General features: G+C 43.9%; 2 protein-coding genes and 1 long non-coding RNA gene across 3 annotated transcripts; all 3 read right to left on the reverse strand.

Moving 5' to 3' along the window:
- Positions 1–12,440: 12,440 nt before the first annotated feature.
- On the reverse strand, positions 12,441–38,943 carry LOC123361486. Its single transcript, XR_006576169.1, has 3 exons — positions 38,241–38,943; positions 14,911–15,042; positions 12,441–12,727 (listed from the first exon to the last, which is right to left on the reverse strand). It is a non-coding gene; the product is annotated as an uncharacterized LOC123361486 (long non-coding RNA).
- Positions 38,944–39,675: 732 nt separating this feature from the next.
- LOC123343448 (potassium voltage-gated channel subfamily A member 5-like) lies at positions 39,676–41,576 on the reverse strand. The gene has a single exon (XM_044978585.1). It carries the CDS (start codon positions 41,574–41,576, stop codon positions 39,705–39,707), a length of 1,872 nt encoding a protein of 623 aa, XP_044834520.1. The 3' UTR covers positions 39,676–39,704.
- Positions 41,577–53,282: 11,706 nt separating this feature from the next.
- Positions 53,283–71,472, reverse strand: LOC123347164 (elongation of very long chain fatty acids protein 4-like). The gene is made up of 8 exons (XM_044984543.1): positions 71,396–71,472; positions 67,759–67,825; positions 61,778–61,965; positions 59,618–59,698; positions 58,635–58,691; positions 56,873–56,987; positions 55,873–56,000; positions 53,283–54,231 (listed from the first exon to the last, which is right to left on the reverse strand). Exons 2-8 carry the CDS (start codon positions 67,814–67,816, stop codon positions 54,061–54,063), a joined length of 798 nt encoding a protein of 265 aa, XP_044840478.1. The 5' UTR covers positions 67,817–67,825; positions 71,396–71,472; the 3' UTR covers positions 53,283–54,060.
- Between the last annotated feature and the right edge of the window lie 617 nt (positions 71,473–72,089).

Below are 72,089 nucleotides of genomic sequence, written 5' to 3' on the forward strand. Positions count from 1 at the left end.
ATTTCAGAAGCCTGAAAAAGCTACTGGGGGGAAGCTGTTCTAGATTTGATTTTAACAAATAGGGAGGCACTCATTGAGAATTTGAAACTGGAAGGCAGCTTTGGTGAAAGTGATCATGAAATCATAGAGTTCACAAATCTAAGGAAGGGTAGAAGGGAGTACAGCAAAATAGAGACAATGGATTTCAGGAAGGCAGATTTTGGTAAGCTCAGCGAGCTGATAGGTAAGGTCCCATGGGATTCAAGACTGAGGGGAAAAACAACTGAGGAGAGTTGGCAGTATTTCAAAGGGCCCAAAAGCAAGCTATTCTGCTGGGTAGGAAAGATAGAAAATGTGGCAAAAGACCAGCTTGGTTTAACCACGAGATCTTGCATGATCTATAAAAAATGAAAACTAGGTCAGATTACAAAGGATGAATATAGGCAAACAACACAGGAAAGCAGGGGCAAGATTAGAAAGGCAAAGGCACAAAATGAGCTCAAACTAGCTATAGGAATAAAGGGAAACAAGAAGACTTTTTTATCAATACATTAGAAGCAAGAGGAAGACCAAGGACATGGTAGGCCCACTGCTCAGTGAGGAGGGAGAAACAGTAACAGGAAATGGCAGAGATGCTCAATGACTTCTTTGTTTCGGTCTTACTGAGAAGTCTGAAGGAATGCCTAACATAGTGAATGCTAAAGGGAAGCGGGTAGGTTTGGAAGATAAAATAAAAACAACAAGTTAAAAAGCACTTAGAAAAGTTAGATGCCTGCAAGTCACCAGGGCCTGATGAAATGCATCCTAGAATACTCAATTTGCTAATAGAGGAGGTATCTGAGCCTCTAGCTATTATCTTTGGAAAATCATGGGAGACGGGAGAGATTCCAGAAGACTGGAAAAGGGTAAATATAGTGCCCATCTATAAAAAGGGAAATAAAAACAACCCAGGAAACTACAGACCAGTTAGTTCAACTTCTGTGCCAGGGAAGATAATGGAGCAAGTAATTAAGGAAATCTGCAAACACTTGGAAGGTGGTAAAGTGATAGGGAATAGATCTCGCATGATATTCTTATCAATAAACTAGGCAAATACAACTTAGATGGGGCTACTATAAGGTGGGTCCATAACCGGCTGGATAACCATACTCAGAGAGTAGTTATTAATGGTTCCCAATCCTGCTGGAAAGGTATAACAAGTGGGGTTCTGCAGGGACCAGCTCTGTTCAATATCTTCATCAACGACTTAGATATTGACATAGAAAGTACACTTATTAAGTTTGCAGATGATACCAAACTGGAGGGATTGCAACTGCTTTGGAGGATAGGGTCATAATTCAAAATGATCTGGACAAAGTGGAGAAATGGTCTGAGGTAAACAGGATGAAGTTTAACAAAGACAAATGCAAAGTGCTCCACTTAGGAAGGAACAATCAGTTTCATACATACAGAATGGGAAGAAACTGTCTAGGAAGGAGTACGGCAGAAAGGGATCTAGGGGTTATAGTGGACCACAAGCTAAATATGAGTCAACAGTGTGATGCTGTTGCAAAAAAAAGCAAACATGATTCTGGAATGCATTAACAGGTGTGTTGTGAGCAAGACATGGCCTCAACTGGAGTATTGTGTCCAGTTCTGGGCACCGCATTTCAAGAAAGTTGTGGAGAAATTGGAGAGGGTCCAGAGAAGAGCAACAAGAATGATTAAAGGTCTTGAGACCATTACCTATGAAGGAAAGCTGAAAGAATTGGGTTTGTTTAGTTTGGAAAAGAGAAGACTCAGGCCTGGTCCACACTAGGACTTTAATTCGAATTTAGCAGCGTTAATTCGAATTAACCATGCACCCGTCCACACCACGAAGCTATTTAATTTGACATAGAGGGCTCTTTAGTTCGACTTCTGTACTCCTCCCCGACGAGGGGAGTAGCGCTAAATTCGACATGGCCATGTCGAATTAGGCTAGGTGTGGACAGAAATTGACCTTAGTAGCTCCGGGAGCTATCCCACACTGCACCACTCTGTTGACGCTCTGGACAGCAGTCCGAGCTTGGATGTTCTGATCAGGCACACAGGAAAAGCCCCAGGAAAATTTGAATTCCTTTTCCTGTCTGGCCAGTTTGAATCTCATTTCCTGGTTGGACATCGGGGCGAGCTCAGCAGCACCGACAACGATGCAGAGCTCTCCAGCAGAGGAGTTCATGCAATCTCTGAATAGAAAGAGGGCCTCAGCATAGACTGACCGGGAGTCTTGGATCTGATCGGTGTGTGGGGCGAGGAGTCTGTGCTTTCGGAGCTGTGCTCCAAAAAACGGAATGCAAAGACCTACGAGAAGGTCTCCAAAGCCATGAGAGACAGAGGATACAGCCGGGATGCAACGCAGCGCCGCGTGAAAGTCAAGGACCTGAGACAAGGCTACCAGAAGACCAAAGCGGCAAACGGACGCTCCGGAGCCTGCCACCACTGCCCCACCAGTGACCGTGGACTCTGACGATGGGATAGTGTCGACGGCCAGTTCCTCAGCGATGTTCGCGGACGGGGAAGATGAGGAAGGGTTTGTGGAGGACGAGGCAGGCGACAGCGCTTACAACGCTGGTTTCCCCGACAGCCAGGATCTCTTCATCACCCTCACGGAGATCCCCTACCAATCCTCCCCGGCCGTTAACCCGGACCCTGAATCAGGGAAAGGATCAGTCGGTAAGTGCTTTAAACATGTAAACTTTTATTATTAATGGAACAGGAATCTGAACTATGTGAAAAGGAGGTCTATATATATGGGGATAGAACAGAAATCCTCCTGGGAGATCTCCACGAAGCTCTCCTGGAGGTAATCGAAAAGCCTCCGCAGGAGGTTCCTGGGGAGAGCTGCCTTATTGGGTGCTCCGTGGTAGCACACTTTTCCGCGCCAGGCTTTCATGAGGTACTCAGGGAGCATTGCCTCCCTGAGCATGGCTGCATAGGCCCCTGGTTTGTGCTGGCTTTCACGCAGCATGCGCTCTCTATCTCCTTCAGTGACCCTCCTCAGGGTGATCTCGCTCGGAGACTCCTGCATCTAATTAGGGGAATTACTATAATGTTACGCCTGGTCCAAAGTATTTTTAAAAAATCTCCAGACAGACGGCGTAGCAGAGACTCAGCACGCTGCTGCGTTACAAGCGTAACGGAAAGCCAAAGAATCAAATGGACGCTCATTGAGGGAGTGGGGACTGAGGTCGCAAGCTATCCCACAGTTCCTGCAGTCTCCGAAAAGCATTTGCATTCTTGGCTGAGCTCCCAGTACCTGTATGGTCAAACACATTGTCCGCGGCGGTTCAGGGCATAGCTCGTCAATGTACCCCCCTCCCCCACCCCCAGAAGGAAAAGGAAAAAAAATCGTCTCTTGACTCTTTTAAATGTCACCCTATGTGTACTGAATGCTGCTGTTAGACGCGATGCTGCGGCACTGTACTGTAGCATCCGCCCCGCCCCCCGCCTCATGGGTGGCTGATGGTGCAATATGACTGATATCCGTCGTCATCATCAGCCTTGCGGTAGATGGTGTAGTGCAGTAGGACTGCTACTCGTCCTCGTCATCAGCCCATAAGTAGACGGCCTGCTAACCGTCTTCATCATAGCAACAGGGGGCTGAGCTCCATCAGCCCCTGCCCTTCATGTGTAAAGAAAAGATTCTGTATTGCCTGGACTATCATAGCAGCAGGATGCTGGTCTCCTCTCCCCCACACTGCTTAATGTCCTGTCTGGACTATCATAGCAGCTGGAGGCTGCCTTCCCCTCATTTCATTTCACTAACAAGTCACTGTTTCTTATTCCTGCATTCTTTATTACTTCAGCATACAAATGAGGGGACACTACAACGGTAGCCCAGGAAGGCTGGGGGAGGAGGGAAGCAACAGGTGGGGTTGTTGCAGGGGCACCCCCTGTGAATGGCATGCAGCTCGTCATTCCTGCGGAATCTGACACGGAGCAGCTGTGCTCTCTAGTTCTCTGATACACTACAACCCTAGTACAGTTGCCCCATATTCTAGGCAGGACTGATTCTATTTTTAGATACCATAAAGGAGGGATTGACTCGGGGAGTCATTCCCAGTTTTGTCTTTTGCGCCCCCGGCTGATCTCGGCCAGGGGCACCTATGACAGCAGCAGAAGGTATAGTGCAGTAGGACTGTTTACTGTCCTCACCTTGCCAATTTACAATGGCATGGTAGAGGGTGCAATATGGCTGATAACCATCTCTGCTGTCATGCAAAAGCAAATGAATGCTGCTGTGTAGCGCTGCTGAATCGCCTCTGTCCGCGGCATCTAGTACACATATGGTGACAGTGACAAAAGGCAAAACAGGCTCCATGGTTGCCACGCTACGGCGTCTGCCAGGGTAATCCAGGGAAAACGGGCTCGAAATGATTGTCTGCCGTTGCTTTCCCGGAGGAAGGAATGAGTGACTACATTTACCCAGAACCACCCGCGACAACGAAATTTGCCCCATCAGGCACTGGGATCTCAACCCAGAATTCCAAGGGTCGGGGGACACTGCGATGGGGTGGAACAGGGGCAGAGTTTATGCTTTCCGGATTGCCTGCAGCAGGAGTGCACACGAGATAGGTGCTGTGCATGGTGTTGTTCACAGACACAGACTAGACTGTGTTCATTGTTCGCAAAAATGTATCTTTGCAAGGAATTCACTCCCTTTTCCCCATCACACAGCTTTGACTGTCTCCAGACCTGCCACAGCATCCCCCTCACAGAGGCTGGCAAAGATTAGGCGGCGAAAGAAAAAGACACGGGATGAGATGTTCGCTGAACTTATGGGCTGCTCCTGAGCCAAGGCGGACCAGCAGAGCCAGTGGAGGGAGACCCTCTCTCTGTACCAGCGCTCACACAGCGAACGGGAGGAGAGGTGGCGTGAGGAAGACAAGCAGGCGACTCAAACGCTGCTTGGACTAATGAGGGAGCAAACGAACATGCTCCGGCGCCTTGTGGATGTTCTGCAGGACCTCAGGCAGGAGGACAGAGCCCCCCTGCACTGTATCTGCAACCGCCCTCCCCCGCCACAAAGTCCCATACCCCCCTCACCCAAAATAACCAGAAGGAGGGGCGCCAGGGGCCGTGAAAACTGTCATTCCACCCCAGCAGAGTGCTCAAGTACCCAAAAGCTCTCATACCCTAAATTTTGAGAAGTCCTTCCCTTCCTGACTCACCCAAGCCCCAATCCCAGTTTCATCCCCTAACTGTCTAGTTAATTATTAAAAATACTTTGCTGTTAATTACTGTTTCCGTCATGTTTTTTTACAGAAGACTGTGTTTGAAGGGGGGGGAAGGGGGTTGCTAATTGCATAGGACAGTCACCTTTACCAGGGTACAGACACGGGGGCAGGATCAGCAGCAGGTCACACACACAGTGCAGTCAGTAGGCACCCTGGTCGGTATGGGAGGTGGTTTCCAGGTTCTGTGTGGGTGGGGGGGACGTGACTTTGTAGCAGGGGAGGGCGGTTACAGATCTTATGCAGCGGTCCTTGTCCTGGACCGCAGAGTCACGCAGCAGAGGAATCTGTATCCGTCCTCCTCCGCCACAAGGTCACATAGCCCCCGCACACAGAATCCCAAAAAGGAGGGATGGCAGGCTCCGTTGAAACAACCAGTCCGGCACTGCGGACCGCTCTAGGAGCAGGAGCCTGTCATTCCTAGAGTTTAGAGGCGGTCTTTACATCACTGCACACCCTACGCAGCACAGTCTGCGTCCCAGTTTCAACCCTTTAATGCAAAGTCATTAATAAAGAAACCTTTGTTAAGTAACAATGGAACATGTATTTTATTTTTACACGTGTGTTGGAAGTGGGGGAAACGGGGTGAACGGGGTATGTAACTGCAGAGGATAGTCAACAGTAACTGGGTAAAGAAACAGGGGCAGGTTCAGCTTCTTTGTAAAGAAACTGAACAGTCACAGGTCACACTGCTCGCTGGTACTTGAAGAGTTCCTTGTCGCTGTCCCAGGCGCCTGTATAGGGCTTCATGAGGCAGGGCATTAGCGGGTAGGCTGGGTCCCCGAGGATCACTATAGGCATCTCCACATCCCCAACAGTTATTTTGTGGTCCGGGAAGAAATTACCTTCCTGCAGGTGTCTAAACAGACCACAGTTCCTGAAAACACGCGCGTCATGAACCTTGCCTGGCCACCCGACGTTGATGTTGGTAAAACATCCCCTATGGTCCACCAGTGCTTGCAGCACCATTGAAAAGTAGCCCGATTTCTCAGCAGCTGACTGTGGAAGAGGTGGACGATAAGGTGCGAGGAGGTGAAAACGGCCATAACTGCAGCAGGCTCCATGCTCACAGTGCTGTGGCGTCCACACTGTCACTGACCAGAAAAGTGCACGAACAGATTGCCCGCAGGCGCTTTCAGGGAGGGAGGGCGTGATTGACGGTTCAATGATGACAGTTACCCAAAACCACCCTCGACACATTTTTTCCCCCCAGCAGGCATTGGGGGCTCTACTCAGCATTCCAATGGGCAGCGGGGACTGCGGGAACTGTGGGATAGCTTCCCACAGTGCACCGCTTCCAAAGTCGACGCTTGCCCCATTAGTGTGGACTCACAAAGTCGAATTAGTGTCCTTAGTGTGGATACACAAATTCGACTTTGTAAGGTCGATTCCACAAATTCGACTTAAGTTGAATCGAACTACTCTTGTAGTGTAGACATACCCTGAGAGGGGACATGATAGTAGTTTTCAGGTATCTAAAATGGTGTCATAAGGAGGAGGGAGAAAACGTGTTCATCTTAGCCTCTGAGGATAGGACAAGAAGCAATGGGCTTAAACTGCAGCAAGGGAGGTTTAGGTTGGACATTAGAAAAAGTTCTAACTGTCAGGGTGGTTAAACATTGGAATAAACTGCCTAGGGAGGTTGTGGAATCTCCATCTCTGGAGATATTTAGGAGTAGGCTAGATAAATGTCTATCTGGGATGGTCTAGACAGTATTTGGTCCTGCCATGAGAGCAGGGGACTGGACTCAATGACCTCTCGAAGTCCCTTCCAGCCCTAGAATCTATGAATTGCTCACCACCCTTCCACAGGCTTCTGGCTGGGCTGGAGGCAGGGCCTCAGGGGGAAGAGGAGAAGCAGAGGGTTGGGCTAGAGTTCCAGCTGCTCCTGCAGGGCCCTGGGCATGCCCCCTCCCCCTTCAGCCCATACGGTAATCCACCAGTGCCTACAGTTTACAGGTAGAAACAGAAGTCCAATCAGAAGAGTTGTTGGAGCATATGGGACTCCACAGAGACAGGAATGGAGAGAACAAAGACTGAGACTGGGTCAAAATTAGTCATCCATTTGAATGTCATAACCTTAATGTATACACAATATCACTCAGAGTATGGCCTCGGACATTGATTGTCAAAAGCTATATTTGGATTGGCTATTTGGGATATTTATGAGTTTACATAGTCCCTGGGGCCTTGTGACTGAAGATATGAAGAGGAATTGGAACGATCTACTCCTTGCTTCTCACAGGACAGAATTCCCATTTCCTTCATGTGTCTTAGAGCTACAGCCTGGAAAGTCATGTTGGACCACAGAAAGAAGAAAGCAGCCTACCTTATATATGCAATGGACTAAATCCAGCTCTCATTCAACCTGTATAAATCCTGAGTGACTCCATTGAAATCAACAGAATTACCCTAGATTTACCAGTATGTTGGCAAAATAAAAATCTGTCCCAGTATCTTCCTTAAGAAATGACCTGCAAACCATTTTTCAAAAGCAAAATAAGAAAACTTGAGAGTTCAGTTAGGGCTCCCAACTCTACCTCTTGGTCAATAATTAGGTACAAAAGCAGTGAATTGGGTGCCAAAACACCACTCTGAAACTCAAAGGAGGAACTGTTCACCTATGATAATTGGACTCAGTCACTTCCATTTCAATAAACCACCAGTTAATTCAATGAATACCTAAGCAATTAATTCATTTATATTAAAATATATACTACTAGATTAAGGCAGGTACAGTATTTCTGGATAATTCAGTCACAGACTATAGCAGGGGTCAGCAACCTTTCAGAAGTGCTGTGCCGAGTCTTCATTTGTTCAGTCTAATTTAAGGTTTTGCGTGCCAGTAATACATTTTAATATTTTCAGAAGGACTCTTTCTATAAGTCTATAATATATAACTAAACTATTGTTGTATGCAATGTAAATAAGGTTTTTTAAATGTTTAAGAAGCTTCATTTAAAATTAAATTAAAATGCAGAGCCCCCCAGATCAGTGGCCAGGAGCCGGGCAGTGAGAGTGCCACTGAAAATGAGCTCATGCGGCGCCTTCAGCACGCGTGCCATAGGTTGCCTACCCTTGGACTATAGGCATAGTCCCTATTACTACAGAGTGGGACTATGTCTCCCTCTAGTGGCTCCTTTGCCTAGAGAGGCTAGTGACTACGCTACGGCTGCTGGCTAAGGAACTTAGAATTTCAGCTCCCTCAGTCCCAGAGCAGATGCAGAACTAACAAGCATCCCGCTGCCTTTCCATAGTGATAAATATCCTACTGAATAGAAGAACTCAGTAGATTCAGGATTGTAGGCCTGGCTTGACATGAGTGAGGCCTTATTTTGGGGGGAGACAGGATTAAAGAGGCAAATAGATCAGCATTCTGGAAACAGAATGTCCACACTAGCTAAAATAAGAGGGGGAGGAACACCCTAGGAATAACTTACAATGGATAAGATAAAAATGGATAAAATGAGCCTTCATTGTAAGATGAGGTGATGAGTAAATCGTGCATGGGCAGTGCATGCTATACAGGGATGGGTTCCTATTACAAAGTGACCAAGCCAATCCCCAAACAGGTGATGCAATGTATAGTAAAAGCAGCAGAATGTGTAAGTGTATAACAGAAGAGTTTTGCTGTGCAACTTTGAATGTGTGGTACCCCCCATACCCACCCACTATGCTTGAGGCTGATCAACTCAGCCTAGCTTTGCTGTGTGCCAAATAAAGAAAGCTGAATGACAAGACTGAGGTCTTGAGAAACTGAGTGGAAAAGTTCTTAGGGGAACCCCAACAAGAGAGGTTTTTTTTGGACACTTTTAAATTGACAGAATTAAAGTATTATAAACAGTCATTGACTTGATACAAAGTCTGAAGTGGGCAAGGATTAAAAGCTTCTCTAATTTTGAGAATGGTTCATAAATATCCTGGTTTAATGGACTCATGTGGCAGCAAGAGCCTGAACCAAAACCCATTGATATCAATGGAAAAAACTCCAAATGACTTCCATAAGCTTTGCATCAGGCCCCAAAGGAATATTGCAGCAGTAACAGTGGCCTTGAGTTTCTCCTGCTAGTGAGCAGCTCCTAATACAGTTGACAAGAGAAACTGAATATCCATAAAGCAGAAGAGACATAGGAGTGTTTCATATCCTTCCTCTGAGAGTTTTTTAAAAAAAGTTTATTAAAATTTATAGCCCTGTGAAGTTTTGTAAATTTCCACCGAGATCAAAGACTATTTGATAAAAATTTTTAAAATGCTAATTAAGGCCTCTACCTACAGACAGCTGAGTATGTAAATAAATAGTCTAATTCACATCAGCTGGGATTATTCACATGCATAAAATTAAGCACACTGCAGGATCAGGACTTCTGACCCTACACACAAGAAAACAGTGCTGAAAGTCACAGTAGCCGTTTGTCATGGAAAGGAAAGTTAACGTTATTTGATGAGCTCTTTGTTTTTCAGACTGTGAAGGTCTAAAGGCTTGTGTCTGATCAATAATGCCTCAGGTCACATCATTCATTTTATTTCAGAGAAAAACCCCTGTGGGAGGCTGGGTTTTATGGCAATACATTTCAGCTAAACAATAAATGGCCAGATCCTCAGTGTCAATTAACTGAGCCCCCATAATGTCAAAGGAGCAATGTTAGTTTACACCAGCTCAGGAGAATGGCTCAAAGGATCTGAAACAGGTAAGCCAGCCTTTTTCCAGTACCACATAAGAGTATATTCAATTCAAAAAGCAACACAGGGTTAACAGAAGAAAAACATTATACTCACCCAAGCTTTTAAGAGCCAGCCATCCTCGGAAACCTCTCTTGTACCTTCCTCTATAGCTCCTCTCCGGCTGCGTAGCACTCCTTTAAATAGAGGAACAGAACTCACCTGCTCTTTTTGAGCGGAGGCTGGGATACACACAGCTGCCTTTCTTCATCCCACAGTAACAAGAGAGTTCTCTGTTTCTAATTTAAAGCAGCTGTGTCTGGTTAATACCCTGTTGGTATCCTCTGTTACCCATCTGTGTATCTTAGATATTTATATGGCTGCCATTACTGTAGCATCTGATCACCTCACAATCTTTAATGTCTTTTTCCTCACAACATCCCTGTGAGCTAGAGAACTACTACTGTCCCCATTTTACAGATGGGGAACTTAGTCATAGCGTGACTTGCCCATGGTCACACAAGAAGCCTGAAGCAGGGCCAAAATTGAAGCCAGGTCCTCCAATTTGCAGGACCACTGGACCATCCTTCTTCTCTTCTGAGGAAGGCTGTGGTCTAATACTACCCCCAAAAGTTTCCTCCTAAGATCCCTAAAAGGCATGTACACCCTCATGAGCAGGACAAAGGATTTATTGTAGTCACTGAGCTGGAATAGCATATGATATACACATGAGGCCAAATTAGACCTGGTGTATGTAAATTGGTGAAACTCCATTGATTTTCATCTGCTTATACCAGCTCGGAATCTAACCCATGGTGTGCAATGTTTTACGAAATAGATGCTTTTGAAAAAAAAATCTTCTCTGTGTAAGCAGTACGGTGTAGTTATTGCAGGGATTAATTTACCCCTTCACTGGTATAGCTCCACCCTCTCAAACCCCACACCAGAAGATCTCCTATGTATGCCAGATATATCCAATGCATACCTGCAAAGACTTTGTTTCTGTACGATATACCGTAAATAACATAGTTTTGAGGAAAACATTTTTTTATTGAATTAAGAGACAAGGGGCAAAAGGCAGAAAGAATACAGGCAGTGCACATTTCCCAAATACCAATATTAACAGAAAGAGAAATGGAAAAGTGTTCAAGTCAAAGCCACACAAAAACTAAGACTAACCTTCAGATGTGTACTAGACCTGTATGCACAGCACTTTGATGCTAAGATTTGAAATATTAACCCTGGAGACTTCACATCTTAAAAATACAAAAGAAATAAAAGAAAATTAATGTAAAAAAAGACAGAAATAAATGGTACTTAAATATTCTCCCTAAACTATGAGTTTGACAAAGAACAGCACTAGTGGAAGGAAAGCAAAGACTTAGAGACGATCATTCATGTATTTCCATACAAAATCCAAAATAGCACAGTAACTGATGTGTTTCTCTGTGTCTGAGAATGAATTCAAAACTGGGCTCTGAATGCAGAACAGCTTCTCTGTAAGAGAAACCCTGCAAAAGAACAGATTTCCAAACATCCAAATTGAAGAATCCAACCGATGAGAACACATCCATGTGAGGGGGCGGAGAAGAAGCTGGGCAACTCCAAAGCAATGTATGCAGGGGAAAGGTTTTCAGTAGCGTTTCACATCCCAAGAAGGTATGGGAACAGGGAGCAAAGGAATCTGGCTACTTGTGTTAGTTCCAATCTCTGAATTTCTTCCCAATGTCCTTTTACTGCAGCGTGACACCAAGAGAAAGGCAGCCAGTCCTCTACCAAGCAACTATAGGTGCAGTCTTTAGGATGCATACCAGATACAGAGATATGGCTTAGATCAGGAGTGGCAGACACATAGATTACAATGTTCCATTATTCTGCTTTACTTTTAGAGCAAACTAATGTATCAGTGTCTCCAGAAACCAATCCTGACTTTCCTGTTGGACAATTCTTCTAATTCAGTACAGTTGCATAGACAGATTTCACAGAAGAAAGAAATTACTTTTTTCCCCTACACTCATAAGTTAGATTTCTAAGGTAACATTTTCAGAAAAGTAGGTTGATCCACTTGCAGGACAGTATGCTCAATTACATGCCTACATTAGTGCATGCAATGAATGCAGCTACCTCTGCAAATCAGGTATTTGCATATGCTAATCACCAGTTAGCTTGGCCAAATAACCATTTACAATGGACAGATTTCCATTGACTTCAAGGGCAGTTGTGTAATTTCCTACCTCCATCCTCCCTTTCTGAAAATTTGTACCATAAAGGTCCTCTCCCAGGGAGTTACCTTCAGCACCCTATTGGGTTTACAGATATGATTAATGAAATGGTGTCTTAACCAAAACAGTGGCCACCGAGTAGCGAATAAAATTTGTTGCCAAAGACGTCAAACCAAAATTACAATGACTTCCTTTTTCTTGCATAAATATAAATTAAAAAATATTTTTTTTTACAAATTTGGAAATAAAAATATGTAATATACAAAAAAATGACAAGCTAATTAGATGTAAGTATAAATTAAAAAGCAACACAAGATCAGTTAAAAACATTATAAAAAAAAGATGCCCTTAATAGCTTCTCAGGCAGCCTCTGAAAGAGAAAATAGAAATATAAAGGATTATTCAAGATGGTTTCATTTTAGTGGAATTACATAAGCCATTTGTAACAAGATCTGGAAGGAAGAAAAATATTCTGCTCACAAACTTAAACCCCGATCCTGCAAACACAAATACACACATGCTTCACAGTGTTTGCAAGACAAGGAGCATTCTCACCTGGCTAAACTTCAGCATCTCTCAGAGGCAGGGTAAGTGCCCTGTCCCATGAGGCAGCTAAGAGGAGGGGAGGAGAAGGAGAACATTTACAAAGACATGTAATTTACATTTTGAATAATGTAGCATTGTGAATGGTAATTCTGGCATTCAGAGTTAGAGAATATGATGGATAAGAATATACATAGTCTTGCGTTATAAACTCCTGTTTTCACTAGCCTCTCACTTTTGCAAGTCTTCTCTGTTTTGGTTGAAATTTTCCACACTCCCATCAGAGCCCAAAGGTAAATGATGTTAAGAAAGTTGAAGTAAAATACACTTTAGTGGATTTTGAAATGACTTGAAATGATTAGAATAAAATAGATCCTTTTTCCCACTTAAAAAAATGAAGACGCTTTCCCCCCCGCAAAGCTAGGAGCTGTCTATGTGGTAGCCTGCAATGATGACTATGGGTGTGAACCTGTGCTCACTGAAGTCAAAGACAAAGCTCCCATTGACTTTAATGGTGCAGGAGCAGGGCCTAGATGCCTGACTAAACCATAATGGACCTCCATCAATCCTTCCCATGACGTTCCCCTTGCTGAGACTACCCTTCCCAACCCAAAATGGCAATACAGCATAAGGACTTGATCCAAATTTCCATTCAGGGTTATGGGAGTTTTTCCATTAACTTCAATGAGATTTAGCTCAGTCCTAAGGACCAGATTTACAAAGGTATTTAGGCACCTAAAGATGTAGATAAACACCCAGACATTTAACTCCATTGAAATCAATGGGTGTAAGGCACCTAGGGACAGATTTCTTGGCACCTAACTCCCACTGATTTCATCAAAAGTATAGAATATTTTGGGAAAATTTCCAAGCAAAGGGTAGATTTTCAATATCACTCAGTGCTGGCCTAACTCGTCTCCCAGAATCTGATCTGATCTCTAACTCCCATTGATTTCATTGGGAGTCAGGCACCTAAACACTTTTTAAAATCTGGCTCTTACTGCCTATATGCAGTGGCCTTTAACTTTCCTACAGGTGTTTATTTTGGACAGAACATAAAGGTAAATTTGGGTGGAAAATTTGAGAATCACATTGGGAGCTTTTTAAAAGTTAAAATATCTGGATAATCTTCAGTGCAAAAAAGGTCTCAGAGATGTTTGGTAAAATCTGATTTCATCATTTTTCAATTATAGAGATTTTGTTTGGGATTTCAGAAATGTTTAGCAGTGGCCAGGGGCGGCTCCGGGCCCCAGCACGCCAAGCGCGTGCTTGGGGCAGCATGCCGCGGGGGGCACTCTGTCGGTCGCTGGGAGGGCGGCAGGCAGCTCCAGTGGACCTCCCGCAGGTTCACCGGAGCCGCCTGCCGCCCTCCCAGCGACCGGTAGAGCGCCCCCTCGGCATGCCGCCGTGCTTGAGGTAGTGAAATGTCTAGAGCCGCCCCTAGCAGTGGCCTAACATTGACCCCAGGAAGAGTTAAGCCAATCGTGAGTGTGAGGTTGCCAACCCTCCAGGATTGCCCTGGAGTCTCCAGGAATTAAAGATTAATCTTTAATTAATGATTATGTCATGTGATTAAATCTGCATGAATTCATCCAATCAAAGTTGGCCACCCTAGTGAGCGCTACTGAAAATTCCACTCTGCATTTGAAATTTTCCCCAAAACATTCTGATGATATAATTAAAAACAAACACAATTTTTTTTTCAAACTAATTCAGAAGAACATGTTTTCATATCGATTCACATCAAATAGAAGTGAAATGAAAATGTTTCAAGTTTGAGGCTTTTTTCTCCTCATAATCTATTTACTCCTGGAAAGAGGGTAGGAAAGAGGGAGGAAAGAAACAAAAAAAGGGAAACCAAAAAAATTTCATTTCAATTCTGCTCAGTTCAAATTGAACTGAATTTTTTTTCATTTTAAATTGTTTTGTCCAAAATCTGGAAATTTTGAATGATGCAAAAATTGTATACAGAAATGTCCATACTGTTTGAAAAGGCATTTTTCATTGAAAAAAAATTTTGATTAATAATTTTCAATCCACCCTAAAAACAGGAAATATAAGGCATAACCAATCTACCATCCTAAACCATATACTTTCTGAATAGTATACAACGATGTGTGTTATGCACTGCAGTGCACACTACATGTTATTCTGTTATGGGTAATGCAAGCAAGGATAATGCAACGTAGCAGATTAACATTCAGCATCATATTGTGTTCCGTTATTTTTACCCTGCTGTTTCTTTCACTCACCAACTCATGACTCACACCCTCCTCAGACTGGAATTTCCATCCCAGTACTGTGTCTCATTGGGTGTGCTGTGGACTGCTATGCCCCAGGAAGCCTTCTCAAGAACAGCACCACTGTCTCTGCTCCAGGCCACTCTAGAGAACAAAAAAATGCAAAGTCACCTATAATATGGCATCACAATTACTGTGGCTACTGTGGTCTGTTTAGCAAAGTGCTTTTAACATTCAGTGGGGTTATGGCATTGATTTAGCTTATTATATAGGTGTTGACACTTAGGAACCTAGGTGATAGAAACACCGAAGACAGGTAGATAACACAAATACAGAGAGACCATCGGATGGATAACCTACATTTCAGAAACCTTTATGAAGGCTCTTGTGAGATGGGCAAATGAAGTTCAGTGTGGATAAATGCAAAATAATGCACGATGGAGGGAAAAACTTAAATGACTCCTAAACCTTACAAGGTTCTAAATTAGGTGTATCAACTTAAGACAGTGACCTGTGTAGACAGTTCAGTGAAGACCTGTGTTCCATGGGCAGCTGCATTAAAAAAAAAGAAGAAAAAAACCTACCACAATGTTAGGATGCATAAGGAATGAGATGGGGAATCAAACTGAAAATATTATAATGCGTTTATTCAGTGATGCCACCTGGTCGGGAATAGCATGTGAAGTACTGGTCATCCCTTCTCAATCCATGACCTCCTCCTCTCTTTTCTCTCTTAGGGCCAGATTGTGGTCCAACCCTTCGTGGCTACACTGGGGCATAAGACCCTCCAACCTCCCTCCAACCCACATGGCTGCTTAGGATGTAAATGGGAAAGCAAGCTCGATATGGCCACTACTGCCACTGCAATCAAATGGGTGTGGGTGGGAGCAAAGAGAGGCAGAAAGAGGGAGAATCCTTGGCTCCACTCCACGTACTGTGTGAGCCTGTGAAACTGAGCTGGTATGGACAGGAAGTAATCTGCCCCTGTTATGGGGCCATAGCAGAAGACTTGCCCATGCAGCAAAGAGGAACAGAGAGGCAATTGGACTTTCTGAGTTACAACTTCTTCCCTGCGTGGCTGCTGAGGTTGCACAGATATGCACTGCTCCTTACACAGGGCTGTGCCTAACGGCACAATCTAGCTCTTCATCTCTCCAGTGCTCCCAGTCGAATCCCTTGGCCCTCTGTTCTCTCTCAGTCTTTCATGCCTGGTCTTACAGATACCCACAAAAACCTTCTTGAGGAGACGCCGAAGCATGCTGCGCTCCCATGAAAGTTACATGATGTTCTCTGCAGATCCATTAGCCTTGTAGCAAGCTTAATCTCCTGTCAGTTCAATTTCAGCAGGTTCTTCTAGGTGCACTGCTGATGGTGAGCTAGACAGTCAGACAGCAGTGTCAAGTGGCCTGCCACTGCCAGAGACACTTTACTGCTCTACATGCTGATGCTACCTCAGGTCACCCGTTGTGTCCTCTGTCCTACTCTCTCACCCAGCCCAAAGCTAGAGTACGACTGACTGGCTGGAAGGGAGTGGATGTGCATCAGAGGGTAGGAAGATTGAAAGCTTACTCATACTCCCCAAATGCAAATATCAGGGCCTTCCCTCAGTCCAAATAGCAGGACATCCTGAATGCGGAAGCATGTCCTTAGCACACCAGTCATGTCATTGCCTCCCACCATCTTTCCCAGCTGTAGAAACCCTGAAGCAGAAGCCTGAAAAGGCCGTGGTTAGTGACCTGAAATGAAACCCGTTGCCATTTTAAAGACAATGTTTTTAGTGGGAAAGCTAAGGGCCAAAAGAAGAAGCAGTGCTCTCAAAGCAGTGCAGCATCCTGCTGTCAGAGCCTGTGAATGTTCGATCCCAGCTGCAGCATCCCAGTATCTTGGTATTACTGACTCAAATCAGTAACAGGTTGTGCTTGTCAAACCCTGATCAGAGGCACTATTCAGCAACATCTGTCCTGTGTTTTAGTCTCTTGTCCTGAGCCTATATTTTTCCTGAGCTTGTAGCTCATTTGTCTTGAACTAGTACCACCCTACCTAGGTCATTCCAACATCTAACTGTCTGATTTGAGTGAGACTCTGACACGATCTTGCTAGATTCTCCCAAGCATCCCAGCCTCTTCCCACCATCTGAGAGGTGCAAAGGGGCTGGAAAGCAGCCGGTCTGGCCTCTGCTGTGAATCATCCTGGCAAGGGGGAGCTCTCCACTGACACAGAGCTCTGTAATGAGGCCTTGTGATAGACCCATCCCATCCACTCAACCCCAGCATAGGGAGAGGGAGGCAGCTTGGGTGAAATACACTGTGCTCTATCGTGACTCAACTGATATATGGACCATCAAGGAACATAGCCAGCTGGCAACAGTTAAAGCAGCCCCTAAGTTGCTCTCACCTGTGCAAGGGTGTCATTGATCAGCTCTGAGAATCAGGGAGCCATAATCAGCTTCCTATTCCCCCCGCTGTTTTGTTGAGTCAAATGGAAGTGCAGTGAAGTTGAACCATCAGGGCCTGACAACAAATTATTCTGGATCATAAGGGCCTGAAAATAATTTGTTCCTTAAGGACAAGTCCTATTTTAGCGCAAGACCTATAGGTAGCTCGCTCACTCCTAGTTTTGATACCAAAGATGTTTCTTAATCTACTAACTGGTTTGTCCCTCTTGTTTGAAAAGAGGCTTTAAATAGGCAGCCTAGGAAAGATGTAACTAGGACGATGTTCTCTTAGATGTTAAGGCAAAGGAACCGGCACCTAGTGGGTCTGGACTCCTAACCCTCTCAGTTGCTATCTCTCATTGGCTAGATTTGACCAAGTCACTTGACTTCCATGTACCACACAATGGCAACTTCATGGTACATGAAGGACCACACTATAATATAAATGTTGGGTTGGCTTGAGATGCACTGAAGAAAAGTGATCAATGGTTCCATGTCTAGTTGGCAGCCAGTATCAAGCAGCGTGCCCCAGGGGTTGGTCCTGAGGCCAGTTTTGTTCAATATCTTCATTAATGATCTGGAGGATGGCATGGACTGCACCCTCAGCAAGTTTGCAGATGACACTAAACTGGGAGGAGTGGTTGATACGCTGGAGGGTAGGGCTAGGATACAGAGGGACCTAGATAAATTAGAGGATTGGGCCAAAAGAAATCTGATGAGGTTCAACAAGGACAAGTGCAGAGTCCTGCCCTTAGGATGGAAGAATCCCATGCACTGCTACAGACTAGGGACCAAATGGCTAGGCAGCAGTTCTGCAGAAAAGGACCTAGGGGTTACAGTGGACGAGAAGCTGGATATGAGTCGACAGTGTGCCCTTGTTGCCAAGAAGGCTAATGGCATTTTGGGCTGTATAAGTAGGGGCACTGCAAGCAGATTGAGGAACGTGATCATTCCCATCTATTTGACATTGGTGAGGCTTCATCTGGAGTACAGGGTTAGTGCATGAGCCTCTACTGCATGAGCTAAAAGTCAACTGGCTATTAGCTAAGGCTATAGAGCAGACTCAATCTATCTCTCTTTAAGTGGTCTCGGTGCCACTAGATGGGACAGAACACCACACCCAGAAGGTGTCTGGGTTACATGTGGTACCAGCATAACACAGTAACAGCATAACAGCCAGCATAACCTGGTAGTGTAATACAGCCTACATTGACAGAAGGGGTTTTTCCATCGGTATGGGAACACCACTTCCCCTAGCGACATTAGTAAGATCAGAGAAAGCATTTTTCTGTTGACCTTGCTGCATCTACGCTGTGGATTCTTTACACCCCTGAGCGAGGTAATTCTGTCAGCCTAAATTTTTTAAGTGTAGACCAGGCCACAGAAAAGTTAGATAAAAACATAAATACACTTGCTGGAAGACTGCAATATACCACTACTTTATGTCAGAGAATTCAGAAAGAGAACACATAAGAACCCAAACAGAGAGAGCGAGAGAGAGAGAAAAAGAAAAGCAGGTTGGTCCCTAAGGCAATGAGGTACAACTGACCTCACCTTGCTTTAAGCTGGCTTTTTCCAGACTGACTGTCTGCTGACTGACTAAGATGACCCAAATCACAGGGCTTTGGTAAGAGACCTCATTCCTGCAAGCAGAACTAGAAAATGCCGCACATTTAAAATGATAGCTAGTCGTTTTTAACCAGTTTCCCATACACCACACAAACAACATTTGTTAGGTTGAAAGAATGTTTCATTGTAGTCCAGTGAGCAGCCAAAATACAACATTACACTTTTGCTATACAAGTTCTGCACTTCTTAAAAAAATACAATAATTAGAATACCTGGCAATGAAAAGTTAAAGTGTCCAGTCAGTTCCCCATGGCCTTATAATCCTTCATCACTCACCATCCAGCCCATAAACACCACTTACCAAGCTTAATTTTGTCTCCTAAAATTTGAAAACACATGCACAATGGTGCAAATAACACATTGCTAGGAGACTGAAAAATATCATTTTGTATTCAAGGGATTCATTTTCAATAACCTCCCAGTAAGTTGTTACGGTGACATCTGAATATGTTTTCAGGAGGGTACATTCAGGTTGGGTGTTGTAGGTTGGGTGAGCCAACACCAATAACTTTCACTATTGCAGACTTGAGAATAAATCATCAGTTTTCATCATGGCAAAGGGCTAATCGTGGGGTGCTCCAAGCTTCTGTACTAGGTCTGATGTTGTTTAATACATTTATAATGATCTGGAAAAGGGGGTGAATAGTGAGGCAATAACATTTGCAGATGACCCAAAGTTATTTAGGACCAGAAAAGACTATAAGGAACTTCAGAGAAACCTAAACAAGCTAGCTGAATGGACAACTTGATAGCCAATGGCCAGTGAATATTTCTGGGGAGGGGGATATTAAACCACTCTTACACTTTAAGGGTTCTAAATTAACTGTATCCACTCAAGAAAGGGATTTGAGCATCATTGTAAACAGCTCAATGAAGAGCTCTGCTCTATGTGCAGCTGCGCTCAGAAAAGCAACCAAGATGTTAGGATGCATCAGGAATGAGATGGAGAATAATTTAAAAAAAATATGATGATGCCATTGTACAAATCAATGGTGCAGCGTCATCTGGGTACTGTGTGCAGCACAGGTCACTCCGTGTCCAAAAGGGTACTGCAGACCTAGAGGGGATTCAGAGAAAGGCAATGAGAATGATCAAAGGCCTAGAAATATTGCTTTATGAAAAGAGACTGAAAAGACTGGGATTGTTTATTTTAAAAAGGAGATGAATAAGGGAATACATGATAAAAGTCTATAAAATAATGAATAGTATAGATAAGGTGGATTGGAAGCTTCCACTATCCCTATCTTATAACACAAGAACAAGGGGGCATTCAATCAAAATAAGAGATGGGAAACTTGAAATCAGTAAAAGGAAATACTTTTAAACACAACAGGGAACTAAGCTGTGGAACTCACTGCCACAAGAAGTAGTTAAGTCTGAGAACGTAACCAGATTCAAAAAGGGATTGGCTAGTTATATGGATATTATGAATACCCAGAGTTATCATAAATGACAATAAAACATTTGGGAGGGATATTAAACTTTGTGCTTTGGGGCTTATGCCAGTCTCTAACTATTAGAGACCAGGATGAGACCTAATGGCTACTGTCAGAGGCAGGATACTGGGTTAAACGGACCACTGTCTGACCCAGTATGGCAAGTCCTATGTTCCTAAATCAGGCCCTGTGCAACCCTATATTTTAAATTGAATGACATCTAATAGCAATAGAACTTAACCTTTTTAATAGTTGGTCGTCTCAAGACAAACATGAAAGCATCCCTTGAATTAGACACAGATGAGTTGCTTTTCAATTTTGGTGTCAATTGCAAATTGGATCATGGTTGAATGTACCAAAGAAATGCATGACAAAGAGAGATGCGAGGCAGCCATGCTGTGTGAAGAGATGGACACTTATTTATTATTCATTACTATTATTATTCAAAAAGCATCAGGAAACCCTAAGAGTCTTGGAAGTACCTAAAAATAGTAGGGTGCATCACTGCTTGAAGAGTGACAGATGGAACTCTACATAGTGGCAACTACATTAAAAGAAAAGTTAAGGGAGAACAGAGAGAGAGAATGTCTGAGTCCTGCTACTTTTTGAAGGAGAACATCAACAAGATAGTATAAAGCCCCCTCATCTTTTCCAGTGGTTGCACTTTTGCTTCACCACTGTGACAGAGGGAGCTCCAAAGGCCAGAGCTGAAAATCACTGCAAAGCCAAGAAAGAAGAAAATATTTAGGATGAGATTTTCAAAAGCATTCAGCTTTAGCATAACTGCACCCACTGAAATCAATGAACTTCCACTGGCTTCATGGGAGCACAGTTATGCCAATCCAAAGTGCCTTTAACAATTCCAGGCTTATTTTTTACTGCAGTGAGTTCATTTAGAATGAATGTATCTGAACTGACATGTTTGCGCCAATAGTTATTTCTGGTACCCTTCAAAATACTTCTTAACATCCACTTATACTGTGGTATTATGATGCACTGCAATATCAAATCATCTGTGATATGCTCTCAGATTGATTTCATAGGGAATGTACAAAGCCCCACTTGACTCAGAACTCCTTCTGCAGTTCTATTTTCCAGGTTAAGCATTATGCACTGACAGTGACATCAGGCCTTATATAATTTCATGTGATGTCTTTCTAGACAGTGTAGATACTGACTGAATCACAACTTTGCTTTAGCGTTGACAATGAATAATAATTATATTGCCTCCAGCCTTTTCCAAAATACCTTTTCATCTTACAGCTAGTTTAGAGCCACGCTGAGGCCCAATCCAGCTCTCATAGAAGTCAATGGGAAAACGCTGTTTGTAGTCAATGGGAGAAGGACCGTGCCCCTGGGGCTCAATCCTGCTCTTATTGAAGCCAATGGCAAAAGTCTCATTGATCTATATGGTGCAAAACCAGGCCTTTGTGGTTCAAGTTATAGCACAAACCAAATAGGTTTCAGCAGGTCTGTGTGTGACCTGAATTCTGTCCCTGGGTGTGCCTTCTGGGCAGGAACAGAACAGAAATTTTCACATCTTAAATGATTTGTTTTACTCTGCCAATGTTTGCCTATAACACCCATGAACCTTGATGAGACCTATAGTATGTTTGCACATCAAGCACTATGATGCAACCCCAGCAGCATCTGTGCCTTCTTGAGGCCTTGTCCTCCAGGGTGCTGAGCACAGTCTGGGAGCTGCTGATGGCCTTTAATTTCCAGTGACTTCAATGGGCATTGAGGGCACGTAGTACCCAACAGGAGGCGCTCAACACCCTGCAGCATTGGGCCTTGGTGTAGATGTATAGACAGAGTTGAAAGTAAGCTGGTATGGTGTACCGGCAAGAGCCAATATGCTGTGCCGGACTGGACCAGCTTTCGCGGCGGTCATTTAAAGGGCCCAGGGCTCCAGCCGCTGCAGGAAGCCCCAGGCCCTTTAAAGCACCGCCAGAGCTCTGGCAGCCGGGCTCAGGCAGGGATTTAAACGGCCCAGTGTTCCTGCAACTGCAGGGAGTCCCAGGCCCCTTAAATCCCTGCCGGAGCTCCAGCAGCCGGGCTCGGGCAGGGATTTAAAGGGCCCAGAGCTCCGTGGTGGCCAGAGCCCCAGGCCTTTTAATTCACCCCTGAGCCCTGGGGCTCCCAGCCGCCTCTGCAGCTGGTAGCTCCAGGTGATTTAAAAGCCCTGGGGCTCCCAGCCACAGCTGGAGCCCCAGGGCCTTTAAATCGTGGAAGGCCCTGCCTCTTCCGGTTGAGGCCCCACCTCTTCCGATTGAGGCCACGCCCCTGCTCAGGACTCGGGTGTACCGGTAAGTCCTTTAAGTTACTTTCACCCCTGTGTATAGATGACTATAGATGGTGGGTAACATTTCATTGGTGATTTAGGAATCTAAGGGTTGGTCTACGTAGTGGGGTAATGTGTTCTACAGGGGTAAAATTTCTAAAGCACACTAATGTGTTGCACAGTAATTGGTCCATGTAGACCCTGCTGGTGTGCTTAAATGTAGTGGTCTTTCAAACAGCACTATGTTAAAGTGCACTAGGGAACCATTAGTTTGCACTAGCAGGGTCTACATGGACCAATTAATGCACAAGATGTTAGTGCACTTTACAAATCACACCCCTGTAGAGCACATTACCCCACATGTAGACAAGTCCTGAGTACCACTGGCTTTCAGTGACTTTCCTAAGCATCTATGTGACTTTTGAAAATGGGATTTAGTCCCAGATCCTCAAAAGGTATTTAAGTGCCTAATTGCTATTGGTTTCAAAGGGTGTAAGGCTTGGTCTACACTTGAAAGTTGTACCTGTATAACTATTTCATAGGGGTCTGGGCTTTTGTACCATTAGAGATATATGGGTACAACCCCTACTGGAGGCATAGTTATACTAGTATAAAGGTGACTTTTATACTGGTATAGTTTATTCCCTTTCTTGCACAGAAATAGCTATACCAGTTTAAAGCACCTTTATACTGATATAACACCAGTTGAGATGTATTGCTTTGACTATACCAGTATAGTTAAAGTAGTGCAACTTTCAAATGTAGGCAAGGTATTAGGTGCCTAAATGTCTTTGAAGATCTGGGCTTTAGCACTTGTCTACATGGGGAAATTTACAGGCATTTCAATTGCAGTATAATTGTACCAGATTAGTTAAACCAGATTTAGCCCCACGTGAACACTGTCAATTGGAAAAAAAGTGGTCTTAATTAGGTTTAGTTTAATCCATTTCCAAAGCAAATTAAACTAAACTGAATTAAATCCATTTTTATTCCAAATGAGAGCATCCACATAGGTGTTTAATCCAGTTTAACTAATCTGGTTAAAATTCACATTTTTGGTTAATTCAGATTAACTCTCCTAAGTGTTCCTATGTAGATAAGGCCTTAGGCTCTTAAGGCACAATAGGTGCTTTTGAAAATGTTACCCCCAATGCCTAGTTTTTATCTATACCATGAAAATTGTTGTGATATGCTGATAGCACACTCTAAATGGGTATAGTAAAGTTACACATTGAGTCCATACTGCACATTTATCTATCTAGCCAGCTAGCTCCCTTTTAATATTTTTTCTGATAGCACTCACCACCATAGTGCCCAAGCTATGACATTAAATTCATAGGTGGATTCTCTGGATGCGTACATCATATGGCAATGACCAAAATATACTTCCAGCTCCAATTATTTTATGGCATATCAACTCTGGGAATAAGCCCGTTTGGCAGCACGTTGGGCTTTTATTCTACAATGTACTTTGCATATACATTACTTGCTTTTAGCCTGTGTACTTACTACATTATCTTAGGTTTCAGAGTGGTAGCCGTGTTAGTCTGTATCAGCAAAAACAATGAGGAGTCCTTATGGCACCTTAGAGACTAACAAATTTATTTGGGCATAAGCTTTTGTGGGCTAGAACCCACTTCATCAGATGCATGGTGGAAAATACAGTAGCAGGTATAAATACACAGCATAGGAACAGATGGGAGTTGCCTTACTGAGTGTGAGGTCAGCCTAATGAGACAATTCAATTAACAGTAGGATACCAACGGAGAAAAGATAACTTTTGAAGTGGTAATGAGAGTGGCCCATTTCAAAGTTGACAAGAAGGTGTGAGTAACAGTAGGGGGAAATTAATATGGGGAAAATTAGGTTTTGTAATGACCCAATCACTTCCAGTCTTTATTCAGGCCTAATTTAATGGTGTCCAGTTTGCAAATTAATTCTAGTTCTGCAATTTCATATTGGAGTCTGTTTTTGAAGTTTTGTTGTTGAAAAATTGCCACTTTTAGGTCTGTAATTGAGTGACCAGGGAGATTGAAGTGTTCTACCGGTTTTTGAATGTTATAATTCCTGATGTCAGATTTGTGTCCATTTATTCTTTTGCTTAGAGAATGTCTGGCTTGGCCAATGTACCTGGCAGAGGGGCATTGCTGGCACATGATGGCATATATCACAGTCTCTATGCAAAAGAATATTTTCAATTATCATTAAATATATATTTTCTTTTTAAGACAGTCACCTATGAGGGTCACAATTTACATCCCCGAGGGCTGTAAGTGGCTCCCAGTACACACATTAGATACCACAGCTGCATCCAAATGTATTCCGTTATATAGTGCATAAACTGATTGTATAAATGAGGCATGCCAGAATGTGTTGTTTTCACAGTAGTTAATCAAGGAAGCAATGATGTTTTTCCAGAAACAAATAGAGTGTTTATCAAAAGTTACTTGCCATATAACAAGCGGTTTAAACAGAGCATCAAGGTACAAAGAAAGACCTTGGGCAGATTTTTTCTGCCTGTTTCTATGGTCAACATCCAGCTATGAAACAGCCTCTTCTTCAGTTAGGACCAGATTACAAAGGTATGTAGGTACCTAAACTCCAAATGTAGGCACCTACAACCCACTTTTAGGCTCCATAGAGATCCACAAAACTCATGCCAAACCATGAAGGCACATAAACTCATTCACTGGCTAAGTTTTGGCAGTGAAAGTTCCCTAGGGGCCTGTGATAAATGAAGGGAGGGTGGTAGCTCCTTTTTATGGACACCCAGCCAGATAGTAGCTATAAAATCCCACTTAGTAGCTGTTCTCTAATTGCTCTACCTGCAAAGGGTTAAAAAGTCTCACTGCTATGCATAGGTAAAAGGAAATAAGTTGGCACCTGGGCGAAAGAGCCAATGGGGAGGCTAGAACTTTTTAAAATTGAAAGAAGACTCCTCTTTTGTCTGCCTGTGTTGTTCTCCCAGCGAGAAGTGAACAGGACCACAACTATGCTGTAAGAAGCTTGGGGCCAGGTATGAAAAATTCCCAGTATCATAACTAGAAACTACTCATTTGAAACTTCAGATATGTAAGTAGATCAGGAAATCTCTAGGAGGAAGCGATTAGGTTTATCTCTTTTTATTTCTTTATGGCTTGTGGACTCCTCTGTGCTAACCCCAGGCGTTTTGATTTTGCTTCTAACCTTTAAACTGGACCACAAAAAACTATTCTAGATGCTTAATCCTTGTAGTTTGTTTTTTTTAATCTAGCAAATGCCTACATTCCCAGATGTATTTTCTTTCTTTTTTTTAATTAATAAAGTTTACCTTTTTAAAGAACAGAATTGGATTTTTGTGTCTTAAGAGGTTTGTGCACATGTTTAATTAGCTGGTGGCAACAGCTGATTTCTTTTTATTTTCTCAGCTCTTTCCCAGATGGGGGGTGAAAGGGCTTGAGGGTATTCCACAGAAAGGAATTTCCAAGTGTGCCTTCCTGAGTTCTCAAAGGGGTTCTGCACTTGGGTGGTGGCAGTATCTACCCATCCAAGGTCAGAAAAAGCTGTAACCTTGGGAATTTACTACAACTGGAGTGGCCAGTATTATTTTTTAAAATCCTTGCAGGCCCCCATCTTCTGCACTCGAAGTGCCAGAGTGGAGATTCAGCCTTGACAGGGCTTAAGTTTCTGCCTCTGGCTACACGCAGTGCTGCCTCACTGTAGGCACCTGGGGAACTATCTTCCACCTAAGCTCCAAAGCAATTCACAAATCAGGGAAGACAGGCATTTGGCTACCTGAGTCCTGTGCAGGGCCCAATCCGGTAGGCATGCTCAGAAGCCATCTACAAGATAGGGTCCCATTCAAAATCCAATCAGAGGAGGAGGTGATAGTCATGCCTGTGCCCTCTAAGGTGGGTGCCCTAATCACTGGGCTACAAAGTCATTCTCTCTCTCTCTCTCTCTCTCTCTGGCCCAATGACTCTTTAAGCATTTATCCACAGTGGAACAGTCACTGGGAGTGTGAAAGAGAGAGTGCGAGAGAGCATGATTCTGTGGTCCAGTGTTAGGGCACCCATGTGGGAGATCCTGGGTGCCTAGTCCTTGCTACAATCACTCTGTAATGATCTATCCACAGAGGAACACCTTCAACAGCTACCTACTGGCTGAGTAATCTGGGCTTGGTTGTTTGAACATTGATCATCACCTCTCTTGCCATACAAAAGAAGAACAGAAGAGATTGAGGGAACCCCCACTTCAGATTACCCCATAGCTCAGTAGTTAGAGGGGTGGATGATCCCTGTTCAAGTCCTTTCTCTCCCCCCACCCAGCAAAAGGGAGGAGAAAAGACGGGTGGTGCCGCTGCCTCCTCCTCTGCCTGTAGCTACTGCCTGCCTAAGCCACCCTTATGAGAAACTTCTGAGGCACCTAAACCACCTAACTCCAGGAGAGCGGTTCCTGATTGTAAATAGCTAGCTGAGATCGTCACCTCCCTGCAGCCTGGACGTAGGCATCTTTCTCTCTGAGAGGGGTGGGGCTTAGCACACACCCTTCTCCTTGACATCACCCATTGGCTAGTTTAGGCAGCTCCCCACCTAGCACACTGGCTCTTGGGACACTGGGCAACCCAATGCCTAAATTCCACTGTGAATCTGGGCCCTTGTGCCTGATTCAATGGGAGTGTTTCTAGTGACTCCAAGGGGTGTTGGAAGAGACCCTTAACGAGGGAGCACTTAACCCTTTGCATACACCTACTGCACCAACAAAAGAGCAGCATGATGAAGCACTGTAACATACCAAATGACCGGAGTGACTGCAGGCCAGACTTTTAAAATTTTTAAAGGTATTTAGATGCCTAAAGATGCAGATAAGCACCTAGTGGGATTTCCAAAAGTGTCCTATGAGGCACCTCGGTCTGCACCTCTAGGCACTTAAATACCTTCCAAAATCTGGCCCTAAATCCTTGGAGTTAAGGCCCAAGACTGAGGCTCAGGAAATGTGCATCTTATTCCTGGCCCTGATGTTGTGTGCCCTTGGGCATGGTACTTAGGGCTCAGTTGTGCTCAGTAGGCAAAGCCCTGTATTGGGAACAATATGGAGCTCCACTACCCCAAGGGAAGTTCTAGGGAAAGTTTTTCCTCCAAGGAGGAGAACACCAACTCCTATGCCAATTCTGGAGGTGCAGCATACATGGCTGCTTGGTGCACGGGGTGGGGAGGCATCACCCAACCCCGCTTGGGGGTCTTGTGCCCCTGCAATTAAAATAAAATTAGTAATTCCGGAGCTCCAGGAAGCAAAGGGCCTGCAACTGCTGTCCAGGGGAGCAAAAAGCAAATGGGGGTAGGGCTACTTTCCTTGTAACCCAGCCACCCACCCAGCTGGGCAGCTGGACCCTTGATCTTTCTGTGTTTCATTTTCCTAATGTGTAAAAAGGGGGTAAAAATATAATCTACCTCCCTCCAAGGGGTGTAGTGAGGTTTAATAGGCCTGATCCACAGCCCACTGAAGTCAATGGGAGTCTCTCTGTTGATTTCAATGGGCTGGGGATCAGGTTCTGGAATCACTGGATGGAAGGAACTATCTTAATGGAAAGTTATTATTTTCCAGTGTTATAACAGACCCCTACTTCCCACTGGTATTTTGTAGCTTCCCTCTAATCACTGTTTGTTACATTGCAAAAGAAAGACGGGAAAGAAAAATCAGCATGAGCTCAATTTGGTTCCTTATGATTGTTTTCCGGAAAGCCAATGTGATGTTTTTCACTGTTACTCAGTGAAATACTACCGATAGCAGTGGCAGCACAAGGTAATTAGCATCCAGTGGGTCAAAATCTGTTCTCAGGATGCACCAGTACAAATCACTTGAACTGAGGTCTGTGCTGACTTACCCCATGTGCAACCCCGTTAATTTTAATTGGGTTGCACCTTTGTAACTGACAGCAGAATTTGGCCTGCTCAGTGTAAAATGCTTCTGTATGCTAACTCTAGAGTTGATTTAATAAGGTAATTAAAATGAGCACACTGGGAAGCCTATAAAACTTGTTGACATGCCTAGTACTATTAATCAGCCGCATTCATTTCTTATAATTCTAGTTTTTCCGTGTATAATAAAAGGCTGATTCACCTCTGTGTTAGACCTTTTTTATGCTCGTTTACTCCAATTACACCAGCATAAAACTGGAGTAATTCAGTGGTGAATTAGACACAAGAACAGTATTAACCAATTTTTTCATTGCCATCAGGGTTAACCCTTGGAAAATCTTCTTTTCACCATGGTCCCTGCAGCACAGATATTTTTCTCCCTTTGGGAAGTAAATGCAAATTTGGCTGCTTATCCTTTGGTAAGAAAAGGGAATTGAATGTATGCTCACTATATCAGATGTGCCAAAATTCATTTCTACTCTTTCCCTAAATAACGAAGGCAAGAACTACACACACCTGAGTGAAACAACTTCATTAATTAGGCTCCTTTTCAGGAAATGTACCTGTATCATATTTCCTATTCATGGGAGACTAAAACTTCACAGAATCTGATATTGGCAGCTCTCCCAGGATATTTTCCATTCGCACATATTTCTAAAAATGTCAACCTCACTGTAACCATTCTCATATGGGAAGCCCGACATCAGATGTACATTAGATTGGGGGAAAAAATCACAAAAGTGCTTTTAAAAAGGAAAACAAATTTCAAGTATGTCATGTTGGTCCAAGTCTACAACTCTGTTCCAATGATACCAAGAAACCATTTTTTGGACCCTGCGATGACACGGTCATGGTAATATAGTTTGAAAACTAGCAACAAGATCTCTGCAGTTTTAATTTATGAACAATAGATTTTAGGTGAGACCTTTATTAAGGCCTGATTCCTGCACATTAGGGTGTATTACCGAATATAGGAAAAAATCCTATACAAGGCACTAAGAACCAAGCCTACTCCCCAATCCTGGAATTAAAAACAGCCAGCTAAGCAACTATGCATCTGGCTGGAGGAGTCTTCCCCAGAAGGGGGAGGAGTGTAATACTGTTTCATGTGAATTTCGCACCAATCACCAACCCTAGATGATTTCATCGCCTGATTTTGGACCCCACCAGATCTAATTGCTTTGGAACTAGTCTCCTTGCAACTCCTGCTCAGGGTGTGAACTAAATATGGAAATACAAAACATGTGCAATTTTGCCATTTTGCATGTTAAGCATGAGGAATAAGCAGGATTGGGTCCCCACACATCCTCCCTCTCTCTGCACCAACACTTCCACTCTTCCTACTTGCCATATAAGTGAGAGCCCAGCTGAATAGGTATATTAAGAATGAAGTGAAAACAGACTATTCTCAGGTCTACCTGAGCATGACCCAGGGGAGAGTCAAAGGTTAACTTCAGTGGAGTTACTCCAGATTTACACTGGTGGACCTGAGAGCAGAATTTGTCCCCTAAGCTGGTTGAAATTTACACTTCCTTGTCCATTGCCTTTTTTAATTCTATATTTAGCAACTTCTCACTGCAGAGGAATCAGTAAAAAGGCATAAATTCACCCTCTATAGGCACATCTGCTACTAACTCCAATGGGAGTTTTGTCCACTTCCACCGGTGATGAGATTGGTCCATGAACTGTGGTTCTGTCCACTCATAAATCTGAGCCTCTTTTCTGAGGCAAGCATGTGTTTCAAACATTCATATCATTCCCCCAAGAGCTTCATAATACTAAGAAATGATAATAGACTCTTTGAGGTTATTTCCAGTAACAATGGACCTGAATGAACAGCCTGAATTTTGAAGGGGTGAAGGCAAACGCTGCCTGCTGTGTTTGGATCTGAGTCAGCTTCCCTGTCTGAGGAGGGATGTTCTAGTGGGGTTTACACTTTCCCCCAGAGTTACAGAGAGTGCTAGTAATGGTTTATTTCCTATAGACCACAGTATAGCAATTACTGACAAAGAGAGTATCTCTGGGGTTCCAAGAGAATTCTTCTGACACTTGCAAAATTTCCCATCATTTATAAGTCCAGTGAAACTCCAGCAAGACAGCAAGTATAAAATGGCCATTGGCAACTTAACCGCCTGGTGGTGAAAATGCCAGTAGCTAGGCTACAGTGTTGTTGCGTAGGTGGGATACAGACAGATTAGTGTAGAACATAAGCTAAAGCAGCATCCTCCTCCCCTCTTTGTTAAAGTCACAGAATCCCTTCCCTGGAATTCAACCAGTTTGGGGCTCTGTTGAATGGCATGGCTGGGTGGATGCGGGACAGCCAAAACCAAGCTGGGCTCTACAGCAACAACCCCTTCCAATCAATGGAAACTGATGACATGTATAATAAGGTCATGTTGATAGAGTTAATATAATGTGGGACCCATAGTCCACTATTCCTAGTGGATCTGGCTTCTCCCCACAGACACTGAACTCTGCTCCACTGCCGGTCCACAGCAGGTGTGTCTACACTCCTCTGTCCTCTGAAGCTGAAAACCTGTTTGCTTTGCTAGGAGGCACAGGATGTGTAAGAGAACTCAAGTCTCCTCCTAGATGAAACTTCCAGATCCCTCAATAGGAATAGAACCCACACAAATCCCCACCGGCATTAGTCAGTGTAAACACAACATTGAAATCCATGGAGCTTCCAGGCCTTTCATTACAATTTCTCCTCACACTTCCGACCCAACCACTTTTGATCCTACACTCTTACTTTTATCACATTTCCCCTGCATATCTCCTTGATCCTATTTCTGTCCATTCCCCTCAGTACAGTACCTGATTAACAAGGTTTGAATTCAATGGCAAAACAAGATGGCCAAAATTTAGGTAAAACCAAAATCTGGGACACTTGAGACCATACTAATATTCAGTCAAGTTCATTCTGCAGTAAATATATATAAAATCAGCAGAATAAGCTAAAAAACCCACAGCTACTAATAATATTTAATATTTGTGTATTTAATAATAATAGTAATTAGCACTTACATGGTAGTTTACCTATTCCAAGCAATGGAGATCTGTAAACTAGTTCCACTTCACAACACTCCAGAGAAGTACATGGGTCAATATCACTAAAGATGGGGAAACTGAGAAAGAAATTCAGTGCCTTGCCCATGGTCACACAGTGAGTCAGTGGCTAAGTCAGAATTCAGAACCTTCTGGCTCCCACCCATGAGCTCATTCCTCCAAACCATGCTACCTTAGACAAAGTTGTGTTGCCGCTGTGTGCCTCAGTTTCCTCATCCGTAAAATAGGGATCATGATATTGACCTCCTTTGCAAAATGCTTTCAGATCTACAGATGAAAAGTGCTATATAAAAGCTGGGTGTTTGTTTGTTTGTTATTATTATTATTAAAGGCCTCTTTTCAGACTGATCATGTCTTCCTAATTAGTCATTTGGCAAGCAGTCTGAAACTTACCAGTGCACTAATGGTTACTTTATCTAATTAAAACGTTCCACAATTTCACTGTATAACAACAATCTATTTTCACATTAACTTTTCTCATCTTTAAATAACCCTTTTATGCCTTGAAAATTATAGTGTTTTCTCAAGCAAAAAGAAAAATCATAAAGTTCGTTCACATTAAAAACTTCCCTCAATTACTCCCCCTCAGATTTCCAAAACATTTAACAAGAGAGAGAAATTACAAGACTACACTCTTTCAGTCATGCAAATCTCTTTTCAGCTGTCCACAAAAATCACATGCATTTCCAGCTATGTGAAGGGATATGCAGATTCAGTAGAGGGGAGAGGGAGGAGGGAGAGATTTAAAAGTGCCTTGAGCTTACCCAAGAGAGTTAAATAGAGTAGAATCTTACTAATCCCTACTAACTTTAGGGAGGGCAAAGAGAACCTTGGTGCGGATTTGTGAGGTCTGAAGATTACCAAGTGCTGGAATGAAACCAGTGCAGATAATGAAATTCTACTGTACACACAGCCTGGAATGTCACCACTGCTGAACCCTCAATTGTCTGCACTACTGTCTACCTAGCCATCATATTTATAATGCCCTCATCAAGCCTGCTGTAGCTGGGTGCAAGCAAACTGCAAACCTGATTATGAGGATTTGCCATTGTACTAGTTATTGAAAGCTGGAGCAGCACGATTATACTGTATGTGTCATCTATTTGGAATATATAATATTATAGTGGGCTTCCCTGCCTCCCACTGTCTGGGTTGCAGGTGGGCATGGTTTGAGAGAGAGGTGAGGTAAAGGTGCATGGTAAAGATGAGGGCTCTCAGGTTGGCACACATTAGGTCTGTAAGTGAGGTGCTCTCAGGATGGTAAGGGAGAGGGTGGTGAGGGGAGTCACAATCAGGATGCTTAAGGTCTCAGCTTTTGAGATGAGCAGCTGTCAGTAATTGGGGCTCAAAAGTTTGAGGCACTCAAAATATGGGAAGGGACAGAAGCATGTGATGCAAATGTCAGTGGAGCCAAATGTACATCAATCCACCTGGGCATAGGGTGTAAAACAGCACAGAATTTGGCCCCTGCTATTCAGCTGCTTTCTGCAAGGTAGCGAGTGACAGTCTTCATGCCACACTGTAGCCAAAACACAGAGCTGTGATTTGTCTTTTACTTCGCCCTCATGAATGTCATCTAATGCTGCAACCCTTCTTGCTTTCTTTGGGAACCTAATCTCTTGGTGATACTAAACCTGAGTTGACAGATGATACAGCAGAGGAGTTACAAGATCTTTGACGTTATTGTGATAATTTGACATTTTTGGTAAACCGCCTTTAGGGTAATACATTGTACCGTAATCATTTGGATTATCTGTATTGAGACCCCCAGTTTTTACACTGAAACAGAAACAGTCTTCAGAAAATGCTTTTGTCAGCTAGGAAGATAATTAATCTACCGCCAGATAGGGCAATTTCTGGAGAGCTATTCTGCCCTTGCACTATTGAAAATTCAGAGCAACAGCATCCCAGTGAAGTCAATGGGCCTGATTTTGATCTCATTTATGTTGATATAAATCAGGAGTAACTTCATGAAACTAATGGTATCATATCTATGCAAAATCTGTGTTAGAAAGATCAGTGGATTTCAGTGGAGATACTTTGGATTTTGGCAGCATAAATGAGAGCAAAGTGTGGCCATTTGTGTTTAACAAGTGCTTAAATAAGCCTTGAAGACGAGACTAGCTATCAACTGGTAATGTGTTCTGGAGTGCAGATGGGCAAACTTTTTGCACAGCCAGATTCCCAACACTGATAATATAGACTTGATTGTCTTCTCACTTATACTGGTGTAATTCGGGAGTAACTCCACTGAAGTAAGTGGAATGCAAAGCTGGTATGAATGAAAAATCAAGTCCTATGCCTTTATGACAGTGGGGAATTTGATAAAGTTATGCATTCCTGTTTCTGTGTGCAAAGATCTGCTGAAAATCAGGAATTGTTATTATGGGGCCAGAGTCTCAGCTGGTGTAAATCAGTGCAGCCCCATTGTCTTCAGTGAAACTATGCTAATTTATACCAGCTGTGAATCTGGCCCATTATTTTGGGGGGGTTATTTTTACTGCATCCATGATAAACATGAACAGGTACAATACACATACATAGAAACTAAAGAACACCAAGTAAATCCACTAGATTACAGTAGTGAGAAGAAGTTGCATTCTGATGGGTAACACTAAAACTATATGAATGCCATTATTTTTTAATTTTAACCATTTTTAATCTTTGTAACTTAGAATTGCAATAAATTAATTATTTGGCCATAGTATTATTCATATTACTTTTTGTAGTATTCTATTCCTATAAAAACTGTAATTACCTCTGCTTATTATTGATAATGTTATTTATACAGCAGCAGAGTTTTGTAAGAGGTTTTACAGTACAAAATATAGATAGATTCCCTGACATGGACTGATCCTGCAAATACTTGCTAGAGTGAGCATAGGGTTTACTACCATGGGCAAATCCACCGAAGTCATGTAGCAAGCATTATGCTCCATAGTAAGTGAATGATTGGGGTAAGGCAAGAACAGTAGGGGATGGAGGAGAAGGAGTGAAAGACCAAGGAGAGGCGAATGTGTGTATCAAGAGGGCAATAAAGACAGGTACTACTAATCATACTAATAAAATTATTATTATATGTGACAGTGTTAAACATTACTTGACAGAATGATTTTGCCCAGTGATTTTGGAGATTTGGAGACTATAATACAGTATATTCCTTCTTTTAATTTAAAAAAAAACAAAAACGTAGCTCTATTAAGTAAGGTGGGGAGGTTGGTGCTCATGAAAATAATGGACAGAAAATATGGCTAAAGTAACACCTGGGGCAAGCAGATGCTATTAAAGCTTTATATCATATTTTCCCCCAATATACCTCAATTCTGACATGAATCAATCCTATTATTACAGTTAGTTTCTAGAGCACAAATTACCAAGTGTGCAAAACCATATACAAAATCCATCTTTCGGGTGAGTTGTAAAACCAACGTCCTGAATAGCTCCTTAAAGATCCATACTCCTTGAATCACACAGGTATATAGGGAGCAGCCGGAGAGAGAAGCCAGGGAACACCCACTCTAAGTAACATATTTCTTGTACGCAGCCCAAAAATCATACAGAAGGAGGATTTGTTAATGCTGCTGGAAGCAGCGTTCACGGTCCCTGTGTATTCGGCGTGCTCAGTGACCTGTCCAATGATGGCTAGCTAGGTCACTGAGTGCAGATGCTGGCTCAGAGCCAGTGGCTGCACTGCCCCCAGCCAGCCAGGCTGCCACTGCTGGGTGTGAGTGCAGGAGAGCAGAAAGGAACATGGAGAGGGAGCCGCTCAGTCTCTGTGGGGGTTAGTCATGGGACCCCTATTTTGTATATCAGGTCAGGCACTGCCCAGTGGCACATGTGCAGCACTAGAAGAGAAGCTGTATTGAAAACACAGCTCCCTTTCGCCGCACACATTTTCAATTGGTGTTTTCTGCTTATACCTTTCTCTATGGGAGAGGAACACAGTATCCATTGTTCATAAAGCACTTTGGAGATAAAGGGGGTTCTAGAACTGTTAGTTATTGTATTATCATTTGTAGAATGACAGGCTATGATGTGCACGAATGTCCACTAGTGACCAGGCTGAGCACACCAAACTCATGTCACTGGTGACCCAAGGTATGATTCAAGCCAGCATCCCAGAAATGGAAGGCTAGTGCTTTTCAGTACATTGTATCATTCTGCCCAAAATGACAAGTCATTAATAACCATTACATATGTTTCAGTGACTGAAGAAGGTCGATCTTGAGACCTCACATGATGCAGTACATTGCCCATAAGTCCTAACCAATAACCACTATTATTTTCAAACAATTGATTTATTTTTTACTAAACTCTTACATTTTGTGCCTTGTATTGGACTAAAGAGGTTTTTAAGTTTGTTTTTAATTTCCAGGTCAGCTAACATAAAATCAGTAATGGTCTGGTGCAGATTTTCTTCTTGAAATGAACGGAGAATGGGTGAAAGCAGCATTAACTCTCTCCAGATTTCACTCATAATGTGTGAACTTTCTAATTTTGGTTTTCTCCTCCTTCCCCTTCTCCCATTTTCTTTTGCAGCAGTATATTGGGTAACAATTTGTTCCTCCTCATTGTTATACCTCTTCAGCACTGCACATAGGAGTGGTCAATGCCAGAGCCTGCTCCCACTGAAATCAATGAGAGCTTTGCCAGTGAAGTCAATGGGAGCAGAAGCAGGCCCTCTTTACTGGAAATTTATTTATAGATATTCTCAGTCAGGGCACAAACTTGCAACTCTTATTCATGCAGATAGTCCCTACTAGAGTGGTTAGTGCTGTTGACTTTAATGAGACTGTTTGAGTGAGGGAGGACTACTCTCAGGAGTAAGAGCTGCAGGTACCCATTTATAATAAGAATAGTGGAATATGGTAGGACAAGTGGAAAGCTGAGTTCTGATCCTGGTGTACCACACAGCACTTAAGGCCCAGTCTTGCAACCTGTGAAGCACCTTCTGAAAATGACTAAGGCTCCCAATTCCTCCTCTTGAAGTCAATGGGAACTAAGGGCTCTAAGTCCCCATTTAGGCACATGCTTAGCTTTAAGCACTTGAGTAGTTACTGAAGGCAATGGGACTTAAGCACATGCTTAAGTGCATTGATGAACCAGGGCCTAAGCACTTCTTGAATCCAAATCCTCAGCACCTTACAGGCGCTATCTCTTTCTACCTAATAAGCCTCCAGCAATCTCTTATTCTTAAAAAGCCATCAAATCTAAATGTGTGATTGACAGTTTAAGAAGCCAAGCCAAACAAGTATTTTCAATCATATCTGAAGAATAATTGGTTCCCCTTTTATTTGACAGCGACTTCCTTTTATCGGGGAAAAATGCAGCATGTGAAACAGTCCAACACCAAAAGAAAGCATCAGACAGTCCATGTGAGTGTTCAGCCTGAAGGATAAAGAATGATTTGATGGGCTTGTAAACAGCATTGTGCAGAAGAAGACTCCTTTGCTTTCCTAGGGCCTGATCCTGATGGATGCTGAGCACCCACAACTCATACCGGACAAATGCTCCCCTCAATTAAACCCGTGATCATCCGGCATAATCAAAGGCAGAATTTGGCCAATTGACGTAACTGGACTTTAAGGACACTTTGCACCTTGCAGGATTAAGTTCTATGCTACATCCCCAAACTCACTGGGTCTGATTCTGCTCTCACCCGAATCAATTTTACAACAGTGCTACTCCATAGACTGCAGTTAGTGCGTATTATTTTTATTACATTAGTGCCCAGAGAACCGAAACAGGATCAGGACCCCATTGGCATGCCAGGCACTGTAGAAGCATTCAGGTCCTCCCCTAAAGAGATTACAGCCTAACCTGAATACAAGACCCAAGTGGGAGAACAAACAATGGAGAACATGAGGGAGGGAGAACTAGGGTAGCAGTGATAGGGAGACATAGTCAAGGCCTCATCCTGCAAACCCCACTCAGGTATCTCAAAAAGGGACTAACTGAAGTCAATGGGACTATTTGCCCATAACGGCAACTCTGATAAGGCCTTAGAGGATCAAGACCTTAAGAGCTGCAGTAGGTAGACTGTGGCATCTACTTTTTTTTTAAACATTTTTGCTCAACCTCACTATAGGCTGCACTTCTCATGGAGGCAGAACTCCCACTGAAAAAAAAAAGTTTGCCTATATCAGGAATGCATCAGGATCGGGCCATTTATTTGTAACTTCTGTTGTGAATGATTTTTAAACAGACTACAGCATCACAGCCAATCTAAAAGACAAAGGTCTAATGCCAACGGGAAGAATCCTGCACTCCTTTCTCAGGCAAATTGTCCCTGGCTTTGAGTTGGGCCTTATGTGATATTTCTTTACGCCATCTTGAAAAGATTCTACTTGCCTGCTCACCTGGCATGAATCATATTTTTTGGAACAGGAGGGAAACATCACTTTTGTAAATTAGCATCAATCATGGTAAAGAATGGGTGGAGTAGATATTGTGCATGGATTATGGAGCATTAAAGGACATTTTTTCAAGGTTGATTTACACTAACTTAAGTGCATACAGTTTACTATCTTGCATAAAATATATTTTTGTCTTAAGTAACTATTAAGTGCATTGAAAATTTGATAAAAACAAACCTTGAGCGTTGACAATCAAGACTTCTCTTCCATGACCTGCTAATCTTGCCATGGTAAAGGCATGAAACATCCTTCAGCAGTGCAACAGAAGTATGCAAAAAAACCAGTAAGTTCTTTGCAACAGAAATGATAATGTAGCGCTTTGATTTGAAGTAACGAATCAACGTCATTTCAGTGTTCACTAAGGTAGCTGCACAGTGCCATGTCATCAAAATGAAGATGATCTGTCATTGTCATTCAGGAAGATTGAAATTGTAAAATCCATAACATTGTGATGGTTTTGCTTTGAAATAACAGAAAAAGAAAACATTTTGATGAAAGATGGTTCTTTCCTCCTCAGTCCAAGACATAAGCCACATGATGGTTATTTAAGTAGCACTCTGTGCCATGTCAGACTCTAAGTGCCATCCGTTTTTGAAATATGATCATTAAAAACAATAAGCCATTTATAAAAATGGCCTGGGTACGGAATGTGACTGATTCATGTGCTAAAGAAACCTGGAGTGTAAATTAAAAAAGCTTTGCAGATAACGCACACAGGATTAGCTTTCAAGTTGTTTCCCCCAGTTCCCACTGTTTTTGATCTGTTGTGCACTTGGATAAAAACCAGTAACAGCAGACAATAGCCTATAAAAAAATCTCAAAATTATACCAGTGGTAGAAAAACAAACAAACAACAAGCTGCACAATTTCTTTCTGGGATTTAAAGCACAGGGCTGAATTATTAGAAATTCTGAAACAGTAAGATTGTTAATAAAAGTACTTATAAAGAAATATATCTACAATATTTAATAATTTAAGGCTCACAAAAAACGAACATTTTCTCAACAACAAAACAAAAGTTTTCTGCTATAGGGTTAAAAGCGCCAAATTCACTTCACATACTAGTTAACCAGATCTGTACTGATCACAAGGGAGAAATCTGAAAGTGTTTCTTAGCTAATGTTTCTAGTGCTTTAATGAAGTCATGTTTCACAGGAAAATAAATACCCCATTCATTCTTAAATACAATTACACATATATAAAATATATTGGAATAATTTCAGTTTGAAACTACCGTACAAAAAATATCCATTCATCCTCCATACACAACTCCCCTCCCAATCTTTTAATACTAAACTTTGAGCAAGTGAATTAGTTACAAATGACCCATTTAAAATCACAGTTTGCTAAAGTAAGTGTCTACAAATAACACCAGTTTGCACTGTAATAATTTACCAGCTCCTGCACCATGGAGTGTAGCTTATTCTTAGTCTATTTTAAAAATAGGTGACCCTTTGTGTCCTGGAAAAAAGAACATAAAAACATGTACTCCTGGAGATCTGTTCAATTATAAAATATAGGCTGACTTAAAATACTGTCTAAGTGATACAAAAAATTATATATATATATATCTACATATATATATAATTTCCAACATCAATAAATCCTGCTGTACCTCAGAACCCAAATTCATTCCCTTCTTTACAGGTCTGTTTCCCTATTGGTGTCCAGACAGAGTGCATAGAGGGATTTTCTAAGATCTAGGTTGCTTTTAGCTTTGATATTGGTTTTCTCTAAGGATCCAGTGCCATTGTTGATTCCCTCACTGTTTTCCAAGTGCACAACAGATTTGTTCAGAGAGTTTTTACTGCGACTTCTCTTCAGCTCCCCCCCAGCTGAGCTGCCCTGAGCGCTGCTGGGTTCCTCCTTGAGAATAGCCTGCTCTTCGTTGTCAGTTCCTCGGTGGTAGAAGTAGTTGAAGTTGGACACGATGACGGGTACGGGCAGTGCTATGGTCAGCACGCCAGCGATAGCACACAAGGAGCCCACGATCTTGCCCCCTACGGTGACAGGTCTCATGTCCCCATAGCCCACTGTGGTCATAGTAACCACCGCCCACCAGAAAGCGTCGGGGATGCTAGAGAAATGGGAGTCTGGGTCGTCCGCCTCGGCAAAGTACACGGCGCTGGAGAAGAGGATCACCCCGATGAAAAGGAAGAAGATGAGAAGCCCCAGCTCCCGCATGCTGGCTTTCAAAGTCTGCCCCAGGATCTGCAGCCCCTTGGAGTGTCTGGAGAGCTTGAAGATCCTGAAGACCCTGACCAGGCGGATGACCCTGAGGATGGCCAGGGACATGGCTTGCTGCTGGCCCCCGTTGTTGTTACTGGCGGTGCTGGGGGCCCCTGGCTCCTGTTGCTCCTGAGCCAGCTCGGTGCCCAGGGTGATGAAGTAGGGGATGATGGCCACGATGTCGATGATGTTCATGATGTTCCTGGAGAACTCGGGCTTGCTGGGGCAGGCGAAGAAGCGCACCAGCAGCTCGAAGGTGAACCAAATCACGCAGGTGGTCTCGATGATGAAGAAGGGGTCGGACAGGCTGCTGGGGGGCTGCATCGGGGGGGCCTCCCCGCCGGTGCCGTTCAGGGCTGCCCCGTGCGGGGGCTGGGGGGCCTGCAGCTCCCTCTCGTCCCGGAACTCGGGCAGGGTCTCCAGGCAGAAGGTGATGATGGAGATGAGGATCACCAGCACCGAGACGATGGCGATGCCCCGGGCGGAGCTGGAGCTCTCCGGGTACTCGAAGATGAGCCACACCTGGCGCTGGAACTCGTTGCGGGGCAGGGGCTTCTCCTCCTCCTTGATGAAGCCCTCGTCCTCCCGGAACCGCTCCATGGCCTCCTCGCCCAGCTGGTAGAAGCGGATCTCGTCGGCGAAGACGTCGATGGAGACGTTGACCGGCCGGCGCAGCTTGCCCCCGGACTGGTAGAAGTAGAGGATCCCGTCGAAGCTGGGCCGGTTCCGATCGAAGAAGTACTCGTTGCGCAGCGGGTCGAAGTACCGCATGCGCTTGTCCGGGTCGCCCAGCAGCGTGTCCGGGAACTGGTTGAGGGTGCCCAGCTGCGTCTCGAAGCGCAGCCCGGAGATGTTGATCAGCACCCGCTGGTGGTGCAGGGCGCGCTGGCTCTCCTCCTCCTCCTCGGCCGCCGCGGCCATGGCCATGCCCAAGCGGTGCCCGCCTTCCTCCGGCAGCACCATCGCCTCCTCCTCGCCCCCTCCTGGGTAGGGGCGCGACGGCTGGGGGGGAGCAGGCGGCGGCGAGGCGCCCCGGGGAGCGGGCACCCTCCGGCTGGTGCTGCCGGTGCTGTCGCTCCTGCTTCTGCAGCCGCCGCTGCCTGCCCGCGGCTGCTCCTGCTCCGGGGAGCCGCTGCAGTCGTTCAGCCAAGCGGGGGCGGCGGCGGAGTTGGGGATGTGGAGCAGGTCCCCCCGCCGCCGCGCCCGGCCGCCTCCAGCATCCTCGCCCCCTCCCCCGATGGCCGTGGCGCCTCCGTTCTCCAAAGTCACCAGCGCGATCTCCATGGGCAGCGGCGGGAGGGAGGCGCAGGGCAGGCGGCGGGCATGCTGCGCTCCCCTCCCTCCGAGCCGGCCACCTCCGGGCTGCCCCCGGCCGCCGCCTCCGGTCCGGAGCGCTAGTGCGCCGCGAAAGGCAGCCCAGCCGAGCCCCAGGGAACCGCGCGGGGACCCGGATATGAACGAGCGAGCATTAGGCTTGACGTCAAAGAGGATCCCTTCTTCCCCGCGCCCCCCAATGCAAACAACCAGCGGTTACCAGGCTACAGCATCCCTGCCTGGCAAACACGGCCCGCCCCGGCCAGCCGCCCTGCCCCTCGCCCAGCCCTGCCCCTCGCGGCGGCGGCGGCCTCCGGGGGACAAGGGGATGCTCCAGTGCCGCGCACATTCCTCGCTGCAGTGGGAACTGCCCGGGAATCAGGGGAGCTGAGCGGGGAGAAGGGCACTACAGGTAGTTGACTTCCGAGGGGGAGAATTTCCACGGTGATCTCAGTCACTCTGAAGCAGACCCAGGGAAATCAGTGGATCTACTCCGGGTTCACACTGGTTTCACTGGGATCTGAATCTGGTCCATGGGGAGTGGGGAACGGCTCTCCATGGAGAAATGGCAGGGAAGAAGAAGTGCAAATATGACAAAACAGGGAACCATTCCCGAGCTCCTTACTCGGCAAAGTCCCCACTAGGATCCATGGGGCAGCGATCGCAGTGGGCTTTAATGAGAAACCATCCAGCTCAGACCCAGAGAAAGTCTCCTTTCAGTTACAGATCCATTGATGCCAGTGCGTTTGCAGCAGTGAAACGGGAGAAATGGGTTGATGAGAAAAGGGTCGGCTAGACAGGACCCAGAACCGCTGTAATAATGTGAGGCAAGAAAGGACATGGGAAATTGTATCTCGCACCACAAGGGGGTATTTTCCGTTTGTAGGGTACATGAGCGATTGAAGTTATACAATGAAGCCTGTCCTACAGTGAATGTCTAGACATCGCCCCCACTCCAAAACACACACAAGCTCCCTCTCTCACACACGTGCCTGCACACACAACCAGTTCAGGCTGAAACAAAGGATTATACTGCCTGTCCCCATTCATGGATTATTCGTTAAAAGGATTTTATACAGAGAGGTCTGTAAAGTCTCTCCGGCTACAAAACCCTATTTGCACATAATGAAAATCATAATCAGAACACACTTGGGGGATTCTTTTGGCCTTTCGATTTTTTTCCAAGTTCAGAGAGAACAAAGAAATGGGGTGTTGGAGCCTACCCTGAGTTTGCTTAGCCTGCAGAAGACATGAGCTGATATCTGTTTCAAACCCCCCCCCCCCCCAAGGAGAAAACAAAATATTTACATCCGAATAAATTTCTATTCAGGATTTCAGCATGTCAACACCATTGATCATGTTTTCCATTGACATACGTTCTTAATCCAGATCAAAACTTTGTAAATGTCAATAGATTCAAATTTATTAGAGAAAACGGATCGAGGAGCCCCTTGTCACACTGAGTGGAATCAATGCTAAGATATTATTTGTTTGCCATCTTCAGTACATCTCCTCAATTTCTATAGGGAATTATAATAAATATATATAAGATTATTGTAATATTCAGTATTTTACAACGTGCTGTACCTATTTTTAACTGCTGTGGATTTCTGGGTTTCTGAAATAATCAGGAGTAAAATATTTAATATTAAAGTGGAAAACCATTTTCCTCCCTCTGCTATGCACCACTGCAGGAACATTATTCATTACTGCATCCTTTTGTTATATTCATGTGGCTGTATAATGATTTGCCTCGTTTCACGGGGATTAATTCATTTCCACTTAAAGTAAAATGTTATCTCTGTACACAACATATGCCCACACATATTAACCATTCCTGAAATAGAAAAAAACATAATTATATTAAATGGTTGTCATTAGTGATTATTTCCCATTGACACGGTTCTGTTCTATACTTTGCCTCCCAGAGCTAACACAATATCAGTGACATGTAAGGCTATGCAGCTATAACCTAGGGTCCAATTCTGTGAACACAAGTGACTTTACTCACGTGAGCAGCCCCCATTGAATCCAATAGGACTACTGGCCCAGGAGCAAAATAGTGTGTGTATTTGCAACATGGGGCCCTTATTTCACAACACCAATTATTTATATAATAATTCAAATCTGCAAAATTGTAATTACCTCTGGGATATTATTTATTGCTGTGTTTGCCATCAGACAGACCTGCAAATAGCACCCAATTGGTAGCAAAGATTCCTGACTCTAGCCTCTCTCCAAGAGAATAATAATCCCATTTCAAAAGGATACATCACCAGAAGTTAGCCCGGACCTCTCCGAGTCAGTCTCAGTGCTACTATCGAATCACAGGGGAGGAAAGAAATCTCCGCTGTTTCCACTTGGGTGCCATGGAGCTAGCAAGCATACTCCAGAAAAGAGCTCTAGTATCTGGTCATCACTGTATACATTTTCTACACCCATTCATGAACCTCTCCCCTTCAAAAACTCACTCATACATACCCACAGACACACATCCCTGATCACATTCACCCACTGCTACACCCATCCACAGGTACATATAAGTTTCCCAAACATACACTGGATTACCTGTATACACCCACCCCATGCCCAGACATATCCACCCATGTATGCTCCCATGCATGTACTGTATTTTCATGAATGCATAAACCCACTACATCTCTGCACTTACCCACTCACATAGGTAATATGAATGAACCTCCTCTCACACACAGACTCAGCCTATCCTCTTTATACAGTTCTCCCGCATTGCACCCACAATAATCCATCCATGGCATTAGGTACACCTTGACAAACACCCCAAAAGACACCCCATACATACTAACCTTCACCCCTTCATACACATGTCACATACAGATCCACACTCATGGGAGGGAGAATTGCAGAAGGTGTTTCTGGGAGTGAGTATAGGTGGATGCACCGCTCAATGCATATTCTTGAAGCATCCACCTATATTCACCCCCAGAAACACCCTCTGCAATTCTCCCATGCCCCACTTAACATACACAGTGCAGTAATATGGTGGAGATCACAGCCTTTCCTGGCACAGCATCTAGGGATTGATGCTACTGCCTCTTTTGGGGAACTGGAGGAGGAGAGAGTGGGGGGAAGGACAGGCAGATTTCTGCCTCCCAGAGTGTTCAGTCCTAGCCCCAGTCAGGGGTGAGAGAGCACGCACTCTGTGACATACTGTACCAGCATTTATCTGATGACTGAAGGAGTTTCTGCAGAATTTAAGCTTTCATTTGAAACAAAATTCTAGCCCTTACAGTTGTGAAGGTAACCTTCTGAAGGTGAACTGATGCAGTGCTGTTTTCCTGCTTTTGGAGGCAAATGGGAATTATAGCTTTAAAAGAGAGATAATCTGTCTTCATTTAGCTCAGGTAGAGTGTTAACTCTGAAACCTAATAAAGGAAATAAAAATGGCAACATCCTTACCTCTTGCCCTGCTGATCATTTTAGCAGAAACATCCAACTACTTTGGGATTGTGGGCAATGTTTGGGTAGAATACAACTATTTACTCTCTCTCTCTCTCTCTCCCCCTCCCTCCACCAGCTTCCCAGTTTAACCATCCTGGGAACCCTCATGTCCTTGTACCATTGAGTCTGGGTCCCCTTCCTCTATACAGGGCAGGTTTTCAGGATGTTTTATGTGAGGAGGGCATGATGGACAAGCAAGGAGGTGACTGGAAGCAGGGCCCCCACATTTCTCAGTGCAGTGAGCAGTGGCTGTGTGGCTGAATGCTTTCTTGAAGGGTAGTAGTGTCTATGAAAACTCCAGGCAGAGGGCATTGGATAGGGAGGGAGGCATGGAAAATAGGCTGACTTGTAGATAGAGTAGTAATGCTGCCAATATTTTAACAAGGGGCTTTCTCAGAAATGTTCCACTTCACTCAGTGATACATGTGACATTCCTTGGATAACATAACCCCAACCACACTTGCATCCACACCAAAACATTCCATTCTTTCCAGCTCCATCCATGTGTCAAAGAAATCAACACTTCCACTCTGTTTGCCATACTTCCTGTCTCAGGGAGGTGCTTCTACATGGCTCTCTTACCTGTTCCTCACAGCAGGAGCAAGTGGATTGCCTTGTGGCCTGGGTAGCAAACCTCCTCTGGTGGTTGCTTGGCTGGTAAATAGGATTCCTCCGGTTCTTTAGGTGGGCAGGCCCCTTCTGACTGCTGCTGGTTTCTTCTGGCCAGGGGGATGCACAGGGAAGGGCAGCTTCTTCCCCTTTGCTAAGAGCAGAGGGAAATGTCTCCCTTTTCCTGGTTTCAAAGAGTGCTACTCCCCTGGAACACTCCCTCCCACTGGCTTGTGAGATGAGGCCTTACCAGGGAGGAGACTCCAAAGTGTGAACAGGAAGAGGAGCCAGTGCCTGCCTGAGGCTCCCATCCTTTCCCACCAGTGCCTTGGAAAGGCCTTCCCATAGCAAGTGCCTGAGAAAGAAAAAAGGTATCCCAGCTGCCCTACCTCAATCTCCTCTCTGAAGGCAGACCTGTACCCAACCCGTTGTCTCCCTATACTCACGCATACATCCCTCTGCCAGCTCCCTCCCAGGCACAGATAAATAATATAATCATACATATATTTACCATTGAACCTCCATTTTGAAAGGTCTATATTTTTTCTAAAAGACAGGGAATTGCACAATGTGCCATGGAAGGACCCCCCACCCCGCCCCAAGAATCCATCTTTACTTGTTTTTCAGTCAGTCCAGAGTCTCCACCCTGGCCACATTCTCCATTGTGGTAGAAATGGGGATGGGAAGCATGTACTAGCTTCACAGGCCGTGCCACCTAGAGCTGGGCAAAATATTTCTGCCAAAGCCTTTTTCAGTGAAAAAAGCATATTTGACCATACCAAAACACTGAGCGACTTTTCAGCTTCACCGATGTGTTTGTGTCTAAAACTGATTTTTTTTAGTCAGTACATTTTGTTTTGATATTTTCTAAATGAAAGATGTCAATATTTTGATGCAAAACAACTTTTTGTTTAGAAATTCCCTTCCATTTTATTTTTTTTAATTAAAAACCTTTAAAAAAATCTTGACATCTAAATGAAATGTTTGTTATCCCAAACATTTTTAAACATTTATGTATTGATAGTGTTGAAAAAAAATGTTTTTGGACCAACCCAAAACATTTGGGTTTTTTTGTGTTTTTTTTTTAATTTTTTAGAATTTCCAATGAACCAAAAAAACCCAACAACCCCAAACCCCAGCCTTTTGCACAGCTCAAATGCCCCCTGCCCAGCCCCACACTCTGGACACATACACAAATAATTTTGTTTTCTTGGCTATGAATCATCTTGGGGAGACTAGCTGCTTCTAGTTTCATTTACTTGTGTGCCCATGTGCTCTTTCCCTTGATGCATCCCATCCTCACTAGTGCTGCAAAGGTGCATCACCCTAGAAATACATATGACACTGAGCTGTAACTAGCCCTGCTGAGCTCTCTCTTGATGTTGATCAGCTTTTACCATTGACCTCAGCTGGTGTAGGGGTTGGAGTGGGAGAATGGGCCTCCATTGGTAGGTGGAGCAGGGTCAGCCGCGGAAGTGGGTATCTACCATACCTTCCCCCTTGTTTCCTCTCCATTCATGCCGTAGCTGACGTATAAATAACATGTCCCTCCTGGGTAAGGAAGCCATCTGAAGCAGAGAAGCTGCTGAAGGGGTTAAAGGCAAATCCATGCCCTCCCTTTGCTAATCCTCCAGCAGCTTGATCCTGTGTTGTGATGATTCAGGCCACAGAGAGAGAGTGCGTTTCTGCAAACTGCCATAGTCCCTGAGGGAGACCCCTGTGTGACTCTTATTTCCTGTTCAGGAGGATTAAGTACAAGGCCATTGACAAATCACAGTAAACATCTGTATTTGAGCACTCTCTCCATCAAGGCCTAATCCACAAAGAAATTCATTAATGAATTCAAGACATTCACGCTGTTCTATCTATAGTGTCTGCCTGATCCATTTTAATGTAAGCTGTGCAGATGTGTATTTCTGCACCACTGATTTTTTATTTATTTCATGTGACAATCTACTAAGTTACCCCCTTCATCGAATGAGATGCAGAAAACTGCTGTGTAGATTCATCCCTTTGCTTTTGGACTGTACACTGCATCACATACATTGATAATAGATGAAAAGCTCTGAGAATTATAACAAAGCCAGCTGGTGTTCCTATCCTTTATATTTCCCTAGAATTAATGCACACATTCTTTAGCACCTTACTGTCATCTATTGTAGTATATGGAAAAGATTTAAAAGCGAGATTTATTTTATTTTCTGTATTTTGCTTTGATTAAAATTATAATTCCTCAGGGATATTTTCTTTCTTAAACTGAACATTAGGCTAATTTTCTGGTTAATTTGGTGCATTATGGCCAAAATGTCTAAACGTGGACATTTTTTAGGCACACAGAAAAAAAGCAGCGTGATTTTCCAGAAGTGCTAAGACCCCAGCTCCCCTTGACTCGAAGAGCAGCAGTGAGTGCCCAGAACTTGTGGAAATCAGGCCACTTACATACACTTATATAGTGATTTTTATCCAGAGATCTCAAGGTGCATACAAAGGAAGACCTAATGAGCCCCATTTTACAAAGGGGAAAATGGAGGTACATAGATATGAAGTGATTTGTCCAATATCACACAAGAATTTAGCTGCAGAGCTGGCAATAGAATGCAGATTTCCTGATCCAGTGTCTTACGCACTGGCCCACTCTGCCTCTTAAAACAAAAAAAAGAAATAGAAAGAAATTACAAACCAGGCCATCTATTAGACTAGAGTGGTGCTTCTAGGTACTTTCTCATGTATAGGCCATATTTCAATATCATCCTGCTCCCACTGAAGTCTATGGGAGCTTTGTCACTGATTTTAGAAAAAGCAGGATTGGGCCCAGGGACTATTACAAATCCAGCTGTTACAGGGTATTTTCCAATCCACTCTCAAAGCTTTGGCCTCCACCAGAGAGCATGAATCATTCCGACTTGCAAACACGTGCCTGATTTTTTTAATCTCCATCCTTTTGCTACTTACAGTATATTACTGTGATGTAATCTTTAACTCTAGAGACATGACATTAAAGGGAAATTCACATTTTTTGCCTTTTTTTTTTAAAGAAAAAATGCCTGAAGAATAAATCTCTACTGTTACGTTTCAGCAATTACCACCTGACAGGATGTCCAACTCTGATAATAACTTTAATCACCCAGTTTAAATTAAAAAAGTTGAGTACTGCAAATAAAGAGTTCATGATCGCTAATTTAGTCCTAAGTGGAGCATAGGATCTGGTCCAAGAGGTGAATATAGCTGAACTGCTTGGTAATAGTGACCATAATATAATTAAATTTAACATCCTTGTGGTGGGGAAAACATCCCAACATCCTAACACAGCAACGTTTAATTTCAGAATGGAGAACAACATAAAAATGAGGACATTAGTTAAACAGAAATTAAAAGATACAGCGCCAGAAGCTGCATGGAAACTTTTTAAAGACACCACAATAGAGGCTCAACTTAAAAGTATATCCCAAATTAAAAAAAACACAGTAAGAGAACCAAAAAGTGCCACCATGGCTAAACACCAAAGTATAAGAAGCAGTGAGAGGCAAAAAGGCACCCTTTAAAAAATGGAAGTTAAATCCTAGTAAGGAAAATAGACAGGAACATAAACTCTGGCAAGTGAAGTGTAAAATATAATTAGGAAGGCCAAAAAAGAATGTGAAGAACAGGTAGCCAAAGACTCAAAAAGTAATAGCAAAAAAATTTAAGTACATCAGAAGCAGGAAGCCTACTAAACAACAAGTGGGGCCACTGTACGATTGAGATGCTAAAGGAGCACTCAAGGATGATAAAGCCATTGCAGAGAAACTAAATGAATTTTTTGCATCAGTCTTCACGGCTGAAGACGTGAGGGAGATTCCCATGCCTGAGACATTCTTTTTAGGTAAAAAATCTGTGGAACTGTCCCAGATTGAGGTGTCATTAGAGAAGGATTTGTTTTGGAATAAATTGATAAAATTAAACAGTAAAAGTTACCAAGACCAGTTGGTATTCACTCAAGAGTTTTGAAGGAACTCAAATGTGAAATTGCAGAACTACTAACTGTGGTTTGTAAGCTATCATTTAAATCAGCTTCTGTACCAAATGACTGGAGGATAGCTAATGTGATGCCAATTTTTAAAAAGGGCCCCAGAGGTGATCCTGGCAATTATAGGCTGGTAAGCCTGACTTCAGTACTGGGCAAACTGGTAAAAACTATAGTAATGAACAGAATTGTCAGACACATAGATTAAAATAATTTGTTGGTTAAGAGTCAACATGTTTTTTGTAAAGAGAAATCACCAATCTACTAGAATTCTTTGAGGGGGTCAACAAGCATGTGGTCAAGGGTGATCCAGTGAATATAGTGTACTTAGATTTTCAGAAAGCCTTTGACAAGGTCTCTCACCAAAGGCTCTTAAGCAAATTAAGCTGTCATGGGATAAGAGGGAAGGTCCTCTCATGGACTGGTAACTGGTTAAATGATAGGAAACAAAGGATAGGAATAAATGGTCAGTTTTCAGAATGGAGAGAGGTAAATAGTGGTGTCCCCCAGGGGTCTGTACTGGGATCAGTCCTATTCAACATATTCATAAATTATCTGGAAAAAGGGATAAACAGTGAGGTGGCAACATTTGCAGATGATACAAAATTACTCAAGATAGTTAAGGCCAAAACAAACTGCAAAGAGCTACAAAAGGATCTCACAGAACTGGGTGACTGGATACAAAATGGCAGATGAAATTCAGTTTTGATAAATGCAAAGTAATGCACATTGGCAAACATAATCCCAACTATACATATAAAATGATGGGGTCCACTCAAGAAAGAGATCTTGGAGTCATTGTGGACAGTTCTCTGAAAATATCCACTCAATGTGCAGTGGCAGTCAAGTTGTACCCACTTATTATTAATTATTATTATTATTACTATTACTGTACTATTATTATCTGACCATAGCACCTAGGTATATCAGGGATGTATTTGGTCTAGCATTGATATGGGTATGTCAGAAATCTGATTAGAAAACTCTAATTTCAGAAATCTGTGATTCAGCAATGAAGAATCACCCTTGGGCAAACACTCTCTGCAAGTTTTTAACAAGAACATTAGAATGCAGTAAATTCAGGTTTGTCGTTTATGGTCTATAGATGGGATTTCCAAAGGTGTCTAACTTCCATTTAAATTACTTTCAGTTAAGCACCTAGATGCTTTGAAAATCCCACTAGACACTAGCTACATCTTTAAGTGCTTAAATATCTTTGGAAATGAAACTGACCCTAAGTGACTTAGGAGCTCTAAAGAGCCATGTAGGCTTTTTTAGAAAAGCCCATCCACATGTCACAGCTGATGTACAGCAGCATTGACTTTCAATGGATCTGTGCCAATTTATACAAACTGAGGATCGAGCCTTATATGGGATTTTATGTAACAGTACAATTTAATGGTGTAGGCGGTTATCAATGTTATTCTAAATCTCTTCCACTTCTAAGTAGAAAAATAAGTAATGGTAATAATAATCAGTAACAAAAATTATAAATGGGAAAAGTAAAGATTTTCTGCTTGCTCTAAGAACTGAGCAATGCCCAGTGGGCTTCATTGCTAAAAAGTAGGGTTGTTGATTAATAGCAGTTAACTCATGTGATTAACTCAAAAAAATTAATCACGATTAAAAAAATAATCACAATTAATCACAGTTTTAATCACGCTATTAAACAATAGAATACCAATGGAAATGTAAATATTTTGGATGGTTTTATATATATATATATATATATATATATATATATATATATATATATATATATATATATATATATATAATTCTGTGTTGTAATTAAAAATAATATACACTTTGATTTCAATTACATTTGATTATATTTGCACTGTAAAAATGATAAACAAAAGAAATAGTATTTTTCTATTCACCTCATACAAGTCTGTAGTGCAATCTCTTTGTCATGAAAGTGCAACTTACTGATATAGATTTTTTTTTGTTACATGACCACTCAAAAACAAAATAATGTAAAACTTCAGAGCCTACAACTCCACTCAGTCCTTCTTCTAGTTCAGCCAACTGCTAAGACCAACAAGTTTGTTTACATTTACAGGAGATAATGCTGGCCTCTTCTTATTTACGTCACCAGAAAGTGAGAACAGGCATTTGCATGGCACTTTTGTAGCTGACATTGCAAGGTATTTACGTGCCAGATATGCTAAACATTCGTATGCCCCTTCATGGTTCGGCTACCATTCCAGACGACATGCTTCCATGCTGATGACACTTGTTAAAAAAAATGCGTTAATTATATTTGTGATTGAACTCCTTGGGGGAGAATTGTATGTCCCCTGCTCTGTTTTACCCGCATTCTGCCATATATTTCATGTTATAGCAGTCTCGGATAATGACCCAGCACATGTTGTTCGTTTTAAGAACACTTTCACTGCAGATTTCACAAAACACAAAGAAGGTACCAATGTGAGATTTCTAAAGGTAGCTACAGCACTCGACCCAAGGTTTAAGAATCTGAAGTGCCTTCCAAATATCTGAGAGGGACGAGGTGTGAAGCATAGAATCATAGGACTGGAAGGGACCTTGAGAGGTCATCTAGTGCAGTCCCCGGCCTCATGGCAGGACTAAGTATTATCTAGAGCATTCCTGACAGGTGTTTGTCTAACCTGCTCTTAAGAATCTCCAGTGATGGAGATTTCACAAGCTCCCTAGGCAATTTATTCCATTGCTTAACCACTTCATAGTTAAGAAGTTTTTCCTAATGTCCAACCTAAACCTCCCTTGATGCAATTTAAGCTCATTGCTTCTTGTCCTATCCTCAGAGGTTCAGAAGAACAATTTTTCTCCCTCCTCCTTGTAACAACCTTTTATGTACTTGAAAACGGTTATCATGTCCCCTCTCAGTCTTCCCTTTTCCATACTAAACAAACCCAATTTTTTCAATCTTCCCTCATAGGTCAAGTTTTCTAGAACTTTTATCATTTTTGTTGCTCTTCTCTGGATTTTCACCAATTCCTGAAATGTGGTGCCCAGAACTGGACACAATACTCCAGTTGAGGTCTTATCAGCGCTGAGTAGAGTGGAAGAATTATTTCTTGAGTCTTGCTTACAACACTCCTGATAATATATCCTAGAATGATGTAAATATCTTGCAATGTCAGCTACAATGGTGCCATGAGAACACCTGTTCTCACTTTCAGGTGATATTATAAACAAGAAGCAGGCAGCATTATCTCCGGCAAATGTAACCAAACTTGTTTGTCTGAGTAATTGGCTGAACAAGAAATAGGACTGAGTGAACTTGCAGGCTCTAAAATTTTACATTGTTTTATTTTTGAATGCAGTTATTTTGTACACAAGTCTACATTTTTAAGTTCAACTTTCATGATAAAAAGATTATACTACAGTACTTGTATTAGGTGAATTGAAAAATACTATTTCTTTTGTTATTTTACAGTGCAAATATTTGTAATAAAAATAAATATAAAGTGAGCACTGTACATTTTGTATTCTGTGTTGTAATTGAAATCTATATATTTGAAAATGTAGAAAACATCAAAAAATATTTAAATAAATGGTATTCAAAAATAATTATATTATTGTTTAACAGTGTGATTAATTGTGCGATTAATCATGATTCATTTTTTTAATCGCTTGACAGCCCTACTAAAAAGTTATTTCTTTAGTGTTACAACAATAATCAAAAGATAAATACATTCAAGGCAGAAAATGGTATGTTAATACATTTTCCTTCATCACATTAATTTCTTACTTAGGGTGAATGTTAGTGCTGGGTTGACAGCTCTGGAGACCGATGCCCTTTGTTGAGCCAGAGAGCAGGTGCAGCAGCAGAGCAAGTTTCCTGTGGTGAGTACCTGATTCTCCTCTCACTTATACTGAAGTCAGTGGGGTTACACGCTTGTGAAAGAGAGAGCAGGATGAAGTCTACTCTCTGTTCATGTGCTCCGGATATGAAGGGAATATGGAGATAGAATATGTGTTCCCTGATATGGAGGGATGACAAGCTAATACATTCTCGAATCCCAGTGAGTTCCTGGCCTCTGCTGTTACTCGTAACAAATATGCCAACTGTACTTTGGACAGTTACCCACTAGCACTGGACCTGAGACAAAACAGCCAGTTTCACACAGGCCACCAAAAGTTGATGACTATCATTATCTATGTTCAATAAGCAAACACCTCAGTACCCCATTACTTATCTTCTGAGCCCTCTAGTTCCTTTTCCCTTCTCAAACGATAACAATAAAGCAACCAAGAATCTGCTTGCATGATCCTCCCTCAACCTCTCCAAATGCACCTTCTAAGTGGAATCGAGGTAGAGGCAGTGGAGTATATGTGAATTCCAGCAATGTCCTCAGACCATGCCCCTCTCCTTCATGTTAGTTTCTCCCACTTCCTCCTGGTGTAGGTCCAGTAGTAGAAGTTTAGGAAAAGAACAATGAGGCTGAGGATGTAGAGGAAGACTGCAACATTGAAGCCATCAGGGAATGGGCACTCTGTGAAGAGGTTATAGGAGGAGTGAATGGCGATGGCCACAAATTGGCACTGCCAGGGGAGAAAAAAAAACAGAAGCAGGATTAGAGATGCTACATAGCAAAATAGTCAAGCTACAACTGACTATCGGTCCATCCAGTCCAGCATCCCTCCACTAGTCACATCACAACAGACCACTGGTCCACTCAGTCCAGAACAAGCCTTCTTTTAGGCTGGAGTAGGTCAGATATCCCATCTCCCACCATAATGGAGGAAACCATTTATTCACCAAGTCCAATATTCGGCTTCTACCATACTGAAGGATATCATGGGTCCATGAAGTACTGGATCCTGCCCACTGCCACAGGGAAGCAGGAAATTAGTTCATAAAGTATAGTATCCTGCCCCATGCCATACAAGAGCAGATCACTAGTCAGTCTTCTGTTGTGTCCCTTCTCTGCTACTGTCCAGTAACTGATGCTTTGGGATAGGTGTTTGAGGGTATGGAGAATCCTTCCTTTCACCAGATGGTGTTCAGATTATACCTTTAAGCATCTGGATTGAGAGTCCTTTATATTTTAGCTTAGTGAGTGTAACTGCAGCTATTACTCTTATTCATATAAGCATCAATCTGTTTTTTATCTTACTAAGCCATTCACCTTAATATCTCGCAGCATGGAGTCCTATACATTGAATGTATGTTGTGTAAACACGAATTTCCTTTGCTTTGTTCTGTATTTTTTAATCTTTCATTCATGCAGTGCCTTCTTGTCCCTGTATTACAGCACAAGGTAAATAAGAGCTCCAAACCAGGCTTCTTTACACCCTTTTTTATTTTAACGTTACAGCATCTCCTCTTACTCTTCTTCAGTAACTAAATAATCCTAGTCTTCATAATCTCTCTTTGTATGGAATTAACTCCCTGCTCTCCCAGGCACATGGCTCTAATCATTGTCCTTCTCTGGACTATTTCTATTTATGTTGTAGCCTTAAGCAACCAGAGAAACACATGGTTGAAATGTCAGGATTTGCCACATCCTCAGAGATGAGAAAAGGAGAAAACCAAGAGAAAACAATCTAGAAGGAGCTAAGACCTGCTATTTGTTTTTTGTTTTGTTTTTTAAACCTGGGTGCATACAATCTAAATCCATACTAAGGAATCAAAATAAAAGGAGGTTTGATTTCCACAGTTACTGGACAACCACAGCTCCCACAAACTTCAGTGATCACTCAACACTTCCACACACACAAAATCAAGCTACTTGTTAAGGACTTCGGGGGGTGGGAGGAAGGTGGGGTATGGAGCCAGCTATCATACACAAGAAGTCAAGTCTTCCTGATGAGGAGTCAGTGATTGGAATGATCTTTCCCCAGAGTCCCTGGCTGAAATGTACTATGCTGCGATGCAGAAAACTCTTTTATAAGTTGGGGTGGGGAGGGTAACGGACGTGTAAAAGTCTTCTGTCTGTTTTCTTCCCCTCACGGGGATAAGGCTTGTCTGGAAAGTCACTGTAGGTATTGAAATGTCTCCTTGCTTACTCCTGAGTACCACTCAACCCAGACTTCTCCCTGATCAGATGCAGTAGGACATCTAGTGAGATGGCCATTCCAGTAGGTTAGACCAGGGATGAGAGACCCAGGGAAGGGAGAGACAGAAAACTGGTGCCACCCTATCCAGGTCTGGAGTGGGAAGAGGTAGATGAAATAAATTACCAGCTGCAGGATGGTGAGATAGCGTTTCCACCACAGGTAGCGCTGCATTTGTGGTCCCAGGCTGGCCAGCCCATAATACAGGTACATGAAGATGTGCACAAAGGAGTTCAACATCCCAATGAAGAAGGCTGTGGGATAGAAAATACAGGAAGGCAGGAAGAACAAGGCACACAGAGACTATGAGACTCATCCTCCTGTACTGACAGACACAGTCCCCTAGGTGACATGTCCAAAATGTTGTCCCCTTGTGACTCATACATGTGTGACACCCTTCAGTTCCTGAATGCCCTAGAAACATGACCCTTCACCCAATACCATCTCACACAATCCAAGGAGCACCCTGTGCCACCCTGCTCCCTCTGTGTGGGCTGCAGCCAGGACTGGTTTCTAGAAGGGACAGACAGGAGGTCCAAAGACAGAAGAGGGAATGCTGGATTAGATATTGCAAATCACTCAGATATCAAGGCCTTTTACAAAACTGCTTCCCATGCAAAAGCACCATGAATTCCTATGCCAAGCTTGGCTCTAAAGTTCTAGCATTGTGCATTAGGGTGGGTTAGTGAGAGGGGGCAGTCAGGCTAGACAGGGAGTGGGGAATAGTCTGGATATGAGCTGGAGAGTGAATGGGACAGTCTGGATCTGGGCACAACAGTGAATAGGACAGGTCCTAGCTGAACAGAGAATGAGGGTAGTCCTGCTCTGCGAAGGAAAACAAGTAGGTGCAAACTTAGGCCTTGAACCTGGTGTTCTCATTTCTGTCTGGGCAGTGAATGGGGCAGTCTTGTCCTGGATGAGACAGTGATTAGAACAGTCTAGAGGTGGACAGGATAGTCCAAAGAAGCGCCCAACAGGTGTCACTCATGATACCCTTGTCTCTCACTACCAAAGTGGATAATGTGCAGTGAGGTTTCTGTCCACTAGCCAGTCAAGATGCAGAGTTCACATTATCTCCAGAACAAGAGAGACGGAGACAGAGTATGCCCAGTGAAATGAAGCTTACCCTGTCCTCCAGGCACGTATTTGACACCAGCCCACCAGTTGAAAAGCATGGTGCCATGATGATACACATGCAGGAAAGTCACCTGCTCAGGCTTCTTGCGCAGAATGAAGAAGACCTGAAAGAAGTCAGAAGAGAGAAAGTTTTGAATTCTTCCATATGTTTAGACAGGGCCTAGGAGTGCAAGGGGCTACAGGTAGCCAACGCTTGACCTGAAGCACCGCAACTCCATTCTGCTTGCATCTTGGTGACAGATCATCCTTCCCTTTAGAAGCCAAGGTGAGCACTGGCAAATCCAACACACACATGGACCTTATGCTATTTGGAAAGGGAGAGACCAAAAGGACGGTGCCTCTTCCACAAAGCCTCAGCCATTCGTACCTTGGGATTCCACTGCAGACTCTAACAGCGGTTACCCACACAGATGGCCCTGAGACATGACATCTGGATCCAGACCTGAGCCTCCATGTAGCTTGGAGGTGTCTGGATCTAGGGTTTTGTTTGAGGTCCACAATGCAGAAGCAGAGGTTACATGCCTACTAGCACTGGGGACAGATCTCCAGGGGAGGCATCACATTGAGCAGCCAAGCTCTGATGGTGTTCCCATTTGGAAAGAGGGTGACATCAACCAGTCATATGCTGCTTTTTCACTACCAGGAAGAACTGTTTTCTGGGCAGTGGTGACTGGGGGAACAGCTCATACCTGCTACTCAGAATGCAGAGGGGTAGTCCAGACCATTAGCCATGCAACTTTCACTCCTCCAAATTGATCCAGTTCGTAGGCAGTCCCTACACTAATACAATCTGGGCATAGAGGGTGTCAAAGTATTCCCCAGCCAGGATCGGTTCTAGGGGTTCTAGGCAATCCAGCAAACACCCTGCCCTTGCTGATCTGTTCCCCCTGTACGGTCCAGTCTGCCATTTGAAGGGCAAGGGAAGGTGTGGCATATTACTATGGAGCAGTTGGCCTCCATGATGGAAATTCAAGGTAAGTCAAAACTCACCCGGGACACAAACCCTTATCCCAGGATCAGTGGCCTGGAACAATCTCATGCACACGCAGCAGTGGAGACTCTGGGGCATACACCTACATAGTCCTAGGCAGTTTACTCTTCAGCTTAACATCATACTTTAGTCAGAGGGACAATGACCAGGCTGAGTCTACTGCAAAATGGGTAGACGCTATAATAGACTTGACCAATTGGTGAAATTAACCCTGCACCCACATTTGGGGACTGGACTCTCCCAGTGTGTGGGTGTGTAACCTCACCAGTCCCTCAGGTTCAGATTTCTCCTCTTGGCCCTGCATGAACCCCTGACACTCTGAGTTACCTAAACATCAGAAAGTGTGTTTGTGTAAAGGGGGCTGAGCCTAGATTTAAAGGGAATGTCCACTCAGAGAATATGATGTCAGGTATGCAGTCATTGAGACAGAGAAGGCGCAGACAATGTTTGTGAGGAAACTTACTGGGCTGATGCCAGTGGCAAGGCTAGAGGCTTGGAGGCAAGTGGTTTCCGTATGACATTACCCTGAAACTGTGCACTCATCCCATGATAGTATCAGCATTATTCCCTGAAGTGGGCAGACACTGTGTGTGTGTGTGTGTGTGTGTGTGTGTGTGTGTGTGTGAAAAGCATCAGCCACATACAGAATAAATACAGCACATTGGCTTTGGCACTATGTCTTTGTCCCACAAGGGGGCTCAGAGCCAGCATGATTCATTACAGAGCCTCGGCCCTGTTATTTTGGCCAGGCCCACCTTACCGTATCAAGCAGCTCGATGACTTTGGAGAAGAAGAACCACCAACACACACTCGCCATCTGCTGGAAAAGACAAGGAAATGCCATCTGATACTGAGACAAAAGTCCTTGCTCAACACATAGCTAGCTAGCTATCGTAGGGAACGTCTACATTTAAAATGCAACAGCAGCACAGGTGCACCGTTGTAGTGCTTCAATGTAAACACTCATTACAGTGACAGCAGGGATTCTCCAATTGCTGTAGTTAATCCACCTCCCTGAGAGATGGAATGAGGTGTTTGGAATAATTCTTCCAAGGGCTGTCTATACCTGGGGTTAGGGCTGGCATAGCTATGTCTCTCAGGGGGGTGGATAGCTATGGTGATGTATATTTTCAGTACATTGTCCCCTGACGGTCTTATACTGCTGCCCTTCTTCATAGTATCTGACTGCCTTCTACATAAAATCTATAGTCATAGTGAAGTTCCTAGTGGACTTTGTGGATCTCCCTTTTCACAGGGTAAAAATTCAGCCTACGTTATTTATTTTGGTTGGTTAGTTAGTTGATTTGTTTGTTTATTTTTGGTGGGGTATCATTTCACTGGTTGCCAAGTATTTTCAGCCTCGTGGCAAAGCAGTGGACTCATCAGCATGGGAGGCAGGCTCAAGCCACCTGTACTTATTTGAAGCTTGGCTGTATTTCCAGACAAATAGGAATATGGTAAAACCACATCATTATAAAAAAAATGGATTTTTTAATGAAAATTACCGAATCCATAAGCCCTTATGAAACAGGTAGAAAATACAGACGTATCCATGTTCCGTGAGTTAGAGAGATTCCTTGAGTGCTGAAGTAAATCATTTAGCGAAATGGATTTGAAAGTAAGGGAATAGGAGCAAAGGCCTTCTTAGGACATGCAAAGGTAGCCAGAGTGCAGTTTGGACCAGTCTTCCAGCAAAGCAAGCCATCTATCTCTGAAGAATGAGAGTTCTGTATGAAACTGTACCCTCATTCCCAACTTGCTTCTGGTGTAATCCACTGGCTGACACAGGTAACTATAGTTGGCCAAGACTGAAGTTACCAGGAACTGAAAGAAAAAAAAAACTAATATGAGAAACCCATTCTCTGTCCTGCATCTATCCCATCTTCAGGGCTGGCTCCAGGCACCAGCGCAGCAAGCAGGTGCCTGGGGTGGCCAACGCAAAGGGGCAGCACATCTGGCTCTTCGGCAGCAATTCGGTGGCAGGTCCCTCAGTCCCTCTCAGAGGGAAGGACCTGCCACCGAATTGCCGCTGAAGAATGAAGCGGCAGCGGTAGAAGTGCCTGGGGCGGCAAAAACGCTGGAGCCGGCCCTGCCCATCTTTCATATTTCCTTGGTCCCAAGGAGATTTACACTCTAATGCTAGGTAACCAATCCCAATCCAGGACAGGCCGGTAGTGATTCAAATTCATCACTACAGCTACAAATATTTACAGATTTTTTTTCTATCTGTCAGAATCTGAAAGTGAATATCTATATGATCATGTTTGTTACCCTTTGCTGCAGATATGTGTGTGCTTGAGCTTTTCTAGAATGAAGAGTGAATTATAAGCTTGAGAATTCTCTGAAAGCAAATTTTGAATTGTGTATTGGATTGTAAACTTCATCATTCATTTTGTGTTGTTAAGTTGCATTAGCCAAGGATGAGAAGTGAATATTCACTTTTACCTGGTTGTGAGCAATCTTTAGGACTAGAACTGTTTGCTAAATAAATTTGCAATTCTTTCTGAATAAGTGTGAGAATTTCATGATCCTTCGGAAAACAGTAAATAAAAAGCCATATTCATTAGTTAGAACATTCATTTCAAATGTACTCAGCTCTAGTCATTTGATGGGTATTCAGCGGCCCACATGTAAAGAGTTGGTAGATCTCAGTTCAGTTTCTAATGGAAAGTTGCCCATCCACACCCACACACCCCAACAACAATAAAAATAAACATCCCTTCCATTGACAGTGGCATTAATTTTCACCCTTGTTGGAGGTCTCAGAAAACATGATTGCAAGAGTTTGGAAAATAAAATTCCTCTCCCTCAGAGATGAACCTGGTCAGGCTGAGGCACAATGTAGGGACAAACGTACATCATGTGTTCTGTAGCTGCTACAGAGCGGATTTTATATTCCAGGTTTGCCATTCAGAGACCTTTCACCAGCATTAATTCTCTAAAACTCTAAGGGGCAGTGTATTAAGGAAGGTTGAAACATGGGAAAGATTGTGTTTGCCCTATAGGGTATGTCTATATGACAACTAAAAACCCATGGCTGGCTCAGGCATGCAGGGTTCAGGCTAAGGGGCTGTTTAACTGTGGTGTAGACGTTCAGGATCAGGCTGCAGCCTGGGCTCTGAGACCCTGAGAGGTGGGAGGGTTCCAGAGCTCAGGCTGCAGCCCGAGCCAGAACATCTACACTGCAATTAAGCAGCCCCTTAGTCTGAGCCCCTTAGCCCGAGTCAGTGGGCACAGGCCAGCCATGGGGTTTTTAGTTGAGGTATAGACATACTCCATGTTGCAACCTTCCCTAACGCAGGTGTCTAATTGCAGTATAGAAATACCCATAAAGTAGTGGTTCTCAAACATATTTGATCACGCCCCCTTCTTTGTATCTGTAGTAGTTTATGCCCCGCCACCCTCTTCTGGGCACCCAGCCAGCAGCTGCCACTCTTTGGCCACCCAGTTCTGAAGGCAGAGTGGAGAGCGGCAGCTGCTGGCCGGGCACCCAGCTCTGAAGGCAGTGCCGCCACCAGCAGCAGCACAGAAGTAAGGGAGGCAATAGCATACCACCCTGACTTCTGTGCTGCTGCTGGCAGCAGTTCTGCTATCAGAGCTGGGCATCCAGCCAGCAGCCACTGCTCTCCAGCCACCCAGCTCTGAATGTGTGCAGTAAGTTTTTCCCCCCTAAAGCTTCTCACGCCCCCACCCAGAATACATTCCGTGCCCCCTCATTTTGCGAACCTCTGCCATAGAGACTTCACCACAATACGTATTTAACTGAGTAGAATGTGCCCTCTAGTGGCAGAATGAAAACATATCCCAGTCACCTGTTCATCAGAGAAGGAGTTTAAAGGGCTCCTGCTTCAAATCCCCCCTGCTAAAATGTTTATCCAAATGGAGCTGATCCATTATCCTTACCTCATAGAACATATAGATTGACAGAGCCACCAGGGTCAAATTATAGGCAGTCAGCAGACCCTTTAGCCTCAGTGGCTCCCACTTCCGCATGAGGTGTGGTCCCAGTGCCACAAATAAGAGGTAGAGGGTGAAGAGCAGTGTGACTGGAAGTGGAGAGTAAACCAGGAGCCAGGGGTCTGTCCTTGGGTCTGCAAAGTAAAACACATTGCACAAAAGCAAAGAACAGTGTGGATTGTTGGCCTCGAGAGGGAAATAAATTTTATATCTAAATAAACGGCTCCTGTCCTGGATTTTAATTTATCCCCTCCATCCCTGCCAATGAACGTCAGCCCTCACCCATTATGCCAGGGCTGAAGATCCACACAACACAGGCAGTTTGTTTCATCACCTCCTTTCTTTTCCATTCACCCATTCCTTACACAGCGCTGTATGTGAAGACAGACTCCGGCAGATTGAGCGGATGAGACCTTTTGGAATAAGACCAACGGTCATGAAGGCGGTTTCTGCAAGCGACGTGGTACGCTAAGAGCATGGCAAGACGCGAAAGATGCCCTGGTCAACCACTGCGCCCAGCCCATCTCCAACCATCTCGACTTTTGTCCTGCCATTGGAGCAAGATGGAATCTGGGAAGAGAGAGTGAGGCTGACTAGGCGCACCTCTCCCTCACTTTAATACAATTCACGCACAAGTCTTGACATCCCTCTAATTCCCGTAAACTTTAAAGTCCTGTGGCGATGGGCGAGCGACGAAGCAGCAGGTGTAGATACACTGGGAGCTGTAGCCGCGGACCTGCACACAGGCGGCTCAGGTCTAATGGTCGTCTTCTTGCTGACCGAAGCAACAGCTGGATTCGGCATCTACCCGAGTGACTGAGCAGTCCTCTTTAGGACCGCACTGCTCACCTTCGTAGTAAGAGGAAAGGGCTAGAAAAGGTGCCCTAAACATTGTTTGCTTCATAGAACCCTGGCCAGCTTACTGCGGCTGGAGGGGATCCCATCTTATGTGGTCGAATAACAAAATTTCAAACAACAAAACGCAAGGTGACACCACTCATTATTGGTACATGGAATGTATGCACGCTTCAAGACAACCCCTCAGCAGATCGACCAGAAAGAAGAACAGCTCTGGTTGCCAGAGAGCTCGCAAGATTTAACATCGATATTGCAGCCCTGTGTGAAACTCGTCTAGCCAACGAAGGTCAGCTCACAGAAACAGGAGGTGGTTACACATTCTTCTGGTGTGGACGTAGCAGTGACGAACGTTGTGAATCTGGAGTTGGCTTTGCGGTTAAGAATCATCTTGTCCACAAACTTGCCAGTCTTCCCGAGGGCGTGAACGATCGACTCATGATACTGCATCTTCCACTACCGAGAGGAAAGCGAGTTATACTAATCAGCGCTTACGCACCCACAATGACGAATCCGGATGAAGTAAAGGACAAGTTTTATGAAGATCTCTATGCCCTACTTTCATCCGTGAAGCGCACCGACAGGCTGACTCTACTTGGCGATTTTAACGCGAGAGTAGGATCCGATCACTCTGCCTGGGATGGCGTCATTGGAAAAAATGGAATCGGCAAATGCAACAGCAATGGCCTACTACTATTGAAGACATGTGCGGCTCATGATCTGATCATCACCAATACCATCTTCCGCCTGCCCACTTGCAAAAAGACGTCCTGGATGCACCCACGTTCCAAGCACTGGCATCTCTTTGATTATGTCATCGTGCGGAGGAAAGATAGACAGGATGTAAGGGTGACTAAGGCCATGCCGAGTGCTGACTGTTGGACTGATCATAGACTTATCATCTCTAAATTAAGCCTTCACATCAAGCCAAAGAGACGTCCGCAGGGAAATAAAACTGTGATGAAAAAGATCAACATCAGTAAACTGAGGAACCCCAACACAGCAGCTTCACTAGTAGAAGATCTCGACAACCAACTCTCAGGGCTGCAATTAGAGGAAAACGTTGAGAGGAACTGGGAACGCTTTTGAAATATTGTGCACTTTTCTGCACTAAAGGTTCTTGGACCCTCACACAGGAAACAGCAGGACTGGTTTGATGAAAACGACGAAGAGATCAAGGCTTTACTTGCTGAAAAGCACCACCTTCACCGTGCTCATCAGAACGACCCGTCGTCAACAGCTAAGAAAAATGCCTTCAACAATATTTGCAGGACCGTACAGAGCAAGCTTTGTAAGATGCAGGACTCCTGGTTGAGTGCCAAAGCAGATGAAATCCAGAAGTTTGCTGATAGAAACAACGCCAAACGGTTCTACGAAGCCCTTAGATCCTTGTACGGACCTCGGCCTTCAGGGAGTTCCCCTCTACTGGACTTAGATGGTGTAACTCTCATTACTGAGAAGACTCTGATTCTACAGCGTTGGGCTGAGCATTTCCAATCCGTACTGAACCGCCCATCTTCCATCAATAATGAGGCGATTGACAGAATGCCCCAGGCGGATATTAATTACAGCCTGGACGTTCCTCCATCAGAGACTGAAACCCTACAGGCCATCAGTCAGCTGCCTAGTGGCAAGGCCTCGGGATTTGATGCGATTCCAGCGGAAATCTATAAAGATGGTGATGCAATGCTTGTTGACAAACTCACTCAGCTGTTCCAGTCCTTCTGGAATCAAGGGTCCATTCCTCAGGAATTGAAAGACGCGTCCATCGTACACCTCTACAAGAGGAAAGGAAATTGAAAAGTCTGTGATAATCATAGAGAAATATCACTGCTTTCTAGCGCAGGTAAGATCCTTGCACGAGTGTTGCTGAATCGCCTGATTGACCACCTGGAACAGGGTTTACTACCCGAGACACAGTGCGGCTTCCGCAAAGAGCGTGGCACTGTGGACATGATCTTCGCAGTTCGACAGCTCCAAGAGAAGTGTCAAGAGCAGAATCGTGAACTGTATACCATCTTCGTGGATCTTACCAAGGCTTTTGACACTGTCAGTCGCGAAGGTCTGTGGCGCATCATGTCGAAGTTTGGGTGCCCTGACAGATTCATCCTGATGGTACGTCAGTTCCATGACGGCATGACGGCTCGTGTTCTGGACGACGGAGAAGCTTCAGAGGCCTTTCCCGTCACAAATGGCGTCAAGCAAGGGTGTGTGTTGGCACCGACCCTGTTCAGCATAATGTTTTCAGCTATGCTGTCAGACGCCTTTCAGAACAGTTCCTTGGGAATCAGCCTGAGATACAGGACTGATGGGAAACTGTTCAACCTGCGAAGACTCCAGGCTGTCACCAAAATAAAGGAGACTGTGCTAAGAGACCTTCTTTTTGCTGACGACTGTGCCCTGAATGCCGGATCAGAGCAGGAAATGCAAGCTAGCATGGATAAATTCGCAGCAGCATGCGATAACTTCGGCCTCCTCATCAACATAAAGAAAACCGAAGTGTTGCACCAGCCAGCTCCGAAAGCCCAACACCAAGAGCCCACCATCATAGTGAAGGGACAAAAGCTGCAAGCAGTGGACCAATTTACATACCTTGGCAGCACCCTTTCTCGCGCAGTGACAATTGACATCGAGGTCAACTGCAGAATCGCTAAGGCAAGTTCTGCATTTGGCAGACTGTTGACCAACGTGTGGGACTGCCGTGGAATAAACCTTGCTACAAAGCTTAAAGTCTACCAAGCAGTAGTGCTAACTACCCTGATGTATGCCAGTGAGACTTGGACTGTATACAGGAGGCACGCTAGGCAACTGAACCACTTCCACATGACTTGCCTCTGCAGACTTCTGAGGATCCGGTGGCAGGATAAGGTGCCAGATACAGAAGTCCTCTCCAGAGCAGGCCTGCCGTCAGTTTATACTCTGCTTATGAAAGCTCAGACACGCTGGGCAGGCCATGTTGTAAGGATGCCAGACCACCGCATCCCCAAACAGCTCTTTTTATGGTGAGCTGTCTCAAGGAAAGCGATCGCACGGGGGACAAAAGAAGTGATACAAAGACATGCTGAAAGCCTCTCTTAAGTCCCTGGATATTGACATCACCTCCTGGGAAACCCTGGCACAAGACCGATCGACATGGCGTACGCTGATCCATCAAGGCTGCCAGACATCTGAAGCCAGAAGGATAACTATAGCACAAGAGAAGCGAGCACTCCGTAAAGCCAGAGCTGTAAATGTTGTAACAGTGGTGCCCACACATGTCTGCCCGACATGTGGCAGAACATTTCGTGCCCGTATTGGCCTTATCAGCCACCTGCGGATGCACTGTGGACAGCTCACAACCTGCTAGATGTCAAGGTCTTCTTCGAAAACGATGGACGAACATCACACAGCACTGGCAATGCTCTGAAGTACTGACCTTCTCAACACCCTGTCCTTCAGATCTCCTGTCTACACAGATATCCACTTGCAGGGTCCCCTGTTACTCTTATCATGGACTCTGATGCTGGAACTCTTCTAATATTCTACTTCTGGGTTCCACAGTTTGCCAGTGCTCCTAAATCTCCACTCAGAATCCAGTCTGCTATTCCAGTCCTGGGACCCACACAGCTCTGGCAGCATGCCTCTCAACTTGCCTGTAGAATTCCCTCTTTTAGTCCTGAGCCCCCTCTTCAGCTCTGCCTCTTAAAGCTCCTGAAGACAGATTTGAACCTTCTCTTGTTATCCCAATCCTGGGCCAGCACACAGAGCTGCCAATACACCTTAATTCTGATCTGCAGCATATTCCATTCCTGACATGCCACCCTATTCTGCAGCACCTCCTGTTATTCCAGTCCTGGGTCTCTCCTAAGTACATCCTGATAACTCTGCAAACATTGTGCAGTGGTTTGTCTCAACATTTCACTTGTTACCCAAGGTAGGATTGTACCTGGGTCTTCAGAAGTCAAAACCTGAGCTCTAATCACCTGGTCTATCAAGCCTGACTGTGACATACCAATGCACATTTTAAGACATCACTTTACACAATATTTCTGAGTTTACAAGCAGCAAGGTGCACTTCTTGCTAGATAGATTTTCAGAGCCCCATGCTGAACCCATAAAAGGCTGCCTTCTTTAACCTTAATCCAGTGTCAAGAAAAAAGTTATATTAACTGTAGTTTGTACCCCAAATGCATTCAGAAAGCAAAAACAATTCTTTAATGTTTTAGGTTAAAAAAGACTTTATCTAAACAGCAAATTGAAAGAAAGGAGTTTCATTCAGTGTGAACCAATATGCAATATTCACACATCCCTGGAATACCTTCTACTTAGGGTGACTGTATGCAGCAACCGTTGTTGCTGCGATGCATTATCAGCTAGCATATGCAACACCTAAAACAGCATAGCTGGATAGCCACTAGTTCATGAGGTGTCACAACATACATCCTCATGGGGTATAACATTACCCCACACACGTATTACCAATTCTAACATGCAAGTTACATTTATGCAAAAAAACCTTAGCTTGTTTTGTGTGGGAGACAGTTACCAGTATTACAATACAAGATAGATATTGTCACTGGAAGCAAACATGTATACATAGAACTACTAAAGATACAGTATAACAGTGCAACATGTTTGGAGTACACTTGTACCTCACACACTTTTTGATGCAGGAAAAGTATTTTTTTATGCTAAATTAAAATGTTCACTGAATTGTGTACATGTGCCTAGGTGACAATGTCTAAAACAGTATAATTGGAGGGCTACTACTTCATGAGTTATCACAACATGTATGCTTGTGGGGCACAACATTAGCCTACAAATGTGGATGAGGGTTAAAGAGTTTTCCTTTGCAAGAACAAAGATGTTTAAATCCCTTCCCTCACCCCACAAGTTGGTGTTTCCCTGAGCTATAGCTCAGGGCTCTAAAGAAGCTCAAGATCTTGGTAGTGAAAAGTGAGATTTTGCCATGTATCCAAGGAAAGGAAATGAGCTCAAGAAGGGGATGATTCTTATTAATGGTTTGTACTTTCCATAGTGCCACCTAATGGTATCCTTGGGAAATTTTCATGCAAGGCAGCTTCTCCACCTACCTCCATTTTCAAGGGCCCAGTTATAGAACTCTTGAATTTTCTGCCAAGTTGAAGCCATCCTGGATCCCTGAATGGAAAGCAAAATGAGATTTAACCTTGTCTGTGATCACCTAACCCCATTTATGCCACTCCAGGCTCCAAGTCCTGCAGTGTGCAGAGACTTCTGGTTACTCATAGACACAGTTTTAGGACTCAAGCTGGTCCAAAAAAATGTCTGGGGGGGGGGAGAGAATTAGCAATTAAAAATAAAATTTAAAATTGTGTTGAAATTTCAACAAATTTTCATAGAATTATGGAAGTGTTAGGCTGGAAAGGACCTAGAGAGGTCATCTAGTGCAGCCTCCTGCACTGAGGCAGGACCAGATATACCTAGACCATTCCTGATAGTCTAAATATTCTTAAAAACTTCCTGCGATGGCTGATAGAACAAGGAGATCCAGGACTTCTGCTCTGCTCCAGGCAGGAGTGTGTCTAGGTGTAGTTCTTTGTCTGTGCTGAGCAGGCATAGCTGGATGCTTGAAATATGGGCTAGTGGGTGTGCTTGCCAAGGTGTTCAATTGGGGAAAAGGTATTTAAAAATATGCTGTTTTTTTTAAAGGGGAAGGAGTGGATTCTGGTATGTGACACTCCTGGGCAGTGGAGTTCAGAATAGAGAGTGGAGTGGCTACTGTTGTGGGGATAGGGGCATTTTGGAACAGTTGCTGGAGGACTGTTAGAGTTGACACAGGTAATTCAGTGTCTATGTTAGCACTACCTTGGATGGAAGAAGGTAGACTTTGGCTTTGCATTATTGGGGGTGTTGTTATTGCATTGATGTAACTGGGTGCCTGCATCACAACCTCCCTTGGAAGCCTGTTCCAATGCTTAGCTATTCTTATAGTTAGAAAGTTTTCCCCAATATCTAACAATCTCTCTTGCTGCAGTTTAAGATAATTATTCTTGTCCTATCTTCAGTGGACCTGGAAAACAACTGATCAAGATTCCCTTTATAATAGTCTTCAAATATGGGCTGTTACTGGGTCAGTCTTCTTTTCTCAAGAATAAACATGCCCAGTGTTTTAACATTTCCTCATAGATCAGGTTTTCTAAACCTTTTATCATTTTTGTTGCTCTCCTCTGGAATCTCTCCAATTTATCCACATCTTTCTTTAAATGTGTTACCCAGAATTGGATAAAGTACTCTAGCTGAGTTCTCACCAGTGCTGAGTAGAGTGTGTTTTACATACCACACTCCTGTTAATATACCCCAGAATAATATTAGCCTTTTTAGTAACTGTATCATACAGTGGATCTCAAATTGAGTATGAGTCAGCAATAATCCTCAGAGCCTTTTCAGCAGTACTACCACCTAGCTAGTTATTCCCCATGTTGTATTTGGGCATTTGATTTTTTCCTTCCCACTTGTCTTTATTGAATTTCATTTTGTTGAATTCAGACCAATTTTCCAATGTATCAAGATTATTTTGAATTCTAATCCTGTCCTCCAAAGTGTTTGCAGTCCCTCCCCTCTTGGTGTTATCTCTGCAAATTTTATAAGCACACCCTCCACTCCAAGTCATTAACGAAAATATTGACTAGTACTTGACCCAAGACTGACCCCTGTGGCACCCCACTAGATACATCCTCCCAGTTTACTAGTGAATCACTGACAATCCACTTTGAGTATGTTTAATCTGGACCACATTTCCCTAGTTTGCTTATGAGAATATCATATGGGACTGTGCCAACCGCCTTACTAAAAATCAAGCTATATCCCATCTACAGCTTCCCTCATCCGCTAGGCCAGGAACCCTGTCATAGAAGGAGATTGGGTTGGCAATTTTGATCATGTCTGTAACCAGGTTAAAAAAAAATGGAGGAAAAATGTCATGAAAATTTAGTCAAATTTTTTTTGGGGGGGTCACTACACTTTGTTTCAATTTCAACATTTTAAATATTTTCTCTAGCTGCACTCAGGACATTGGAGCTTTGGTCCCAAGGTGATGAAGGGCAAAGTGTGTGAAAGGTCCAAGAGATGAACAGAGTGTGCTATACTGTACCCTGTGGAGGGGGATGCAGGCGGGGATCACTGAAACAATGTATCCCTTTTCATTAGCTCACATGGCAAAATAGTCACTCAGGGACAAACACACAGTCATCGCCTTACACACCTGTCACAGACTCACTCAGACAGATTTATCACCTGCTGCAACTCCAGTCAGAGCAGGGCTGAATTTGACTTCTTGACGCCTACTCTGCACAGTTGTACTGTTTTAACTATACTGGTGTACATAAAGTGGTATGTGTTAAGGGCTTCCCTTGCCAATAATTCCAGATTCCCACCACTTGCTTTGAGAGAGAGACCTCTCCTACAGCCTTTGGAGAGGCAGGAATTGACCCAGAAATCACTCCCAGCTCTGTCATCAGTAACAAATCAGCTTTATCAGTCCCCTTCATCAGCTAACACACAGTCCCAGCGCCCATCCCCAGCATCAGCCACTCAGTCACTGATCAGGGTTCTTCTTCCCTTTGGGTTCTGGCTGCATTTCATGTATGCTGCAAACAGATCAGTGTGGTCACACTCTCAGTCTGCTCCTTGGGCTGGTCCCCAGAATCTCAGCTTGCTATAGCATCACTCCAGAAGCAGTAGCAGCTGGTGCCTTCTCCAGTGGCCTGAGCAGCCCCTTCTTAAATGGCAATTCCACCCTCCAGTCATAGGAGGACTGGTAGAAGCAAGTAGGCACAGAATTTTCTGCCAGCTCTCTAGCCAACCAGTGGTGTGGTGAGGGTGGAGAGACTAGCTTCTCCTTTCTGCTTATCCCCAGCTGACCAGGGCTCCAGGGTCAGAGCCAGCCTTCCCAGCACTGCTATTTATCTGTGAAGGTGGGTTCAATAGCGACAACAACTGCAGCTCGGTCCGCATACAGGTGCTTTATACTGGTATAATTGTATCTACACCAGGGGTTGTGCAGGTGCAACTATTTTGGGGTGGGGGAGGGGTGAGGAAAGACACCTCTGACTGACATAGCTGTACTAGTACAAAAACTAGGACTAGACCAGGCCTGACACTAGGGGCCAAATACTGTTCTCGTTTCCATCATTGTAAATCTGGAGGAAAACCGTTACAATTAAAGATCTCATTACAGATTTACATTGGTGAAACAGAGCCAAATCTGGCTCTCCCTACTTAGGTGTTTATAGCACTCCTAACACCTGAGAACCTAAATGCAATCTGACAGGCACCCAATCACACTCTAAAACATACATAGCAATCACACTCAAAGACACACATGAGGCTCTTTCTCTGTCCCACACATGTAGCAATCACATGCACCTCCACTTTTATTTTTCCGTTCTCACATGTTCCCTCCCCCCACCCAGAATTGATACTCTCTGACATGATCACTTATATACACACTGCGACACAAAAGGTACACACTCACATCACCTGGACAGAATTCTCCAGCAGAGATCTGTCCAGGGATTAACAGCGGACTCTGTGTCAAACTAAGGAGGATTTCCTTGTGGTTATGTATACACACACACACACACACACACTTTACACATAGCTCAGCTTGCTCCGCTCCAGCTCCTTTTCTCCCAAAAAGTGAGCTAAACCCCCAAGCAAAAGAGAACTCCATTACACTTACAGACTTACCCTTCCAGGGGAGATGCTGTAACGTCTCTCTTTTTCCAGGAATACTGTCAGGATGCAGAAACCTTTCTACACCCTCCTGATACACCCCAGAGACAGCAGAACAAAGAGCTGCCGGAGTCTGTGCCGTTGAGCAGGCACCGTGTCACATTTCCGTCTCCTCACCTGAAGAAGGTGTCTCATCCGCTGGGTTCCCACACAGAAGTTCTGAATTCTGGCTCCTTGACAAGATTCAGGGTGTGGTGTTCACCACCAGTGACTGTGAGCTGCAAGCACCACCATTGCTGAAGGCCGTCTCTGACTTTGCCTGATCTGGAGTTACATCACATTCCCCTCCCCCACTCTGTTTTACTGTTCCTCACGTGCTTTGTCAGATTAAGGGACTCAAAAGACTGAGAAAACAAAGGTTGAATTGGGCTGAGCTTCCATAGGAATTAACTTCTGACCTTCGGCCTCGTGCCTGGGAATGATGCCAAGTCTTCATGTTTAGAACCATGAAAGCCTTCTGTATTCTGACTCAGGGGTATGCTTTGGCAGCTTTTCAAACCCTGAAGATGGGGAAGGGTGGGGCGACTCAATTGGGCAAAACTGGAAAAAGTACTATTGGCCGCACTCTTTCAGAGCTTCCCACACCCCACCCCTTGAGGATTTGTTAAATGAGATTTTCTGTCTCCAAAAGTGATAAGTCCAAATCAGA

This window comes from Mauremys mutica, chromosome 1, assembly GCF_020497125.1.
Source record: "Mauremys mutica isolate MM-2020 ecotype Southern chromosome 1, ASM2049712v1, whole genome shotgun sequence".
Taxonomy (NCBI): domain Eukaryota; kingdom Metazoa; phylum Chordata; order Testudines; family Geoemydidae; genus Mauremys; species Mauremys mutica.

Bases quoted from the DNA above. Each gene is read 5' to 3' on its own strand.
- LOC123343448 (XM_044978585.1), bottom strand. From the start codon at position 41,576: ATGGAGATCGCGCTGGTGACTTTGGAGAACGGAGGCGCCACGGCCATC.
- LOC123347164 (XM_044984543.1), bottom strand. From the start codon at position 67,816: ATGGCTTCAACTTGGCAGAAAATTCAAGAGTTCTATAACTGGGCCCTT. The intron at 56,001-56,872 runs GTAAGCTTCATT...TCTATCCCACAG, and splicing joins ATACGTGCCTGGAGGACAGG to CCTTCTTCATTGGGATGTTG. The intron at 54,232-55,872 runs GTAATTTATTTC...CTCCCCTGGCAG, and splicing joins ATCTCACCATCCTGCAGCTG to TGCCAATTTGTGGCCATCGC.